We start from the raw sequence: 72,089 nt of genomic DNA on the forward strand, positions 1-72,089 counted from the left end.
ACAAATAGAAAAATCAAGACAAATATAATATAATGTACCTAACTATTAATTATGTACACCATTAATTATTGATGGAACACCATGTTAGTAAAACTACTATTTCCACAATTATTATATTACATCCCATGACGGTTTTCTACTAATGAATATTTTCCACAATTATTGGTAACAAATAGATTAACAACAGAATATTTGATACACTTTTTGTTGAAAAAACCTACAGTTTTACAAATTCTCAACTTACAACACTAAATGTTTCGCAGTGTTTGTTATTTTTAATAAATATATTACTATCAATTGTAGTGTTATTTAAAAGGTAATATGATGATAATATGATAAATAAAATGTAAAATAATAAACAAATAGTTTTCATAAAAAGTATTAATTTCCCGATAATGACCGATACATCTAATAATAATACTACGCTGTTAAAATAAATAAGCTTCATTTTCTAATGGGTGAGCTGGACACAAAAAGCTTTGAAGTTTTCATATTAAATGCTCATATTTCAAGGATCGAGATGCAGGAATGTTTTATTATTGAATTGATTATTATTGCGCACATGCACGTATAATTCACTAAATTGCATAATTTGTTTTTATGAACATACAGCATTTAGAAAATTTATGTTATAATATATAATCGGTAAATCAATTAGCCGGAATTCGATTGAGACATCTCATTCAGTACAAATATTTTATTTATACGAGTTTTTTGATGTGTTCCAATAATTAATGTTCTGTATTCAAGTTCAAAATGATACATTCTTTGCAATGCAAGTTACAATGTATTGGATACCCATATATTATTTTTATTTATAATTTATATTATGTTTATAAAATATTGTAAAAAAAATATGGCCTAATATATAGATATATAAATAGGCAGTGAAATGGTATGATTCTTAGATAGTATAATAAATATATTAACGGGTATATTATTAGTAAGTACAGCAGTTGGGTTGAAGAAAAACTTGATATGTGCTTAATCTTGGTGATATTTGATGTGTTAACAACATACACGCCAATACTACTTCACTTTTTGTTTCACATGGCGGAGAATTATGGACAAAGCTGACAACAGCCAAAAACAAAAAAAAGTCCAAAAAAGTGCAACGCTAGCGCCACTCACCACACATGTCCGTTAAACGAGATAAATAATCCTTTAGGGAAAAAAGCGTTAACAATAGATGAGCTAGATAGCTTTATTAGTAGATTTTTTCATTATTCCGTGTCATTGTATCCACCGCAATTTTATTTAGCTAGTTTTAAAGGGATATTATTTATTGATACAATAAAAAACTACTTTTAGTATATTACTAGACGTGTGAATAAACCAGAGATTCTCAACATTTTTTGCGTCACGGCCTACTATTCAAATAATATTTTCACGAAAAAAAAATCTTCGAAAATGACCATGTTCGCACCTAAATAGACCATAATAATATGTACTTATAGTTATATAACAGATTTTTTACGCGAAATAGTTGTTAGCCAGATGTCGAACACATTGGGTCATTGAACTGGACTAAATTCACATTTAAAATAGTAATCAGATGTGGATTCGTACCCGCGACTCACGGCTTCATATTTATGTATAGACGGCCGCTCTACCAACTAAGCCAAAATAATCAATAGCATAATGATATGAAATAGTTGATAATGTTAAAGTAATTACTAATTCAGTTAATTTAGATTTAGTTTATTTAAAACTAAAAAACATATAATATGAACTGGTTAGAAATTTTCATTGGACCATCATTAAAAATACATAATTTATTGTTTCAATAAGATACTCCTTGCTATTGTTATGCGTTGGTTGATGAATCAAAAGTTAAATCCTGCCCAATAAATAAAATATTTGCGCCATTTTGTAGAGTGACAATAAGGCTGAACAGACCAGATGATTGCGGTGTATACCTACTAGTTATGGAATGATTTTTAGAGTAATGATGAAATAAAACCAAAGCGGACCATGTAGTCCCTCGTTTTACTAAAACTGAATATGCAATATTATACATATACCACATGCTACAGATTCCTCACGAGAGTTTAAGCCTGGCCTGCCTTTTCTTCAAACCGATCGGATTCCATCGTCCTAGAAAGTCGCTAAATATCTTCCACTAGATATTATATACGGCAGTACAGTGGAATTCTGGTATGACCTGAGAAAACGTCAGAAGAATGACGAGTGTCAGGGATTCCTAAAGATACCGTTTGGTGTCGATGTGCTCCAACTCAGGAGTAGATACTATGAACTAAGTAAGAAGTAAAGTAGGTGCATACTAATATTGGAATACAAATGTAGCATTTACGATAATATGTATGCATTAATTAATGCTATTTTTGTCGTATTTAAGTGACAAATAAAAAAAAATATAGGTATTTAATTTTTCACTAATTATTACTATAATTTTTCTATAACCTGTAATTTATATCATACTTTGTTAATCTCTATATATATAAAAATCTCGTGTCACGATGTTTGTGGTCGAACTCCTCCGAAATGGCTCGACCGTTTTTTATGAATTTTTTTATGTATATTTGTTAGGTATGAGAATAGGTCAACAAGTATATTTCATACCACTAGGTGATTAGGGTATCTCTATCCAGAAAAATTTTCTTTTATTTTTTTGACAATTTTTTTTTTGTATTTTTTTTATTATTTGGCATATAAAAATACCTATTACCTCAAATTTTCACTTTCCTTCCTCTACCCTCCCATTTTTTAATCGCGATTTTATTATTTTTGTATGAACAAATTTAACCGTCGTTCGTATTTGAAACAGAACGAAATTATTTATGTTGTTGAATGACAGATGGCGCTACGTCCGAGAAGAATTCAAAAGAAGCGTCGCGTCATTTTGACATTTCATTCGGCATATCACAACGCAGTGCGTGCAAAATTTTGTACGATTTATTTTAATTTATCTATTTTTATGTGCGTGTATTACAGTGCACAATGCCAGCAAGACGCAAGGGGGGCCATTTGGGCCGTCGAACGAATAAAGCAACAAACATGCAAAATAGTAGAGCAGAAAGAACAGGCGAACAAATCCAACAAGATAACAAAAATGTGAGTGTAAGCATGTCGCAATTGCGTGCATCTCAATCTCAAGAGGCACGAGCTGAACGAAATCAACAACGACAATTGCAACGGAGCTAAGCGCGCCGGTTCGTAGTTAACATATGCAGAGCAAATGACCGACAACGCCAACAAGTACATCGAACATTTACATCCGCTTCGTTCTTTCGTCTCGCATTCGAGTACGAGCCAGATATTGAATATTCCGCTCATCCGAAAGTGCTAATTGGTGCTATGGACAAAGAATGTCCATTGTCATGCGCTCAAATTCAAACATGAGTCAGCCGGGATGTGTTGCGCATCAGGAAAAGTGCAACTACCAGAAATTGAGATACCACCAGAACCATTGAACGGCTTGCTCATTGGCACGGTTCCAGATTCAAACCTGTTCCTGAAGTCCATTCGCACATTCAATTCATGCTTCCAAATGACTTCGTCCAGAGCAACAGAAATAGTTCACAATACTGCGGCAAATGGTCAACAATTCCATTCTACGTTCAAAATTAAAGGCCAAGTATACCACAAAGTAGGCTCATTGCTGCCAATGCTAAACGAACCACATACATTTTTACAAATCTACTTCATGGGCGCGGCGGTGAGGACATCAATCATGTGGATGCACGTTGCGGCTACAATAGCCTCAATTTGCCTAATGCCAGGCGCATCGTCGGCGAACTGGACGCCCTGTTGAATGAGCACAATGAATTATTGAAATTCTTCAAAGCACACATGCACGAATTGCAAAGTGACAATCACGCTATTGTCATCAATCCTGATAAAACACCAGCTGGAGAGCACGTACGTCGATTCAATGCGACTGTTGTTGACGACATTGCTGGAATCATGGTTGGCGACCGCACATTGACGCGAGAAATCGTGATTCGAAGAAGAAACAATAATTTGGAGTTCATCGCTGACACACACCGTTCATAGAAAGCTCTCCAATATCCGCTAATTTTCTGGAAGGGACAAGACGGATATTGCATAAAAATTAAACAACGAGATCCTGTCACAGGTAATTCATTCATTATGAACATCATTACTCATTTTGAATTGAGAAAATGAATGGTTGATGTTTTTTTGTTTTTATCTGCGGTCATCGTCTACAGCGCTCTATTCCTCTTTCTGTCATAGATCCCATCCCCACACACTTACGATATATTCGTTATTTTTTATTTAACAACCAAAATATTCACTAGAAATAATTTATATGGCAGAACAACGTTTGCCGGGTCAGCTAGTAATATATAAAATTAAATACGTACATAACACATTTTTTGTAATTTATTTTTCATTGTTTATTTTTGCAGGTTATACCTACGTGTAAATATTTTTCTTATTTTCAAATTTTCTGTAAAAGTTATGTAGATGGAAACAGTTAAATTGACAGATTCGTTATAAATTACGCAGTTCATTGTCGCGTCGACGGCATCCCTGGGTCAATTTCGATTTTAATTGAGTCCCCTGGTCGCCGACTGTGCCACAAATAAAATTTGCGGACTTTCGCTTCAAAGGTATTAAATTATCATTTTGGTCCGAGCGTCAAAATTTCCATCAATAAATTAATACATTAAAGAGTCTCGCCATCATTCATACAAGTGGAAAATGAATCAGCCAAATCTCGACCTGAAAGGTTTATCGTGTTTTATAGCAGACCTTAACATATCAACCGTGGATTATTTATAATTTATTGATATGGTAATTTCCTTCTTTTTTGTAAATAAAAGAACAAACAAATAGTTTTTTCTGTTATCATATTGTATTAATATTTAAAACACAATAAACTGCAATATATTTTTTTAAATAAACTAAATTACTCTAAAAAGTTTTCTTATACTCTTATTATTGACTTTTATTATCCGAAACCTTAGTTTTTTTACGTTTCAAAATTTTCAAGCTTAGGTACCACTGCCAGAATTTTACACATCATTATTTGTCTATTTTCAAGATCTAACAATGAAACAAATAAATCTCATATTAGGAAAGTAAAATTGTATATAATTTTAAATCTATTTATGTAGAAATTAAAAACTATGATAATAAATTGTACTATATTTAGCTGGAGTTTTTATACATTAAAGTCAATATAACAAAGAGCTTTTAAGGCTAATGATTAAAATTAAGGTGAAGTTGTCAACCACATGATACAAATTTTTGAAACCTATGCATCTTATTATTGAAATATATAAGTCATTTTTAAGCCGCATATAGTAAGCTTCATAAACAATGTAATTAATGTTGCATGTTGTATTAATTAAACAAACATTGCTTGCGGATATGTTGATATAACAACAATGTTAATAATTTACAATATACATCCTAATTTTATGTAATATATAGCTAATTTTTTAATAACTTTCACATTTATTTATCTGTTAACAAAAGAACGAATTATATATGAATAGATTCAAAATAAATTCAGAAGACTAACGACAATTTATTCCATAAATATTGCGTTAGTATGTAAGACAAATTTTCTACTATCATTCCATTATTCATAATATAATGTTAAAATTGAATTATAATTATTTTTTTGATTAAAATTGATAAAAAAACGTGTAAATAACACCGATGTTGAAATCATTGAAATATGAACGGGATAAAATGCCGATGGCAAAAAGTGTGCTTACATATAACTCCGATTAATGCGCCATTCAAGAGTACGCAGACCCATCCGAATAATTGGTTTACTTAAGGGAAGACACGTAGCATCAATTTGCCCATCACCAACCATTTCAAAGCTGTCGGAAAATTGCCGTCCCGGCAGCCATCTTTTTGCTGAGCTACCACAATGAAAAATTTGTCGCCCAGGCTAGAAGAAATAAAAAAGCATTAGTTTTGTAAATAATGCAGAGAGCTTCATGCACGAAGTGATATTGAATAATTAAAATTTACAGTTTCTACGAAGCGAAATTAATTCGAGAGGAAGCTGCCTGACCATCTGAGCATTGCCGAAGTAGTGATAATATAAGGAACATTAGGATACCGCCATTAAAGAGCAGGATCTTGGAAAAATCTCCCTGGCATTATCCCAGTCCAATTTTGAAGGGCGCTTTTCATTTTATTATTTCACGGTATATACCATAAAGGGTATGGAGAGTGAATGTTTATACACTATGCAGCTAACTATACATAATAATGAAGTCAATATTTACAATGTTCGTTATCTTACAATAAATTAACATATTATTCTAATTTATTATTATTCGATTAATTCGAATATTGTCATATGTCAAAGAAGAGTGCATTGCTACTAGAGGGTATCTAGCGATGTATACGATTTACATTTAAAATAAATATATGAAATTTTATATTTAATTTTGAATTTATCAAAATGTGCCAATTGTATAGGCAAATATAATATATTATATTTATAACATAAATATATATTGTATAGGAAATAGGCAAAAATTGAATGTGGCCGGAAAACATACCATAAGAATAATGTCTTTTATATTAAATTTAATTGATATTGATGTAATGATAAAAGAAATGTCCTCTTTCAGTGGATGATGTACCTAGTAAATTCGCAAAAATATCTTTTGGACTTTCTGATAATATTTGATTTTTTTTATCTTTTAATATCAAATTTGATTAGTTATGAAATTTTATTAGTGAATCTGTATTTAATTTTTGAAAATAATTAATTCAATTGGAACCACAGGTATCACATACGTATAAATACTATTATTTATAAATGCAAAAAATATCACTCCAAATAATTCCATTTACAGATATAAACTTTTAGAGTGATATAAAAAGCATGATCTGAGTATGTTAATAGTTTTAATTTGCGAAGAGCAACTTTAATTTGGTAAAATTTATTCGCGTCAAGATAGCAACTTTTTATAAAAAGGCAATTCGGGCAACCGTTAAGGAAGTGTCCTAAAGTAATGAAAGGGTCGGTCATGCCACGACGCAACGAGAACTGACTATGATATAAGGCTCGTTCACATACCTTCATTATTTAATATTTTACTTAAGTCTAAAGGCAGCTAAAATATTTTTTTATAATTTTATTTGTCGACCATAACAACATGTGTGTATCTAGTAGTAAATATACGTATAAGTAAGTTTATAGTAATACATACAAATTAAAAAAATATTCGATTTTTTATTAATGTTAACATAGTTTCAAGTAAATATGTATTTTTTTCAGCCAACAAGATCAATCACAGGGAATAAGTATAATTATAATAAATACAATAATATGTGATGGTCCCAATAACAGGCAGATACAAAAAGCACAATAAATCAAAATAAATTGGGTCAATTATTAGGTACAACTCTAAAGAATATAATTGGAGAGTTATTGAAAATGGTTAAAAAAGAATGAAAAACACATTAGTAGTAATAATCAGAAAAATATAAAAAAATACAGAAAAACATAAGAAAGTAGATCTCTAGAGAAGACACATATAAGAAAAGAAAAATACAATAAAAAAGCGGTCGTCTAGATACAATTTAATCGTGGATTTTAGAGCAACTTAATTTGAAAGAAGCAAGAGAAGAAAATGGATCCACTCGATCACTGTGAAGATTTAAGGTTCTGCAGAGACGAGCCACCGGATAATTGAAACCTAGATTTGTGTATGAAGCTTGTATAAGAGTTGGAAAATGTGAGGACGAATAAATTCTGGGTTAAACATTAAATATATAACTAAAAAACAAAACTGTATGCGACTTTTGAATGGTAGTAGTATACGAATGTTTAAGTGGATTGTTGATATCATTAAACATATTATGTAATATTTAAGAAAATAATATTTTTTTTAAAACTAATTGATATTCGAAATCACAATTCTCACTGTTTGGTGATTTTTTCAATGATATACTAATCCATCGATCATCTAAGAATATTTTCTATTAACCAGGTACATCATCTGAAATATTTCAAATTCCATCAAAAAGTGGCTGCCAACTTTGTTATTAAAATTAAGACAGCCATAATAATATTATTTACATGATTTAAAACTAGCTTCAGGAGCTTTTAAGTTATGGCTTGTACTTTCTAACAATTATATCCAATTACTTTTTTTATTGAAAACTTCCAAAATATACCTGGTTTTAAATTAAGTACCTAATTAACTAAATTAATTTAGTTAAAAAATTATATGGATAAATTAATAATAAAATAAAATGTATTCAGTGTAAATTTAATTTAATTTCCTTTAATAATATTGTAACATTGTTTGTACATATAGCATGTAACTATTATTTATTACAATTCAATTTATTCGTAGTAAAATAATGTTTTGGCTTCTTATTGACATGTAAACGAAACTTTGTGCGAAGGAGATCGCGCCAGCATAGTTGTCGTCCGTCGACCGCCGTCAAAATGATCAACTGTCGGCCGTCAGAGCTTGATGCCAACTAATGAATATATCGTTTGTCCACGCTCCGTTGCTGGTGACCCATCCTTGATGCATGGTGCTTACTTAAGAAGACTGTAAAACTATTTTTCAACACGCTTCAATCCATTTTTTATCATTGTAGATGTACGCCATCGGTTATTGCAAATAGTTCTGCGAAAAAAAGTTACAATTGCCCAACGATTTTCTTAAAATTTTCATAAAAAATATCAACAATATATTGATAATAATATTATATTCTGCGCCTTATTAATTTTACGAAAACGTGTTAACACATTAGCGCAGCATGTTTTTTTCACTCAATTGTTACCCGACATTTTTAATAATATTATTTTACTTTTCTATAAAGACTTAGGTATAATCAAATGCTACCTATTTAGCGCTTGTATGCTGACGGTGCTATTTTACGGTAGCTAGTCATGGCACCTCATGAAGTCTCAGAGTAATCGTATACTAGAACAGGTGCTTTCGTTGGATACTGGGTGTGCGGTAGTTTGAATTTAGAAGTAACTAAAAGATAACAATTCTGACCGTGCTCCCTCAAATATAAATATTATACATTTGAATAATTACTCTTCTATAGATATTATGCTTTGTTTGTTTAAAGAATTTTCCAATTGATTAAAATGCAATTGAAGATTCTTTATCAAATGAAATCACCTTTGGTAAAAAAAAATAATAAGTATATACAATATGCACATGTTCTCCTTTCCATTTATGGATATGCTATTGTGTTGCTCATTTTTTAAATTTTCCGTAGGAGATTCGCTGATTTCAGTATAATTGTGTCGACAAAGTTTAATTAGCTAAAAAAATGTATAGGCAATATTGAAATTGACATAGCCGCGTGAGTGTCAAGCAATTTACAAGGTTTACAATTTACAATCCTCCATGTCCACGTCGTCTATTTATGTAAACTAGCTGTGTACACCAAGTGTTCTTGTTTTTTTCACATTTACCACGGCATCGATGATATAACAGGTTGGTGGATTGAGACTGACCATAAGCATTATTTTATCCCCATTGTCTAATCTAAGACGTAGCAAAGCAGGAGTTATTTAACCAGTCTGGCCCTGGTGATGTAGTTCGTGGTAGAATATTAATTGAAAATCTAACGACTGAGGCGTCAAACCCAATTATACTGGTTATATTTGTCCAATTTTTTGTGTTAAAAAACAATACATATCTTCAGTAATCTGAGCCTCGGTTGATCAAGACATGTTTTTCCTAATTTTACTTGTCACGCATGCTCGCCGCACATACTATTTTTCAGTGATAATATTATAACGCCTTGATAGTCTACCTATACTACATTACTCGTAAAATTATTATTTGGGCATTTGATTAATCGGTTAATTCTGGGATTATTGATCCTTTTTTTATGACAACACAATACAGATAATAATATTATGATGTTCGCTATTGAGATACATCTGCATAATCTGCACATCAATTTTAATGTGTTTAGTATATTTATATACGTTAATCATAACATAAATGTACTTACTAACTCTAATAACGGTAATTAACTACTTAACGAAAAGTTATCTTAATTATTATGAAACGAAAATTATTGTGGAAATATTGCACCACCTTACGGGGTTTTGCGACTTCTAAGTATAGCTCTACGTATCCTAGACGCCCGTTTCATGACGGTTTCTGGTCTCCCCAAAGTAAACTTTTATTCACTAAAATAAACTGAAACCAGATTTATTCAACCTTTGGCTAGTTTCGTGCAAAAGTGTTGACTTTCTCAATTAACCTGAATGTTAAATAAAATTATGCGATCACGTTGCTTTTACGAAATTTAAGCTTATTATACACAAAATTAGGTAGAAAAAAATTGTTTTCAAAAAAATATAATTGATATGACGTTTATAATGTTTAAATGTACGCCTATGAAAAATATTGACTACGTGTAAAAAAGAATGTTTTATTCAGAACACAAGGGCTTATACAAAGTAGGGGTTATATCAATATATATTTTTATACGATTGTTATAAATTCGGCCAATTTAATAAACCCAAGTATAGATAAAATACACATCTAAAAAACAATATGTGAAGTCTTTGACGTTTGGATAAGTTTTTGGTAAATTAAAAAGTAATAATTAGTTATAAGTGTGTCAATATAAAGTAGGTATGTATCTAACAAATATTAATACCCACCTACATGTTTTTTACAGACCATTTTTATATGAAGAAAACTACAATGAATAAAAACACGTTTATACTTACATCTAATGTATTTACAAATTTTCAAGCAAAATACAAGATCAATAATAATTGAAAAGCTTTTTTTTGCAAAAGTCAAAAATAATCTACTAAATTCTAGGTACACATTTAGTTATTCCACCATGTAAATGATCAATTTCAATGAATTGACACAATTGTGAAATTTAAGGTAAATAACTTTCAAATGGCAATGTACCCAGCGAAATCACGTGACGAAGTCTTACTAAACTATTAAATATAGTTGGATTTAAAATAAAAACGAGTATATAGAAAAGGTTCGATAATATGCATAAGGTACATTATTTTGATACTAGGCCAATGTAATTGATTTGTCTATTATAGGCTGTAAAATTGTTTCATTATATTATAATAGATTTTAGAGACACTTTATTTCAGTAAATTACATCAAACCTATATGAAAATAAAGACTTTGTCTATGCAAATTTTATAAAGAACACACATCAAAACTGATGAAAATTTCTTCGAAAGCGAACTTTTTATCCATGACGTGGATACAGCGGAGGAGGACGAAATCCCAATGTAGCAATGATGATACGGAATAGGAGTTGCGTGTGTATGTGTTATTTTTATTTTTCCACCCCAGACGCGCAGTGAAGAGTTGGCAGGAGGGTCGTTGAGACTTGGAGTCGAGCATCGCACAATGGGGGAGGTCGAGATGGTTTTGGATTTGTGTATGGCGCACGCCTCACCGTGCGCCGATACTTATATTTCGAGTGTATTATAATTGTATGCTTTGCACTTTTCACTTTTAATACATTATGAATTCACGGCTGGACCGCAAAATGTTCCAAAAAAATCATTAAAAAAAATAATTTTAAATGATATATTTTAATTCATTCACATGTTATTTTTATATCCAGAGTATTAGGTAAAACAACGAGCTCTTAAAAAAATTTGAAAGGTGAAAAAAGTCTAAATGATGTTGTAGAGCTAATAATAATTGAATAGTTATTCTTAGGATTTAATAAAATCATCCAACGGATGTTAATAAAACACAAATACTTATACATAGTTTAAAAACATATCAGTAAATATATAGGTAACCACCAGAAAATCGTATTTTATTAAATACAAATATATTAAAAATTTAAAGTCTCGTATTTATAAACACACATACTAGCAAACCAATAAAAAAATCTATGTACTATTTACAAGTCAATATACATTAACACTGTAAAACATTATAAGCATACCTACCTATTATGAATAATAATTGAAAATATCGTAGACGGAGTGGAGTGGTGGTCAAACACACGTCTTTTGCATACGCGGGTGTGGGTTCTAACCATTCAAACAACTGACCAAGGTGTTCTTAATAATACGGACATTATACCTACAAATAATAGAAAATTGTTTTTAATTGCATAAAATCTATAAAAAGTTATGTATTTTAGTGAAAATTCTTTGCAATGCAAAAAACTTAAAATTCTCAAAAAAAAATGTTTTGTATGAGCATTAATGTTACAAAAATTGTCATCAAAGACATAGGTACTTTATAAAATCGATATTTTACACCTATATTGAAATATATACAGTGAATATAATAGTTAAAAACGAAAAGTGGGATTAAATTAGTTATGTATAATATGGTAAAGTTAATACATACTAATTAAAAAGTTGTACTAATACTGTAATATAATATCTGAAGTGAGGGTACTTGGTGAAAAATATTGATTTTATTGAAACTGTGGTTCTGTGTTTCTTTATCACAGTTGGTTCTCAAAGTTTTGTTAATAATTACTTATAAGTATATACATAACTGACAGTAATGTTAAGGCTGAAGATGACAAAACGCTAACACCGATCTTCACAGAGAATTATTTACTAAGTTCGAATAAATTAAATGGTAATCAAAAAGTTATATTAAAAATATTAGCTAGCACATTTTTGCGTTATAGCGTGTATTAGACTACTCTTAATAACGGACTCCCGGCGGCAAATGAACGTCATATCAACCAAGGCTCTTAAAAAGCATCATTATTTCTCTCTATAAAATACAGTTGACGGGATATAGTATGTATTTTTATAATATTATTATTTACATATTTCCGTAATTTTATAAAATACATATATTATTACATTTTATTAAATAATAATAGAGTCAATATATGATTTTCATTTATTTTATGGAAATAAATTCAAAAATATAGGGACAATAATAATGCAAATGAAAACGAAAATTGTTGCTTTAGTATATTTAGGACATCTCTATTTTTTATTCGAGTTAAAAGTTACTTTAAACTGACGTTAACATCACCATAATAATATAGTTGTATACGCTCATTAGGATATGTTTTTTTAATATACATAAAAAAATTAATATATCCTTATGACTTGTGATGAATAAGTATTATACATATTGTGTAGTTTTTATTATTAAATGAGATACTATAATCTATTTACCACAACATACATTACTTTGATAAGGTTAAGTGCAGTGCTACTGTCATTCTACTAGAACTAAGCAATGTGTCTCAAACTTTTCCTGCGATGGAACACTGCAAATCCTAAAAATAACACCTTGTTTATTTTGTTGGATAGGTAAATGATACATAACCAATAAATATAAATGAGAAAAAAACAATAATTATTTACTTAGTAATTATTTTTAAAATATACTATTATGCACATAATGTAAATAAATAAAGTAGGTAATGACTTTGATACCATATCAATAATTTTGAGTCCTTGAATTGCAAATCTTCTTATTATCAGGCAACATATTAGAAAGTTGTGGTGTCGTATCTGTTCCTAGACGTTGACTTCGTCGTAGCATAAAAAGAAAATCCTGCTTAGCATAAATATGCCGTTGTAAACATAACTAAAATAATAATAGTTTGGAAAACCCTGATTCTAGAGGTATAGAAGATTCTAATTATATATATTTAAAATGTATTAATTAATCAATACGTCACTATCTTAAGCGTCAAAAATAAAAATAAATATAAGAGATTTAAGAAGTACGCTCACTGTACGCATTTTTGCATTATGCTATATCTTGATTTTTTACCGTGAATTTAATATTAAAAACATGATATCGTAACTTATTTAGTTAAAAGTTTATCTTTAGTTCACCGAAAACTTTCCACCAGAGATTATTGTAAAACAAAATTATTTTCATTTCCTTAAATTTAATTCAATAAACACATAAATAATTTTAACTCACTATTTAATCTACTCATGGTTAGTTTCGTAATCTAAACTTGACAATATGATTATTAATATTTTTCTAAAGTACGTATTTCTGTGCTCAGAGACAGATAGATAGATGATTATATTATAATCATCATAATATTATTATGTATACCTTCAGTGAATTTTCTGTTTACATTTTTTTGAAGAATGTGTTATTGCGTTGCCACATTTAGCTGAAACGTTTTTTATTTGACTTGAGATAACTTAGCGAGATTAATAGCATCGTCTCTATCCTATGTTACTCATAGATAATAATGGTAGAAATTAAAAAAAATATGTTATTATATTATTATCTTCGTATTTATTTTATTATTTTTTGATTACATATGTGAAAAATATTACTTTAAATATACCACATTACCGTAGAGTTCGATAGTTTTTGACAAAAAGCAAGATACAGTCGGAAAGTAATAAGCAAGTACAATCAGAAATAGTAATCATATTAGCCCTTTATAATTCCTGCAAACAGTGAGAAATAATATCTGCGAATAGTATAGATGGTTAAATTGAATGGTACTACGATAATTACTAGTAGATAGTTACCCATAAGTATATATATATACATCTACTTATGGATTGTATAATTAATATTGTTGCAGGTACATAATATTTAAACACATACTTTCCCTACATCACCCTCCACATGCTTTAGAAGGTATACTATGGTGTAAAGAACGAAAAAATCTCTTCAAATTAGTAATGGGACTAAATAACTTCTCAAAACCCTTGTTGGGAATAAGCTACTGGATTATATATAATGAAGTCTTGTGGAAACCACGGTCAAATACCGAATAAACTAACTGAAGATCAGACAAATATATTATGTAGCTCTTGTCTTTCAGCACCCTCACAGGTGTGTGGGAGCATATATATTTAAACATCATATTATTATTTATAAATATATACAATATGTTAAAACAATATTTAGTTAGCGCGATCTTTATCATTGGCACGACAACCCACAAAATATCGTGGCTGCCTGTAGAAAAAAAAAAATCAATCATCTCTTTCTGCTTAAGATGGTTTTTACTGCTTTATTACTCTGCGATTATGCGTCTGTTTATTTGTACTATAACTACATAATGTTATATCTCTCTTTCCTTCTTTTCTTTTATGGTATATTAAAGAACATAATTCAAGTACTAAATATTATTTATATGTGATAAGTAATTCCATAGAATATTTTGAAAAAGCCGAATGTGTTCATACATCGGAGTGTTGTACGGTCATCCCCCTGAGAGTTATATCCACAATAAACATACACCTACTATAAAGTACCACTTTATAAAACAAAGTTCTTTCTAGCTCGGGTCTAATCTTTAGGGCTTCTCGCAGACATCAAGCTGTGGACCTTTGGCCGCGAAACTTTTTCCTGGAATAGTGATCGCCCCTCGCTACGTTTTCCCCGTACAGGTTGATACAACTGCTCGGGGAGTTCCCAGCCCAGTACAATCCGGTAATGGCTTTTCTGCACTATAAGAGCATCTTATACGCTCGTTCGCTGGCACAATGTACCGCGGAATGTACACAGCCCGCCGCTTTTTTATATTTATTTTTCAAACGAGGCTTGAACATCAACTTGATGGCTTTTTCCATTTAATTGCATTTGTCGCGAGCATTTTCGGGACGTTCTTGTTTTTTTTCGTTGGATTGTAGAATATTTTGTCACCGATTTATGCCTCGCTGTAAAATGAAGTGACTATATTATTCGTAAATCGTTAACAGTTTATTTTTTGTTCGCGCAGCTTACGATGAGAGGTTTTTTTGTTAATATTTTGTATATAAGTAGAAATTTAGTGTACATAATAATTCATAAAAAGAGATATTTATGTCATAGAAATTTGTGTCATGGAAATATATCTAAAAAATTGTTAATACAAATAACTTTTTTTCGAGTCCATAAGATATCTAATCTAAATAATATTATAATTTAAATAGATTGAATACCCGTTACAATATGTACGTAAAAATGAAAAAAAAAACATATTATGCCTATTAAAAAGAAATAATAATTCTTAACTCTACATTATATGGAAACATAAGATATTGCGTAGGAGTAGCACATGGCTGTTCAAGGCAGAGAAGATTTTCGGCTAAACTTGTACTTAAAATAATCAGTACCATCATTTTAAGTAATAAGGTAAGAAATGTGGCGAGAAATAATTTAACTTAATTTTAGGGTTAAGTATTTGATTTTGTGATAGAATTAACAAAAAATTGACTCGTTTTACCGAATTATAAAATAAAACTCATTCTAGATCAAATTATATTATGGTGCATGTCGCTGACTATCACATGCCGTCACAGTAAGCTGCCGCTATGGAAAAAAAACTGTGTAATCTCGTTTTTCTTAGTGTTTAACATGTTCAGAATGATGCTCCCATCACATTTTGAACCTTTAATTAAAAGAACATTGTCAGTTAGCAAAATCTGCTGAAATCACCAGAACAACAATGAGGTCACCTCACGTTGAAATGCACTGCATCGATACCTGCATGACTCGATTAACGTTTTTATCATCTTCTATATGCCTACACTTTCAACTGTCATGTCAAAATCACATTTTTTTGTTTTAAGCGGTTGGTACTATGTATTTTCTATAAGAATGTTGTCTATTATCTATGGTCTGGAGGTTGAGTAATATTCAAAATATTATCTATGGATGTCATGTCGCAAGTAATTTTAAAGCACGTACCTACACGTAGAAACTGTTCAAATTAATTGAAATTACATTGAATAATTAATAATAATTCAAATCTATATATCGTCACTGTTCTGGCAGAAGACACTAATTCGAAAAAATGACATTTTGAGTTAGTTATACCAAAATGTTCCTTATTTCAAACTTTACCGTCTGGAAACCTTTTTAATAAATAAACAGTCTTTATTTTAAAGTCATCCTTTTTACGATTACTTAATAAACTCACATGATAGACCATTTTAACAACTTCAAAGTCAAATTACACAAAACTAGTATTCTCCAGTTAGTGTGTTCTGCCAGAACAGAAACGATATATAAAACAAAGCCGGGTTAGTTACACAACTTATAACTCAAGAACGGCTGGACCGATTTTTATGATCTTTGATTTGTTGGATTTGTCTTTGCCGGAATAGCAGAATAACATAAAAAGAATAATAAAACATCGGATAAATCACGGAAAAAATAAATTATGAAGAAAATTCATTTTCTAAAACATTTTGTATGGAACGGCTTTTGACTGATGTCGATGAATTTGAACGATGAACCTCGCGCATTCAAAAAGTAAGAAAATCACAAAAAAAAAAAATCCGTATACAACGCCATCTCTGATACATGACAGAAATAAGAAACGAACAAACAAAAGAAAGAAAGAATGATAGTCGAAATGTCTAACTGACAATGGTGTAGTGTACCAAACATTTCGTGCCTCATATCAACAGCTCAATTTGCTTTAAAACGATACTCATTGGGACATGACAATCGTTGTAGCAATTGTTTCTGCATCTCCAAGTCAGATACACACATTATTTGCTATCATTATTTCGACATGCTTTCCATCGAATCCACCTGAACTGTGGAACAAGTACAAGGATGACATGTCAGAAGACATTTTACATCGAATTCGTGTCAGTTCAGGCATAACCAGGCTTTGCTTTCGATCGAATACATGTGTTACCTCATGTGCGGCAATTTGTTAGTCAAGTTAGGAATGTCAATGCCACATCGTCGAATGAACGACGCTTTCAATCGAGAATTGTGATGCATTGAACCAATCAGTTCGAACAAATGTACCACTGTTGAACCCCTAACAGAAAGAAGTGTACGATTCGTTAATGAAGACAATTGATGATGGAAATGGTGGCCTATTTTTCCTCGACGCGCCCGGTGGAACTGGGAAGACATTCCTCATGTCATTGATTTTGGCTACTGTTTGTGCGAGATCCAAAAATGGTGTAGCAGTTGTTTCTTCTGGGATAGCGGCCACGTTGCTAGAAAAATGCCGAACGTCTCATTCAACGTTGAAATTGCCCTTTAACCTTCAAACGACTGAAAAACCGACATGCAACATTGCGAAACACTCAGCAATGGCCAAAGTTTTGGTAGCAAGTAAAATCATCACCTGGGATGAATGTACAATGGCGCACAAACGCGCATTGAAAGCACTCAATCGAACTATGAAAGACCTGCGCAATGACTCAAGAAGTTTTGGAGGCGCAATGATTCTATTATCTGGCGATTTCCGCCAAAAACTACCAGTCATTCCAAGATCGACCGCTGCCGATGAAATAAACGCTTGCCTCAAATCATCGACTCTGTGGCGCTATGTGAAGAAACTTTAGCTGACGACAAACATGCGAGTTGCATTGCTAAATGATCCATCTGCCAAATATTTATCCAAGCAATTGCTGACTATCGGTAACGGCCGTGTTCCTGTCGATGAATCGAACGGATTGATTTCGTTTCCGCTGAATTTTTGCAATTTCGTCTCAACTAAGGACGAACTCATCAACAAAGTGTTCCCGAACATCATTGCGAACCACAAAAATCACAATTGGTTGAGTAAATGAGCATTCTTGCGGCAAAGAACAAATATGTGGATCACTTAAACTTCACAATTCAAAATCAAATCGTTCGTCTACTACATTCCTTCAAATATATCGACTGTGTAACAAACGAAGACGAAGCAACCAACTATCCAACTGAATTTTTAAACTCATTGGATCTGCTTGGCTTGCCACCGCACAATTTACAACTGAAGGTTGGCTCAGTAGTCATCATGCTTTGAAATCTGAACCAACCTAAACTATGTAACGGAACGCGTTTGGTGGTGAGAAAACTCATGGACAATGTGATTCACATGACGATAAGCAAAAGAATGTTCAAAGGTGAGAAAGTTCTCATTCCGATAATTTCGATGATCACAACCGATATGCCATTCGAGTTTAAACGAATTAAATTTCCAATTTGCCTTGCATTCAAGATGACGATCAACAAATTACAAGGCCAATCCTTGAGTGTTTGTGGCCTCAATCTATAAAATGAATGTTTCTCTCACGGTCAATTGTACGTAGCATGTTCATGTGTCGGCAAACCATCTGCTTTGTTCGTTTTTGCACCTGAAAAGAAAACGAAAAATGTCGTATATCACAAGGTGCTTTAATGAAGAGAATCGACCCGAGTGCAACCCATCTAGCAAATAGTTTAACAGAAAGTAGTGCAACAATGGTACGCGAATCATTTAGATTCGCTTCAATAAAGCAAATGCCTTGCTGCCACGTGAATTACATTCTTTTTTTTCTTTTGACCATGTCCGATCCTAATAGGATCATATGGGCCTCCACAGAGTGGAGGTTTGTATTAACACATTTTATTTTTACGAAAAATGGATGTCAGCCACTTGCTCACTGTATTAGGATCATACTCTAAGTCATGCTCAAATTGAAAAACAATATGTGAACTTGCCAGACCCAGGATTCGAACCTGGGACCCTCGACACTATAGACTGGCGCTTAATCCACGCGGTCATCGTGGGTGTACAGTGTGTACAGTTCAATTTAATTAAAATACTTTTCATTTTGATTTGATTTTTGCACATTTATTAAACTTATTCATTTTAACTTAATAAAAACTGAATTTAATTCAGCTAATAAGTTAACACAAGATTATTGATTCTGAGGCGGTACGAAGTTCGCCGGGTCAGCTAGTTACTAATACATTATAGTTGGCACTCTTCATCAGTGTCATTCTTCAGTGAATTTACAGTGATAGTTATCGTTCAAAATATTCTGCAAAATGACGAAACCATAGACTAAATTTGTCGCCGCGACAGCGTGACAGTAGACGACATGCACCCCAATTTGCGCTTTAGAGTATCATTAATCCAAAACCATGAATTTAATTTTTATTATATACTAGACCAGCGCTCGGCAACGTATGCCACGCGTGCCACTAGGTGGCACGTGAAAGGATTTTTGGTGGCACGCCTCGAAAATGATGATTTATTAAAATGTTTGGTACTTTAAAAACTGTACCGTAATATTATGTGATAATAGACTGGTCGCCGTTTCACGAGCCGATAATTTTATCATCCAGAATTGAACCTCAAGAGAGTCACTAATGTTTAAATATTGTAATTTTTATGATGTTTTTATGTAGCGTGTATTATTATAGTCAAATAAAATTGTCTTACAATAGATTTACTAGTTTTATTTCAGTGGCACGCTGAGTGTCCAGTACTTCGAATTACCAGTTTTATGGCACGCGCATTTGGGTTGCCGACCACTGTACTAGACAATCGAAGATTTATAAATATATATTTTTTAAATAAACAAAAGAAAATACTATACTACTTAGTTACTCAGTAGAATGTAGTAACTAGAACAAATATTTGTAAAATCCGGCTTTTTTACGAAGCAAAAAAAATCATTAATTTAAAAAATTATATTTTTTGGATATTTTTTATAATAACTATCTTATTAAGTAATCCTTGTGTGTATTTTAATCTATATAGGTATTTAATTGTGGTGGAAAAAGATCAAATTTCAAATAAATAATAAATCAAGGTTTTACAGACACAATAAACCAAAGACTTGCCGCAAGGTTGAAAAGCTATGATACAAAGCCTCTCAAACTTTATTAGGGAATTGTGTTTTTTTATTATACAAGAAATATTATGGAGATAAAGCACAAAAACTACTGAAATAGTATATAAATTTGGGCAATATAATTTGCCAAATTTATATATCATATTTCTGGTATCTCAATTTCCGAGGTTATAAGGAAATTTTTCTCGAAAATAACTCACTTGCAACAATTATTGTCCAACGGTTAAATATAACAACTAAAGTCAGACAGAAATAGATGTTTGGTAAGGTGAGGTGTGGTTAGAGGGGCGAATGCGTACATCCAACCGTTGTCAACCTCATTTATTTGAAAAAAAAAATACAATTTGGTTGAAGACAAAATACTTTGAATACCACGCTTCAGCATCAGAACAAAGTAAAAAAAATACAAGGTCGCGCTATTAACCTCTGTCCAGCACGTTGTCTTCCATTTATATGGCACATTATACTTACTGGGTATAAGTAGATTACACTTATAGCAACGAGGGTGGGCATGGAAACGTCGGCCATGGTGATAAATTCCATGACGCTAGGTTACTGATGCTCGGAGCCTTTCACTCTCAGACAGCATTCGAAGTCCATGTTCTAGCTACATAAATCACTCTGTAAAAAAAAATATCAATAAATAATAACAAAGGGATTATATCTTTAGTGGTCTGGGAGAATACAAGATATTAAAAAGTAAAATTTAACTCATACAAATTAAACGCATCATAGAAAAATTTTGAAATTATCTCGTGGTTTTGTTATTGTAGTACCTAGGTACATTTAAATTTAAACTAATATTATTATTACAAATTATACTATTTTCCTTTTGTCTCCAGAGAATATTGTTCAGGAACGCTGGTTATTTCGTCGGGACGCCCACTCTGTTTATTAACTTATATCTGCGGCGGGAAGGAAGATAACGTGGAATTATTATTAGGTTTTGCGTAATTAAATCAGAAACAGTTCATATTTTAGTATAGAGGTGAGTTTTTGCCGCCATGACTCTATCTAGGTTATTATAATTATATTATTAAAAGTGTGTGAAGAAAGAATAATTGTGAAGATACTCTGAAGAAAGTTATTTAAATTATACATTTTTTTTAAATTCATGAGATTATGAGGCTGTTTAACTAATGTTTTTATAAAAGGTTTCAAATATTTGTAGCGCTGTAATAAAATGATATGTTTTTAAAATAGTGCCTGGTTCTATTGTATCACACGGTCACCATTTTAAAACTGATATCTTCTTATGATGGTGATGGCTACCATTCTTTACAGAGAGAATGTCGAAATTTTAAACAGTTCAAGATACTAAATATTGTAAAGAATCTTAGTTTGCACAATGGGCAATCTTTTGTTTGAAAAAAATGTCATTATGATGTCCTATATTTTTTCAACATACAACTTACTTAGTACCTATATTATAATATCCGGATAAAATAGTTTATATCATAAAAGAATTTATTTTAGACTTTTAATGAAAAATGAAGCCATATTTTGTTTGATGAGATATCCTTGGTGATATAATTTTAGGAAAATACTTAATTATTTGTTAATTTAATTGCACTTTTACGTTAACATTAAAATATAGTAAAATACATTTGGTGAAACTTTCTTTTAGAGTTTTCAATTGATTCGCGAGTATTGATACATTGCGATAGTTTGCAATGTAGGACACTTCCCATGATATACTATTTTGAAATAAGGCGGCTCTCGTGGTACAGTGCGTAAGGTGTTGGCCTTCCATCTGGGAGCTCTGAGTTCAATTGCGGTGAGGAAAAAATATATTTATGCGATTTTTCAAAATTACCAAAACCACCTTGTACAAAAGAGCAAGGGCATTGTTATTAATAATGTTAAAAAATATATATAATATACAAAATAATTAAGAAGAAATATTCTTTGTTTATAAAAGAAGGTTTTATAATGGAACGCGATTTTATACGACTGCCTCTATTTCACCATTTGCATGCCTTTATTTAATAATATTTTTGTCGATACAGATAATTATATTTATAGTCCTAATATTGTAGCTGATAATAATTATTGGAAACCGACTTTTTTCGCACGAGTAATACTTTCCCGTGTGGCAACTGAAAACATCGCTTGCGCGACATCAGTTGGCTTTCTTTGTACCTCTCGGCCTCAGCAGTTCGTGTCTCATTTTTGTCTGCAATATTTTTACTTACATGCAACCTGCTACATAAAATTTAGTGTCCAATTAATTAAGTAAATATCGTAGACTTCTTTGAGATAATAAATGTGTAAACTTAAAGCTTGTGTCACGATTTGATAGGTTATTTTTTTTTACCTAACATGATCATGTCCGATCCTAATATATGAGCACAATATGGGCCTTTACAGAGTGGAGGTTTGTAATAACAGATTTTGTTTTTACGAGAAATGGATATTAGCCACTTTTTCAACCTATTAGGTTCATACTCTGACTCCAATCACTAATTTAAAAACATTATGTGTACTTGCCAGACGCTGGATTCGGACCTGGGACCCACGACGTTATAGGTCGACGCTATATAGATATATAGTTAATAAATTATTATGAAAATAGTACCTAGTCTCACTTGATATTAAATTGATGATAAGGAGTAACCACTAATTATAACAAAATATAGAGGTCTCTTCAGCATAACTCGTCTAATGTCATTACTCATTATTTTCCGCTCTCATTTGCTACGCTGATAATGACGTCATAACCGTCTGCGATCATATCACTATCGGTTAACAATTTTGGTTAGCTAACAAGGCGGCATGTCTGGCGGTCGGTGTCGTTGATTAAGGGCCACCCTACACTTGAAGTGTGTCCGGTGGCTTTTGATCCGTGATTCATTATCATTGCCGCAGACCACAGCAGGCTTATCGCTCCCAAAGCATTATTCCTGCATGGCATTGTATGGACGGTGTGCCTGCGCCAGACAATGGACCGCGGGCCGAGCTGGGATCCGGCTCGACCTGCCGGGAAACGCGACGCGACTTCGCGATTGTAGTTCCCTTATCAATATATGTATATCGGCTGCCCTCTGCAGCCAGGTCAGTTTATTAAACGTGTCGTGTATAATTATTATCATGATGGATTTTAAATGAAAATAATACAATATTATATAATGAGTTTTGGTTCACGGCAATGAAGTGGTGGTTGTAGGTAGGTATGCATTTAATTACTAATTTACCCACAATATTTGATACAATTTATAAATAAACCACGTTATTTGATTGTTGATTGATAATCATCGTTGTTATCCTATATTTAGTACATACTAAACACCTACGTATATGATGATAATTGAAAATATCTTACCATATGTTCTCCTAAGAGGGTTATAATATGATCAAAGTAGAGTTAATGGTATTAAAACATTTTTATACAATAAATAATAATAAGTCATTCGCACAATCCGTTGGGCCTTTACATTTGATCAAATATACATAAAACAACTTTATATGGATACTTATTTACTTCAGCCTGCTACGTTCCAATATTGGGGCATAGGGCGCTTTTGTAGTTCTGCTGTAGGATGAGGGAGGGTAGGCCATGGTGATGGAATCTCTGAGTGCCACAATGTCGTACTATCTTGAGGAATCCGGAACACATCCCAGCGTTGTATAACGTATTTTCGTCACTACTTAAATCACCGAGTGCTGATGTGACTGCTCATAAATTTGTATTGTTTGTAAGGTGTTCATACCAATGTAACCCTAAGTTTCGATGGAAACATCGATTCTTAAAGCTCAAAAGTCAAGACCTTTGGATCCTATTAAGATGCTATGTCTCACAGCCTTACAGAAATACAGGTAGCATGCACGCGTTGAACAAACGGCATTTTGACGTAATATAATACAGCCTTTACCTCTACGCGACTCCAAGTTAGCTGAATGCAGACCTCATTGAATCAATGGTAACTGTGGTTACCAGCTCGACAGACAAACCTGAAACCCGTACATATAAGTATTTTTAAAACTGTTAAATATCACATGGGAACCAATATCTTCGAAAAGAATGTAATTGACCCAAAGTTTACTAGCAGACTGAAGATTAAGAATGCAGCATTCTGCATGCCGAAGAGACTATTCGTGTTCAAAGTAGGTAAAACCAATAGTTTTATATAAATGGGAATCATGTTGCTGGACGAAAAAACAATAAAACGCTATTCAAATATTTCAACATAAAATTCTCCGAAAAATACTGGAACTGGCCAAAGAAAACAAATGTTTTCATATTCAATTCGAGGTTGTAGAGAAATTTAAGTGTAATATAATTAATATCTAGACAACAAAGGCGAATAGAATATCGGCCTCTAGGTCACACCCGGAACTATACCGCTTATACCAAGATTCAAAACTCTCCAACTTCATAAAACTCCAGAGGCTAAACTGGGCAGGCCATGTCCATCGCATGCCTGAGTCACGGATACCGAAGAAGATCCTCGAAGAAAACCCAGGGGGGAAAAGGCCAATGGGAAAGCCAAACAACATTACAAAAGATGCCAACCAGCTGCTAAAAATCATGAACTGGAAAAGACGTGCGGAGGACCGTTCCGGCTGGAGGACGGCGGTGGAGGAGGCCAGGGTTCGACTTGAGCTATAGCGTCATCGAAGAAGAAGAAGGTCACTCCCGGAGCAGATTTATTGACTTCAAGGATATAAAGTGGCTGAAATAGAGAGAGATACCTGAAGGAAGATCATGCGTAGCACTAGTCTAAGAATAAAAATATACCCTCTCTTAATCGAAATAAAACACAATATAATTATAATAGGTATCCACATAATAAAATGGCTAGCGAATCAGATTATGTACCATATTGTTATAATAGTGTTCATAATAATAATAGTAATGTCATTAAACTCGTTAACGTCACTAACGATACGAACTATATTATAAGTATTGTGTTGTATTATACTTTATAGGAATGGTGACTATTTGCCAAAATTTGGGTTAATTTCCAATATAGTGACAATTACCCCAATAATAAAAATGTGCAATTAAAATAATATTACATTATTTTTAATTTACTCAAACCAAAAATCGGTAAAAAAAATAATACAATTAATCAACGGCAACGATAAAAGGTTTCTTTTTGGATTATATCATCGTATCGTAACAGTTACTTTGTAATACGAATGTTGTCACCCTTTTTTTACTATTCCGTTGTTGACTTTTATAAAAAAGTGTCCATTTTATCAAGGCACCCCTTTTATAATGTGCCCCCTTGAGTATACTAACCCCCAGACTGCCAAGACGGAGGGCAGGAGAGGCGGTAGTGTTGCCAGGGTGTGAGAGGAGCAGGACTTTGCATTCTGCGTCGTATCACTGAGATAGATTAAAACCGAGAACGAGAATGGAATAATTATAAAATACCCTCATTAATAAAATGCCACGCTTGCAAATGGCTCTCTAGCTCAAAAAACATTTGTAATATACAAAATTCTGTCAAATTAAAAAAAAAATGCAGGTAAACTCAGTTTACAGTGTTTCTTAATAATTTTATTCTTTAATTCTCTATTCGATTATTATAACTTAAAGTTTCTATTTGAATAAATTATATCATTTTTTTTAATTGATACTATTTTGGAAGTATATTTTACTACAGTAGTATTTTAAAAACTGTGTTACGCGTACCCTTGGGCATACGCGAATGATTTTAATGGTCACGCGAGTAAATGTTTTTCTCAAAAATGCTGCATATAATAAAACAATGTGTTGAATACGAAATGATTCTGAAAGATAGAAAAAAACATTATAAAACGTGAGGTACAACTATTACTATGAATAATAGTGCACTCTGTAATGCTCCAACATCAGATGATATGGTTAGCACAAGGTTGCGCCATTTCCTTTGGTATACCGATACGTCTTGCGCCTTCTGCGTTGTGAGATATCTAGCAGATAGATCGCCTTTATAGTACCACTGCAGGATAAAGGAGGGTTGGTCATGGCGACGAAATCCTTGAGGATGTGCCGCAATAGTAAGGAGTATTGCACACTCCCTTGATATCTGGAGCACAATGTAGCGCCTTTTTGTGACTACATCACTTAGCTCACAAAATTGAGTATCTGTAAGCAATCCTACCAACGAAGAGCACAGACCCAATATTCAACGCAAACATCGATACCCACAGCCAATGACATTATTAATGGACGACGCACTCAATACAGTAGCTAGTATAGGTAGACGTCACGCAATTTCCATTATGTGATATCACGCATCGGGAATTTATAGCAATATCACCTTTATTGTAATGGCGTTAGAACAGTGTTTCTAATGTCAATGTTCATTTGAACGAACCCGTTCGAACCGAACGATTCGGCAGACCCAACAAAAAGCATCAGGAATTTATAGCAATATCACCTTTATTGTAATGGCGTCAGAACAGAATATGCCATTCGGCAGACCCGACAATAAAGTGAGTGTCATTTTCTTTTCCAGATGATTCGTCCATATTAATGTTATTGCACACAGCTCAAAAATAGAGACGCTGTCGGCCCTGATAAGATGACGTCATGATGTCTCACGGCCACACAAGAAAAGTAAGGTAGGTACGTCATTAAAATCTATGCTTGCGTGCTGTATATTTGAGAAACACTAGCCTAAACTTTAGAATATTATATAATTATCTATAAGTATAAAAAAATAATTTTCATGAAATATTTTATAAAACTGAAAACTTTTAATAAACTATAAATAATTTTAAAGTCTTAACTTGCAATAGTAATAACAATTGTAAATAATTGTTTTTTTTATTTATTAAAATTGAGTTTAATATTTGTATATTATTTTTGTAGTCGTTTTGTAGAACTGTTATGGTGTTCTTTCTAATATGTAATTTTTAATATATTTTTATGAAAAATTATGACCTTTATTCTACATATAACATAATACAGTATTGAAAAAAAAATATTTTTTTTGATACCGTTTGAGGAGTGGTTGTTAGAGTGGACGTTATGAAGTCGTGGTTTGCGGGATCGACCCCGCGGCTGGACACAAACAACGCATGTTGTTTTTTCAGAATTTGTTTGATCAATGAGATCAGTGTAAGGACCCAATAGGTTGAATGAATGACTAACAACCATTCCCCGTCAAAATCAATGTTACTTCCACTTCGTGGTCGCTCATGACTTATATGATTCGTTTAGGAGCGAACATTTATAGTCATTTACTTTACTTATTTTGACACTTTATTTATACTTACTATAAATACATACGTATAAATCGAACTTATATGTATGAAGATGATAGAAAAAGTCAAAACACAATTATATTTAAACAATTAAATAATAAAAATGGTACTTTTGTCATTGTAGATAAAATAAAACTCATATTTTATTTTATAAAAACAATAGATTTTTATGAATCATTTGTAGGTAGGTACTTATTTAGATATTTCTTGCACCAAATAAATTTATATTTCAGTATTATTTTTTGCATAAAATTGTGAAATAATAATTGAAGCGACGCTCTTTTAACCACAAACATCGGAACCATTAACATGTAAGGCGATGGGATGACTAAGCAATTATGATGGACTTTAAAACTAATCTTCAAGCGGCAAGAGACTTGAAGTTCTTTACCAAAGAAGACGAGGGAAAAGACTGAGTGCGAACATTATATTTTGCGTCTTCCGTCTATAAAACAGTGACTGGAGTATAAATTCCGGATAGAAAGTTCAGGCTAATTAACATGGAAGTTTAATTGAAATTTATACTTTTGACTTTGAGCGCTGGGCATAATTATACTGAGTCTATGGCTTTCGAAACCCCAGGTGAGAGTCCTTTAGAAATTTAATCACGTTTCTAAAAAGCATCAACCATACACTTTTACTTGAGGGTAAGGGCTACGATGACTTGCGGAAATATTATATTCATATGCTAAGATTATAATATAATTAACAATGATGAAACACGAATTTGCCTAATTTTATTAGGTACTCGAGTATATAATAGTATTATTGCGCTTTATATGTATAACATATTCTGCAGGCACAGATATTATAATTAAATTAATATTTATTTTATTTACAATAACACATTTAAAGAAAATGACATGTATACACCAATCATTATTCATTCAGATAATATTACCCATTATCTAAAAGTATATAATATACAGGTAAAATCACATGTCCCACATTATTTAGATAATTAAAAAAATGATTGAAATAGAAGGGCTGTCATGAAAGGGGAAACATATGGAGCTTACAATTAAATAATTAATAATTCATAATATCAAAACACATAAAAAATTATTTGAAGACGAAGATAAACTTTCAATTTAGAAAAACGTAATAAAATGCGAATTCGTTAAGATATTCCATCTTATTATAACATATTATTCTATGGTTATATTAATTTCTCATTACAGTTTAGTTTATTAAGTTTTCTCTAATGTAGTGAATATATTTTTGAATAATTGAATAAATAATGTTAATGAATTAATTATTTAATCTATAGTGTGTTCAAAATAATCTCCATCACCTTTTAAATACTTTTCAGCTCTGTACCTAGTTCCATGGTATTTGAATACGTTAAAACACATTTTATTGTAACTTTACTGCATTTCAATTTTTTTAAATGTCTCATGGACGCTTATGGTAGAAAAGATACTTTAAATGAATCCATAGGAAGAAATCGAGAAGTATGAGATTTTGGTTTTTTTAGTGGCAATTATTTAGGAGGACTTCGTCCTCCATTAATGTTGTGAAAAATTATATTTAGTAATTTACATGCAAGTAATCATTAGTATTATAATGGTTGACCGGTGAATTGGATATTGGTGTCCATTCTGTTCGTTAAATTATTCTGTAACTGATCTATGTGTAACAATAGATTTTTTATGATATACGCATACATAGATCATCTCGATTTTAGTCATCGCAATAGAGTCTACTTAAAGAAGTTGCAACATCATTAGAAAAGGGGAAATGGAGTAAGTCTATTCTACCATCAGCACGAGAAGTGCCCTGGTTTGTAGAATCTTCTTTGACGAGGAATGAGCTTTAGTTAATACTGAGGCTAAGAACAGGGCACACAATGGGCAAAAGATTTGATGTCCTCATGGGAAGAAGCAAATCGCAGCTCTTCGATGAATGTCATGTTTTAGAGGACATTGTACATCACTGCAATGCCCCAAATATGAAATTCACAGAGTACAGCTGCGAATTGCGGATATCTATGAGAATGTCGACGAATTGAAGGGTGTCCTGGCAGTGGGAAAGATGGAAGAGCTAGGCAAAATTGTAAAGTTATTTAACAGAATAGGAATGAGGACCTGATCGACGGATCCCCTTCTAGAAATGAAGAAGCGATATGACAGCAAGTCGCAGTCAAAAAAAAAATTGCATTCTTTTCATTCCGTCCTTGATTCGGCCTTTAAGCAACGTATGACCTTTTACTCATTTACTGCAGTTACTCAGATCTTGAACCCATGTGAACCTATTTATATTACCTTCTTTGAGAGTATTTTTAAGACCAGTTGCTAATATGAGATGGGTGCTGCTTAAAAACAGTTTTATCTGGTGAGAGGAACCATTTGAAGTCATAAATAAGTGAAAAAGTGGGATCTATCATCGCGACAGTATTTTAAATTGTAAGGAATTATTAAATGTTCAAATAGTTTGTAGCGATTTCATCTATTGTAGATTCACAGTTTGAATACTGTGTTATTACAATGTTACATACTTTAAAACACATTTTTTTTGAATAGCTACATACGCCATACAGTAATTTACACAGTAATGCATCGAAGAATTATTGAATGCAAATTATAATTTTTCTATGTATTAGCGCCATTGACATGTCAGTGTTTAGTAGGCATATTATAAGGATTGTTCAGTTTTTACTTAACTTTAATAATAATTATAACGTACACTTCAATCAGGCCCACACACTAGGGGGTAGGGTTTCGGGTCTAGACCCCACTCCCCAGGAACAAAAAAATACAGATTATTGAGGTGAATGGAATAATACTTCTTCTTCTACGTCGGAATTTTATGACTGAGGATTATTTAGGCGTTGAAAAGGCCTTTTAAAAGTATTGGCTCTGCTCACATAGCATTGTACAGAAGAACCGTGACACTCATGAATTGGTGCCAACCATCTGAGGCATCAAGGGTTTACTTTAATATTTTCCAACAAACTAAAAGACAAAACAGCGCGGATGACACAAACGGCCACTAATGACACTAATAAATTTACTGTTAGGCAACGCCACATTCGATATGGATGCCATACTATAATAATCGCTATAACTCGTAGGTGAGCTCTTTAGTTATAGTTTCAGGCTAAGTGTTCATAGCTAGAACAAAAAATTGAGTGTCTGGGTATGAGGAACGTATCCTGAAAAGTTAATGGTTAAATCTAGTAGGTATGTGGGATAAATTCTGAAGTCAGTGGCACCTGGTAGATTTTGTTAACCCCCCCTTACTTCCTGCCGTATAAAAAATAAAATATTATGGATATTTTTTCGAAATATATTGATTTCGAAATATATATATTGTATTAGATCATACCTTTTGCTGTAAAAATATTATACGTCCAAATAGGATATTTGAGTAAATGATTTTCAATCGATTCTAATCATTTGGATATTTTTTTCTTAAAAAAATATAACGTCATCTTTGAACTATAATTTTAATAAATAATAAAAGAAGTAATTATCATGTTTCAAAATATTATCAATCTAAAAACATATTTGTAATGAATATTTTCAGGTTGATACAAAACAACATGAACTGTTTAATAAATCCCATTTCAAATAAATATCACCATGCTGAAAAGTGTAATTCAGCTTTTCCGAAACCCTAATTAAAGTATTTGCTGTAAGCAATGACAACTTAATCACAAAACAAATAAGAACGCGGCTAAGAAGTAAAGACTTCGCCTTAGAGATGGCGCGCCGCAAGCTTACCACAAGGAAACGATGACTGAATATATTAGGCAACTTTATTTAGTTTCTCGCTGTTCCGTGGAGAAAGCTTTGCTATATGTAAATAAGGAAGAAAACCAAAGACAGCTTCTCTTTAAGGCAATGTTTCATTTAAGCCGCGAGAACCGCATTCAGTGCGCTATGTATCATGCATATACCAATTAACGTAGCTGCGACAAAATTTTCAACTAGCGAAATACAAACATTTTAAATGTGCACATCTTTAATTGCGATGAGATTTATTCAACAAAGATTCTTGTCTGAGGGTTTTAAATGAACTAATAGAAAACTCAAGAGGCTGCATTGTGACTTAGTTTTATTTTCTTTCTTCGTTAAATACAATATACTTCTGTTTTCTACATACTATAATATATTATATCGCATATTATAACATAAAACATAGTATAGATTGGAGTAATATATTTTCTAAATATGAGATATTTGTGAAATTAAAAAAATATTTTTTTTTCGACCATGTCCAATCCTAATAGGATCATATGGGCCTCCACAGAGTAGAGGTTTGTATTAACAGATTTTGTTTTTACGAGAAATGGATGTCAACCACTTGCTCAACCTATTAGGTCCATAAACTCACACAAAAATTGAAAAACAATATGGGTACTTGCCACTCTTGCCAGACCCAGGATTCGAACCTGGGACCCACGGCGTGATAGTCTAACGCCTAAGCCGCTCGGCCACCGTGGGGTGTGAAAAAAAAAATTTTTTTAATTTCACAAATATCTAAAAAAAAATATTTAAAACTCTTCTTTACTAGAAAATAAATCATTTCAAAAAATATCAAAATATACATATTTAAAAAAAGTTAGACCGAGTGAGACTCGAAATATCTTTCAGTTTACGGGTAAGTGTAGTTCTGCAGTTATTGGAAATAATTCGCATGAACCGATAGCATAAAAGTTAGAGTTAAACCTTTTTCTAGAAATGTTCTGATAGGTACCTATGTTTCTGAGATTTTTCAAGATTATTAATTTTTTATAATAAAAAATCTATCATTCTTATACTGTGCATATATTCAGTATTGAATAAATTTATTAATACATAATTATTGATTTTACAGCATTATAATAACGTTTGTAATAAAAACCAGAAAATTAACTTATAATATCCTTATAACTGAGGTTGAATTTATGCTTCGTACAATTCCATTTTACAAAAATATTGTGTAAATTATATTAAATTCTACATGTTGTTTTATCAATCGATATTATTTCGGTTGTAATACCTTAATGAAGAAAGTGGTAAAAATATGATAAGATTAGGTAACGACTCTATAGGTTTTAGGCAATATTTTCTTTTGGCACGAGGCATATTCCTAAATTATTGATGCCAGCATACATTTTATACTAATTCACAATAATTTAGATAGTATAATAATATTATACTATTATTATATCATTGTACGTTCTGAATGGGCTTTCCACTCAATAATGTGAAAAATAAAATTATCATGATTCGTTATAATTGGCTATATAATAGTCTTGACATCCTTTAGAAACCTTTTGTATTCCATACAATCCATCGCTACCGGTAAAAATATCTTATTTAGTTAGCTTCATAGAGCTAATTTGCTGTAAACTAATATTTTCTTAAAAATTTTTAGGTATAGTGAATTTATTATTCGAGGCATCATCTATCTGTTTATTTTATCATAAAAAATGGGAAAATTATGACAAACACGATAACTATTTTTGAAAAATATTAGTGTACGTCACGATAAAAAAAACAAAAAGTATTTTAGAAGTAAGTTTATTAAGCTTCTTAGTAGCCTTACAGATTATGTCAAACAAAATTAATGATCCAAAACGTACGTCATTTTGACGTAAAAATATTGTTTTTTTATTGTTATTAATGGAAAAGCTACGTGCAATTTTCCCAAGGGACAAAATCTTCTGCCAAGACTGAAAGTAAAGAAAGTGTGTCAAAAAGGAAACGGGGGTTTGTTTAGAGAATCTACAAAAAGGAATAAAAAATAACATCGCACATCTCTCCATCATGATACCCACTTTTTGTGTTGATTTGAATATATCCACATACGTTTTAATTTATTATCGCTTCTTTTTATTCTGAAATACGAATACGTAACGGCAGTATGTTGGATTGTGAAATGGTTTAAAAGATATCAAGTTTCATACAATTTATGATGATATATTATGAAATTGAAAAACAAAACACTTATTTGTATTAATATTATAAAAAAATGTTTTCAAGAAATGGTTATTGTAGTAACGTGTGAATACAAATAACATTTTGTTCTTAGACATCAAAAGATTAACAAACAAGTATAATAATTATGGTATTAAATAGTTGCCCTTGAGTGCATATAAATCAGTATATTTGTCTAGTATAATAATACTTCATAACAATTACCTACTTTAAAACAAACCATTAGTTTAGCAATATAATCAATTAATATAGCATTTATGTGCTAAGAAATGTCATCACATTTCTTTTAATACAATAATATGGATGTTAATATCCACTAAATTGACCACCTTCAGGGAGAAGGCTGAAACCGGTTCTGACCGTCTTATAACAAAGAGTTGGCAGAAACACACAAATAAATATTAATATTATTTTTTATAAATGTCCAAAACTTGGCATATAATATCAACTAACCTTGTTTGGGAATGTTTTACCAGTGAGCCATTTCCGAAAAAGTCACACTGGCACTTGGTATTGGGAGGGGATGGCAATTAAAAGATGTTATCGTCACTCGCTGTTACCTTATAATTGCAGCTAACGTCGGTTGGGAGTTCGCTCCTTGCAGTGCGGGCCGCATTTTATTTCTCTAATTTAAAGAAAACTATTATAGACTGTACGCTGCCTGTCTTAATCTTTCAAATATAAACCATTCTCCGCTCAACTTTTTGATTATTGGACACATATTCTTCAACTTTAACATAACATACTCTATAATAGAGCTTCCCAATCGTTGTGTTAGGGTGTATGAGTAAGATATTGTTGCGGCTCTGTCTATTTAACATTATTTCTAACATAAACTGATAATAAACATAAGTGTCTTCCGTCATACTATTAATTTTTATGATAAATACCTACATCTGTCTACATTAGTAGTAAGGTAGCAGGCGATTATACAAAGCCTACCTTCTTAATAAAAATAGTTTTTAATAACCTAAATATATTTCAAAGGTAAAAAACTACTAACAAAAATATCTGTAGGAGTATTTAATTTAGGATTAACCTACATAGATACATTGTATCGAAGTCTATCGAAGCATCTACTAACACACGTAAACATTTTCTTAGTATTTTGATACTATTTGTACTTGACGTATTTGCACTGTCTGGTTAATTGTATGAAACGAGTTGAGCTTCGAAAAAGAACACTTTCCTTTGTGCATATTGTATATGACTATTTTTTTAGCCCATGGCGATAGATTGGATAAAAAATCCAATTAATGAGGCCGTAGAATTTTTATCACTCGCTCGATTTGTGGTTGGGCTTAAAACAAACCTCAAATTCGAGTCCCGTAAATAATGCTGTCCCTGCCTCAGCCTTCCTCAGGTTGATTCAACATGAACCTTATGATGCTGGTCTACACTTGGGTTTCTTCTAACATAGTGTTGTTATATACTATTTTGAAAAATATTACACGTGGTTATTTTTTCAGGTTAATATTAGGCACTCAAAAAGGTGATAGATATTATGTAATTATTCTTCAGTATGCTGTTAAAATTTTACAACTTGAATAGTTTGCCGTGACACAAAAGTAATTGAGAAGAACTTCTCTATAGATTCTGTAAAAGTCAGGCTAATGTAATAAAATAAATTAATATACAACTAGTATTTGTTATAATGGAATCTAAAAATATAGATCACTTGTGGATTTTTATGTTATATTTTATTATAATCTGTAAAATTATTTATTTTCTGTTTTTGTGTTTAAAGCAACGTTTTTTTTTATCTAGCGCCTTTACAGTACACGAGATCCATTAGCTAATACCTTTCGGATTAAAATGAACAAAAAAAATATGAAAATATCGTAAAATACCTGGCCTTGTGTCAGTGGCGTGGTCTGGAGTGTATTTAATGCGCGAAAATGACAGACACCCTTGACAGCTAGAGGATCAGATGTCAAAACATTACTTGAGGATATAAGTTGGAAAATGAGTAACCTCCACGTTTAATATTTCTATATCTGATAGGAATCCTGTTATTAAAGTATATTTCATTAAATATTAAATCTAGCTTCGTCAGTTTGTAAAATTGGATTAACATAAATATTTGGTTGCAAAGTCACTTTCAAATAGGAAATTATTTTTATAGTTTACATATTTTAGGTAATTCAATTTAACTTTTTGTATATCTAATTGCGTAATAATTTTGTAAAGTAAATAATTATACCTACAATTAATAAAAATATTCTTTTTTCAATACTGGATATTATAATATTTACATAATATATAGAAGATTTAAAAATGTTAGATTATAATTAATTAATTTACCTATACATATTAGAAAGCATAGAAATTAATTTGAGCCGAGTACCTATGATTAGATCTCATATATTATCTTGTGTGAGTAAAGTGAGTGTTTGTAGTTTTTAAGTTGCTGTTCCATCTATAAGTCATACTACATTCATAATAATTATTTGCAAGTCTATTAACGTCATTAATAGACTTGATTTTTAAGTCACCTGTAATAATCCTGCTCGTAATATCACTTTCTTTACTAATTATACAATTGGTTTCTCTTAATAACTTAACTAATAACGGTTATCGTAGGTAGTTTGATAGTTTAAACTTAAATAATAACAGCAGTTATTTTCAAAGTAAAAAATGTATCTCGAATTCCATTTGTTTAAAGACTTTTTCTGAGGTTTTTTCTTGAGGCTATTTTAAAATTATGCAGGTACCTGTATTTAGGAATACTACTTGCAATCACTAAGGATCACAGTATTTGTTTTTGCTATTATATAGAAATTTATGGGGATGACTGAGTTTGCGTACAGGCACAAACTAAGCAAGTAAATACCTATATACTAATCTCTAAAAATGAGACTATTTTAAAAAAGATTATTGTGGAAGAAAGAATAAGAATTCTAGAGGTATCCCAGATGACACGTAGGGTACAAATTTAGTGGGCTTATCATATTACCACTGGGGAGGCTTTAAGACCAGAAAATTAACCAATAGCTACCACCAAACGTGAAAAAGCTATAATTATAGTTCAACCATGTTTTACCTAATGACATATGGTTTATTCCAGTTCATAATTTAAAGGAGAAGGCAGATAAAATAAAATTTCATTTGTTAAGAAACTTTAAAATATACGTAGCTCTCTAACATTGGTGATGTGATACTACTAAACCAGGATAAAGGAGAGGAAGAGAAGACGAACCAACTCATAAAAATTTACCAAATATTTTATTTATCTTTCAAAATTTCGATTAGGTAATCGTTTTTAATAATTTAATTAGCTGAAAAGCAAGCGTTTCCTAAAATAAATATTTCAAAAATTGTTTTGAGCTCACTTGTCACAGCAGTTATGCCCAAAGTGATCTGAGAAGTTTTAAAGCTTCCAAAAAGCCCGCATTAAGAAGCTCGCAAACTTGCCCAACTTAGCCGGCCGTCGTTTTTATATTACAGAACAATTAAACGGGCCACCCGCAATCTTGTTAATTACGATCAAACGTGTTTAGCGAGCGATATTCTCCGTCATCGCCGTGGCCCGCACTTTGTAAAACGGGGTCCAAATGAATTTACAGGGCGGACGAGAGCGTCGCGGCGCCTCGGAGGGGCGTCGAAGCGTTACACTTGAGATGGTGACGCCGAGCCCGCCTAAGGGTGCCTGCGGTGTCGCGTTTTGCATATTAATATACGAAACCTCAATCTTCTAAGTTTTTATTTTGCTAGTGATAAAGCAAATCGGATACACACATCTTATCTGCGATGACACGAGGCTCATTAACATGTTTTTTTATGGGAACACAGTTTAACTTGGAAAATGTACTTTGGTATACTTTGTCCAATTACAAAATGATTTTAAATTTATGATTTGATTTATAATTACGTACCTTATAACCGTCATCAATCATAAATCAATCGACATATTTATTTTTATTTAGATTCTACTTTGGCCTAAGACCACTTACATAATTTATATTGTAGAACCATATAAAATAATATATATTTTACCCATTTAGATAGGTGTTTTAGAATCTAAAAGACACGTTTTTGATGATAAAATAATTACTGATAAATATTTGGTAATTTCAACAGATATTTATTATCTTTAAATTAATATTTTCCATGAAAATAATTGATTCATCTTCTGTTTCTTAGTGAATGTCTATTCCTTAATTACACCATATGGATATATGGGTATCCAAAAGAATCTCTGTTGCTTGATAGTCTTCTTACGTCTTCCTATCCATGTTTCGAATAGTATTTAGTGATCTTTCAAAAAGACGGAATTCGGTTGTTTTAAAAAAGAGACATGCTAAGTTGAAATTATTCTTTTGAGGCATCCGTAGCCCCCTTGCCAAGCCAGGTTATACATTGCATTTCATACATTAAATGTGACGAGACACTGCATGATCTACTTTATTATCTCTTCGTAACTGAAGGAATATAGGCGGCTCTCGTGGTGCAGTGTGTAAGGCGCTTGCCTTCCACCTGAGAGTTCCTGGGTTCGATTCCTGGTCAGAACACACAATATTTATGTGTTTTTCTCAAAGCTTGGGTATTTGTGATTGTTCAAAACTACTAACAACCATCTTTTACGAAAAAACAAGGACATGGTTATTAATAATTCGAAAAAAAAAACTGAAGGAATATTAAAAGAATATTCTCAAATCTCAGAATATGGTTCCCTTCTCGCAAGGACTACTGAAAAGCAGCACCTTCAAAATGCACACGTTGAATATGCGTTAATCTTACTGAATAGACCTAGGAGTTCAAGATATTCTGTACCTATTCAGTTTAATGCTGCCTCAGTATTAGCCATTTATATAACGGAATCTATTTAAAGGGTGTTATCTTTAGTGACACGCACCCTTAAGTATTTAAAGTTGTCCAAATTCTTGATATTCTGTCCGTCGCTGATTAAAATTCAGTCAGAATCGAGACTGGCTATATTACACATAATATTGGTTCTTTTTATTATTTATACAGTGACTATAATATGTTTTATTATTATCTAGAACGTAAAATACTGGCTTTTTATCTGAGGATTCTGGATTCGATCTCCGGTGAGATCACAATAAATTATATTTATGAAAATTTATCAAAGCGTGGGTGTTTAAATGTTTCACTTCTCTACTGTTATTGATAACCCCATGGTGGCCGACCGGCTTAAGCGTCGGCTTACGTTGTCGTGGGTCCCAGGTTCGAATCCTGGGTCTGGCAAATACACATATTGTTTTTTCAAATTGTGTTTGAAGTCAGAGTATAGGCCTGATGGTTGAGCAAGTAGCTAACATCTATTTTTCGTAAAAAAAATATGTTATTACAACCTGTATGGGGGCCCATATGATCCTCTCAGTACTGTTATTGGGTCTCATGACGTGATGTACGGTTTAAAAGAACATCTGTAATACATATTTATATTCAATAAATAATTAATTTAATTATATAATAAAGTCGTACAATGATAATAATATATTGTTGACTCTCCCGTGAAAATGGGTAAACCATGTTTCAAGGATGGAAAATACCAACTCATCAAAAAGGTTCCTCTTGAATAAACCGAGAGAGAAGATGCGGTTTCTAACATCTACCTACACTGTAGTAGAGTTGTAGGAAGAGACACAGCATCTACGAGGTTAAGGCGGTGGAGGAAGTTTGTGAGAAAAAGAAGGGAGTGGAGACGTTTCTTAGAAGTGACCGTGACCAAGACCCATTTAGGTTGTAGTTCCGACAATGATTATCATGAATAAATTAATTATTTTTCGTTAGTACATACAATAAATTATGTATATTAGAGTAAGTAATTGTAGTAACAATTTATTTTTAGCTTTCAAATAAATTTTCATAAATTTTTGAAATGTAATATATTCATTCAAATAACAATTATGACCTTTATATATATATAGATTACCTGTTTAATATATTATATAACTCAAAGTTTATAGTGAAATGCATTACAAATCAAACATATCAAATAGGTAAGCGAAATAGTAATCACGATTATCCGGACACTACACTTCCTGTACAGAATGGGAAAGGCCATAACTGCGTAGGAAATGTGGCTGAGAGTAAATGAGCAATCAAGATACTGACTAAGTGGTTGATCATTTGCAATAATGATGATGATGTTAGAGGTAAGAAATTCGTGACATAATTCAAATGACATTACGTTACAATTTTATTTTAATTATAACAACTATCATAATAATATATTTTTTTAAAACGGTATAAATATAAAATTATTTCATAACGCTTGTTTTATTTACGTTATCAAATAGAATAGTAATTTATAATAAAGTTCTTTCATAAAACATAGATACATTATGTATATTTGCAATATGTTATATAGACCTTTTCTTTATCAAACTTTAACCCAAATTAACTTTTGACATTCAATTATGGATACTGTTATATCGCTTATATGTTTTATTTATTTATTATGTAGGCATACATAATAACTGATAACCTACCCAATTATATTAAACTCGCAATACTTTATTGAATTTATGGAATTTTTTTAAACGTTCTAAATTTTCAACACTTGTTTTTTATACTTTCTTCTTGGTAATAAGATTTATTGTAGGTTGTTTTTTTATTTTATAAACAAAAATTAACTGTATTCTGTATAATGATATAAATCTTAAATCAATTTTAATTAAAATTATATAAAGTTCAGTACACTCTCAGTTGATATTATTAATAATTTTAATAAACTATTATTCTTATTCAACGAATAAGATAGAAGATTTCAGAATGTAACATTCTATTTACTGAATATACATAATTTGAAAACATCTCATGCATATACACACTAGATAAAATCGTTTTTGTAGAAAAAAATACGACGACCGACGGGACTTGAACCTGTATCTGCTGGATTCGCGCCAGTATATTTTACCATTAAACTACAGCCGCCTTAGATAATTACGACGATTTTTAGTAGTAGTTGTTACATGATTATCGAATCGCGTTATAAGGTTGGCTATCGTTTTTGATATATTAAATTAAGGTAGGTATCAATTAACCGTCAGTCGTCGTATTTTTTTTCTACAAAAACGATTTTTTCTAGTGTATATGCATAAGATGTTTTCAAATTATTTATATTCGATATTATTAATTTTATAGGATAACTAATAATATTTTTAATTGGCGATATTTTTTTGTACAAAATATTATCACAAAATGATGATTGTGTCACAGGTAGCTGTGCTTTTTATGAAAAAGTCAAAGCGCGTACGCGTCCGTGTTCAAAATAATATACGATTTACGATAGGCTTTTTCAATCCTCGCAAAAATGGCGTGTCGATTCGAAAATTATACCCCCAGCAGATGTATGTCGCGGATGTCGTTGTCCTCATCTGACGCAACTGCTTAACAATCTCAAGGCGTAACGAGCATATTTCGTCCCGTTACCGAGCTAAACGAATGGATTTCACCAACTGCGTGCACGAAGCAATACCGCATCATTTATTATTGATACCGAGGCATACCGCCCGTGAAGGAACCCTTTTTTTAGTGCCACCGCCGGCATGCAATATAACGGCCGCGGCGAATAAGTCCCGCACTCGAATATCCTACGAGAGCGTTCCGATTTTACGATATAAGCGTGCTTTGAAAGCGTATTGCCGTTCATTTGGTTGAAATCGCACTAGTTGTATGCCGTGCGTTCGAATCGGATGATTGAGTGGGCGGATTTTTAGAGGTGTACGCCGTACGTGATCGCCACCCGCTATCGTGGACTTATCGGTAGGGAAATATTATTTTTATTATGCTGGAATGAAATCGCCGAGACACATGTGCCATCTCGTAAATGTTCTCTGAAGTTTTAATGAAAATATGGCCTCACCGTGCTGAAATATATACCCCTTATACATGCATGCTATTCAACATTTTATAAGGGATGGTTTATGTGACCTCAGCTAATGCCAATTGGCAGGCAAAATGTATCATGTTATGAAAATAATACAAACAACTATTTAATTACTATATAGATTTTTTCTTCGTGGTTATTATTGTTACTGCTGAGGGCTGTAAAGGTAATAAAATTGAAAAGACAGGCACTGTAATTTTCATAAATGATGAAATCAATGTTTTCTGTAAGTATCAATTATTTTAACAAGAACTATATAAGGAAATATTATAACGATAATTGTTAAATAGAAATATAATAGTTGCTATGAACAAAAATAAGTATGCATAATATGAACTCCAGAGCATGAAACTAATTCTTTATCTAAGTGGGTTAATTTTTACCCGTTTACCCTTGATAATGGCGACATGCCGTGGCATTATTTATGTAGGACGCCACCTATTTATAATTGTACCAAAGCAATATGTATTTAAAAAGAACAGAGATGCAAGTTATAAATAAAAAAATACGACAATTTACAAAATATTAAGTTTACTTTGAGATTAGAATGTGAATGAAATTGTGATGTAAATTATAACAACAACGGATCTTAACTTTAAAACAAACAATTCGGTGCAATAATTATTAACGCATTCTTAGATTCGTCCTTATGAACGCTCCTGCTAGGTGATTGGTCAACAGTCTTTATGTGGCGAGTATTACAAATTATTTACCCGAATTTAATGAATATAATATATATTATTTAAGAACAAATCCTTTTATTTCGTTTTTTAGTCTGTCATTATTAATTATTATCATAATCTTAAAATTGAGTAAGTATTCAAATAATTTCTTACATACTATAACCAATCAGTAAAAGGTAAGTTATTTATAAAAATTACAACAATTTTTCAATAAGTACATATTTTTCATATGAACTTTATGAAATATGTAGGAAATTATTGCTTAACTATTCACATATTGTATTTCTTTTCTTTTCATTTCTTGAATTCAGTCACAAAATATAGTTACATTTTGATTTGCATTCAACTATTTTTTTAATGCAGTCTTTTTAGGTTACAGTTAATTTAATGAGACCTTAGAATATAAAAAAGGTACCTACTCCTGTCCTAAACGATCTTAAAACATTCACCTGCAACTTACAATCCCGAGAGCCATCGGTAAAAGAATTCCGTAGCAATTTTTACCGGGTCACTACAGCTAGTCAGAATCATTCGACGTAGGTACTCTATGTCCGTGGATAATTCTATGACTATCGGGCTTTCCAGATTGTGCTCTCTTAAAATATATAATATGTTCAAAGAAACAGTTGTGAGCTTTTCTAAAATGTGTAGCTTCATCAGGATCAAGGCATTTATGCGTTGGGCCGTCTATGGAATACAGACCATATTATTTACCGTATGTATTGAAGTTATGTTTCTTTTAAGTAAACTACATATTAATATTTTAAATTCTTGCATTAATTAAATAACACTACGGTAAAGTAATTGCTTACAACATTATATGCAATTCTAATACATGCATGTAAATAAGTTGGCAGCAATCCATGTACTGTTTGTACATGGAACATAATAATTGTTGCTTGCTGATGATAATATAGTTTCGTTCTTAATATTATTTGTTATTACACAAGAGTCCATCTTCATTCTTAATAGATATATGATTAATTTAATGTATAAAATAAGCTTGTACCACTAATGCAAGGCATTATTATTTTTTATGTATGAAAAATAATTTTATAAATCTTACAACGGTTGAATATTATATAATGCAAAATGACTTTCAGTTAATTTAATCAATAATCATAGCAACCTTTCTCATAGCCAATTTATATAAGTATATAGAGAGTTTTTCATCAACATTTTGAATTTTAAGATATATTTATAATTGAATTAGTTTAAAGATGGACTACACATACAGAAAAAAATCCTATAAACCTAGATTATATTAAAAAATGCATTTCAATTAACATAAAGCACTGTTTGATATATTATTATTATGATGAAACTTCTGTGAAATATTCAGTAGCTATGAGTAACATTTTATGAGTAACTTTTTGAGGGAAAAAAGTTTTAATATCTGTCTATGAGCCTTCTTGGTTTTTGTTTTGATCTCACGTATAAAAAATCAAGCTATGTAAAAAGTCAGAATATATACATATTATACTATATGTAATGTTTTCGTTTCTTTTGAGATTTATTGTTGCCGAAAATTGCCAAGGGATTTTTACATACATTATTAATAAAAAGTTCTTAGTGAAATTAACTATTAACGCCTGTGTTAGTCTTATTTTATTTATATTATTATGTATTTTATTATTGATTCTACAATCTGATGTTGGTATTGGTCGGCCCAAGAAGAGGAATTTCATAATATTATGTTTTTTTTTACAAGAAATATATAGAAGCCACTTGCTTAATCTATTTTGTCCATGCTCAGGGTTAAAAACAAGAGTCTCGTCGTCATTTGCGGACACTTTATCATTCCTAGGTCTACTACTTGAAAAAAAAAATATTTTAATTCCTACGATTATGTACGATAATTTGGAACCATATCATACATTAAAAAATATTTGTGCTGAATGGAACTCGATCCTATATCCGCTATATGATGTATTCATTAAAGAATAATACCTACATTCTTACACGCTATGTATTTTTTATTGAATAAAAAATATATAAATATTCCGTACCTGACTTAATAATATTATGAAAGAGCAAGTAAGATAATTATATATTATATAGGTAGGTATGTATATATATTTTTTAAAATAAATAAACTAGTAGGTACCTGGGTATTAAGAATGTATATAATGAAAATAGTTTAATTACATATCCAATTCGCGACGCATAAAACAATATTCATCGTTACAATTAATAATAACAGTATGTAAATTCAACATTTTCTCGTCTATGTGAAGTATTTTAGCTTCCAGGTTATATTACAAAATTTTATGAGGAATATATTTTAGCCATTCGCCCAGCCCGTGAAGTCCTTGCAACTTATCGAGCACACGTTCATAATCATTCGTGATGCCACGTGCACAATCAGTAACGTGGTGGGTTTTTTGTTCCCCTTGAGTCGTCTTCGCCAGTCCGGTCTATCCTTCGCAATCCTCCTCCAATCCGGGATTCCAATCGCTCGTGAATCCTGGACCACGCCATCTAACCACTGAAATTTGGTTCTCACTCACACCTCTGCCCAGATGACTTCGCATCAAAACTTTCCGTACTTATCAGCCCAAGTCCATTCGTTGAACATGACTACTCTATTGTAGTCGAGAAATTTTGATGGTTTTGATTTCCACAAATTAAACGCTCCGTTTTCATTCATTGCTCTAAATATGCTCTCAGGATCTTTCTTTCAAAAATCGGAAAACAAGCATACATTTAAAAACAATATATTTAATAATAGGAGATAATATATTTCCACACATATTATGAATACCTAAATTAAAATATCTTTATCATTTATTGGTCGACAAAAATAGTACATATTATTATTATATTGATTTCCGTCATAATTATGAAACCTATTCAAAAATATATATCTAATGTTGTTAATAAAAAGAGATGTTAGTACTAAATAATCAAAATCGCCAAGTATATTCTTTAGAATAAGACGTATAATATTATAAAGTTTTTAAAGAAATATATTTTTAATACTGTTTATAATTCCAGTCACAATACAGGCGAATAAATGAATATATTAATATCTTATGTACAATAACCACAAGGCTGTAAAATTCTCATATACTATTATATTCTTTCCATTACCTAAATATTTTTGATAAAAATACGCTGTCCACACAAAAGATTATGGTTTGCTATATTGTTAAGAAAAATAATAAGCCTTATTTTCAATGGAAAGCTCTAAAAAATCTATATGGGGTTGCAAGTATCCCGTTAAATTCTATATGAAGACTTGTACTATTTTCACCTGAATAGACACGACTGAGGCAATATAGGTCAACTTCAATTTCAAAAAGTGCACCATTCATTTTAGACTCGTTGCGTCATAACGAACCAAGAAGTAAGTAACGTGTTCATTTTTGTTTCATAAAAAGCAAGCTATTCAAGACTTCCGCGGAGGAAATTCTAGCTTCAATTCAACTAATGTTTCATCATTTCTCATAATAATATTTTTCGTTTTGTCATGCTCACAGAATGCCTTATCCAGCCAGTAAGAACACAAATATACATGCAGGATATAGGCAGTAGGAAGAAGTTTTTCCTGTTGAATTTTCATTGTTTTGGTTTTTATAGATTTCTTGCGTAATTAAACAATACATGCGTAAAACACGTTTGATGGACGTTGTGTTAACAGGTTATAATTTTTTTACCAGAAACGAGTGATAGACACATGCAGTCTATACTCTCGCTCAAATTACTCATAAAAATGGTATTGGTATATTCCAGATCCTAGATTCACCTAGATCACCCTCAATATTATAAGCCAACACGTCATTACCGCTTGGTCATCATGAGGAATTTAAATTTAAACAATATATAGTTAAACAATTTAAATAATATCATTTTAAATTTATATAGAATATATTATACTAAATTTATAATTTAACAAAACACTAGTTTTCCCCGAATAATTGATAGAAAGTATGTGAGTAATGGCTTCTTCAACAGCGTTCTCAATCTGTTCCTATCCATAATGGCCAAATTCTAGTTCAGTATCCTAAGTTTACACTAGTCATTGATGGTACTATCTAGCGAGTGTTCTCTCCTTCTTAATCTTAATGGATTGCACTAGGTACCTTACTGTTTTAGTGATCTATTGTCGTTTATGTTGGTGCACATGACGTATTAGCCCGTTAATGTCCAGGTTTCCGAACTGCAAGTAAGCATATGCGTTATATTATGTATTGTAAAGCGTGATTTAAAACAAAAACATAATCATATAATATATAATAAGTTAAATAAATTATGTTATGTTTTTTTTTAATATAATGTATTTTCATGAATAAATAATAGTTACGAAAACTACTATTAATACAAAATCTGCTTTGAGAATTTGTATACTATACACCACTAGAATGTAAGCTTTACAATTATATTTTTATATTATTGAATATTTTTTGTAAATATTATTTATTACGCTTTTCACTCAACTCATTGGCCTATGTCTTCAATCCATCGATTGAAAAAAACACGAGAGTTCTGGTGACTATGAGGAGTTTGAAACCGTAGGCCACAAATTAGAGTTTAATTGCTCTGACTTCTACTCTACGGTGAGCAACAATATTGATATAGAAATACTAGAAATCAATGCAATAATGAAAAATAAATATAATTAAAATTAAATTAGTAAGCTCCCTCAATGGACGACTGCCAGAATGTCGTCCTTTGATGCCCTATATCACGCAGTTTGAATCCCGCGTTTGATAAATTTATGTAATATTTTTCAATGCCCATGAATTTAATAAGTTAAGAAAATGATTAACAAGTATTCTCCGTAGAAAATATTTCAGTGTTAAATTCACCTGAAAGGGTAAAAAAAAACCATAAAAGAGATTTTGAATTTCACGAAGGTAAGTAATTTTTAATTAAACTATTTTTTATTCAATAACCGATTCATTGAATGTAGTATTTGTATAGAACATAATTTTTAAAATATTAATTAGAAAAAAATGCGGGAGCTGTGATTTACCGATCGATGCAATCCTTAATCATACCATTTTTTCACCAAATAACACCGAACAATTATTCCATTTTTGTTTTTATCAATTTTTAAAAACTGCCGTTTTTGTTTCCAGACAACTCAATTATTACTAATAGGTTATAATATAAACATGATATTCAAAATTACGACAAATAAAGGTTAGTTCACATCGTTTACATTGACCTCAATTAAATATTATTTGAAAAATCTCGCATGATTACTGTTCACGTCTATCGTTTAATTAGTGAAGTATAGCAACTGGATTGATATGATAGTGGATTAAAGAAATAAATTTTAGTAACATTACACACTCAGTCGATTCAACACCTGGCAAGCCGACTGGCACGTGATAATTGATCATAAACCACTGTGCGTACAGGGTGACATATCCATCGAGTATCCTCTTGACTTCCACCGTGCCGTGATCTGACACAATAAGACCGCCGCCAAGGTGACTCATCCATCAATTATCTTTCGAACCTCGTTGCCTATAAATACATCTGCCATGATTGGAGCGAACGTCGCGTCGATCATAAGCTCAGTACATATGTATTCATCCCAAACAAGTACAGTGTAACCGTGAGAGTGATAATACTAGTTGTGTGAGTGCGTGAACACGGAACCAGCTCCAGTGCGTCAGCCATCTCAATATTAAAGGTTAGTGCCTGGTTTGAACCCTGGGGTAACCGCCCTCTCTCAGTGTCCAAAACTACCCCAATTTACAGTCCACTGAAAAGCGCCACCAACTGTAAATATTTTTATATAATGTATACATTTGAAGTGAAGGTACTTTGTTCCAATTTTAATTTTAATTAAATAAGTGCAGATCTATTAAGTAACACTAAATTTCAGATACAACTTTTTAATTTTTAAAATAATATAGAAAATATATATGTCCCAGGAAAAATAATAAATCATTAATATTCACAATAGCAGTTTTTATCTTCTCGAGTAGCTATTATTAATAATTAGTGCTAGGCCGACTGCCGATGCGTCAACTTACCCAAATGTATATTCCCAACCAAAAAAGGCTTAAAGGTAGCCATGAATTTTAATTTGAAATTATGTCTCATAAAGGTTCTGGCAAATGAAACCTTACACGCCTGTAAAAGAGAAATTACAACCTTGCTCTCGGTACCCCAAATGGCGAACTCAGTATTTTTTTCCTTTGAGCAAATTACAAGGAGGTAATTACGAAGAGTGGTTTTCCGGCTGAAATATCATAATATAATGTATTTCTCGTTTGGTTGTCGTGGTCGTTCGGTGTTTAATACTTGAAAACTATGTTCGACAGTTTTTTGTGTCTTCATATAATATTAATGGCATACAACTGTTATTAGTAAGTTATTTTTTTAATGTGTGTTTAACCCAGTGCATGTAACTAATGAATACGTATAATCGTTAACTCTTACCAATTCCTCTAAAATATAATATAACCTACACTTTTTGAATATCTATGTGCACTGATTTTTATCAAAAATACTTCCTTTTATTATACGTAAAATAATGTAATCTTTATAATTGTGTAATTTATAAATTATTCATAGTGAAAGACATTTTTTAATTAAATTTGTTCAAAAAGCAAGAGAGGTGCTGTAAAAATACAGCACTTATTGCAACAATGCAACCAAGTTTTTTTTTTTATAAAATTACTAATAACCATGTCCTTGTTTTTTCATACAAGGTGGTTTTTAGTATTTTTTGAACAATCACAAACACCCAGGCTTTGAGAAAAACACATAAATGTTTTTGTCATGACCGGGAATCGAACCCAGAACTCTCGGGTAAAAGACCAGCGCCTTATCCACTGCACTACGATAGCCGCGCAACCAACTTATTGTAATTGTTACAATAAGTGATAATACTTTGCTACAAACATACCCTAAATTTGATAATATTTATCACTTTAGCGGTAGATAAGTATGGAATAGACCCACAGTGAATAATTATTTTGTTTCGAAATATATATAAACTCCGATAAAACTTTGAACCTCTGATTTCCTAGATTGAGTATATCCATATAAATAGAGATGATAATAGTATATTTTGTGATATTTATTTATGATTATTTTGTAGCTTTATTTCCTATAGTAACATTCGCTGGACCGTAAAATAAATAAGGGTTTCTTAGAATTTAAGCATGTATGAATTTTATGTTGATACTAGAAGAAGGCTCGAGCATCCATCGGGAGACTTCTTCTCCTAGCTGCCTTCGATCACCCCACTCTCTGCCAGAGCCCCTCTCCAGTGAATAAGTAAAATTTTCAAATTGATAACGTAATTTATTATATAGAGACCTCATGCTTAGAGTATCGAACCGTGAAGATTGATTAATAGTATGTATTGGCACTATAACTGTATTTGTGTACCAAATTTAAAACTTACATGACTATGTATACAGAAAATAGGCGAACACTTTTTGAGTAGCACAAAAACTATGCAGATTTTAGCAAATCTTTTATGTTAAAGAATATATTATCTGACATAAATAAATAAATCTATGTTGTAAAATAATCTATGTATATACATATAAAATTGTGTAATATATATAGTATATTATTGTGCTTCCATATATTTATTTTACCTGTTAATAAAAGCTAAAGCGAACTTTATAAGAAAGCTAAGCGTCGAGGCTAATTTGTCATTAGTACTTGTTTATTCTGCGGTTGGGTGGTAAAGATTCATCAATTAAGTACGAGATAGCGTTATTGGCGTGCAAGCAACTGTCGCCGTTAAAGCCGAATGAAGTTGTCCGTTGCGTGCGAAGCTTTCCCAGGTAATGGGGTGGAACAAACTCTCATGGGTAGACCCAGTGACAAAGCAATCTTACAATGAGATTGAAGAAACGGGATTATATCTCAGGCTTAGTCGGAGTCCCGTGTGTTTACTTATGCAAATCCTTTTTTGTTAAAGAGTGAATTTTACTTCTATGTTGAGGAGAAACTTAGTTTTTTTTTTGTAATTCATGTAGATTGTAGCGCTTGTTCTTCTTTTAAACGAACTTTCTTTTTAGTACTTCAGTTTTAGAATTTTAAAATTTATGAAATATTAAACAATATTTTTTTAAGTATTTTCTCCAAACATGACATTATTTAATATAAATTACGATTATAATATTAAAACTATAAATACTCACATATTAATTGCTTCATAGTATTGCAATTGAAGGGTAAACATTTGAAAATAGTTTATTTTTTGGATAATTACTTTCTTGCAAAGTTTAAAAATAAAGCATTATCAGAAACAACTTTTGTTGTGTATTCGTATTTGTTATTATTATAGTTGTTGTTATTATTGTAGTTTAATTGATAATATTAACTTCAATCTGATTTTAATCGAAATTAATAAAAATTTCAGTAACGTAGTTACTATAAAAATCCGGACGATTTTTTGGCTCGATAGTCTAACTAATAGATAAACCATTCGCTCACAATCAAAAAGCGTGTATTTAATTAACTCCCATTCGGTCCAAATATTATTTTCTTTTGATTTTTATAACAAGTTTAACCAAGTTATATTAGAACGTTAAATAAAAGCAAGTATTTAAAACACTTCGAATAAGGGGGGAGTGTCAGATGATAAAATAATATTGTGCTAACAGTAAAGATTTCTCATTGAAATAGTTAATTTTGTGATTATGATCACAGAATTGTCGAACAAAGATTAAAATACATATTAATAGTAAACACATCGCAAATACGAAATAGTTATAAATGTTTTGAACTTTTTTTTTGCATTGCTTCAATATCGACTATTTTATAACATACTTTGAAGTTGTGACATTGTTTATTTTGTTTATAAAACATCAAACCAGATCGATATCATCATTAATGAAAAATGTTTTTTGTAAGATATTAATTACACGGCGACCCCCTGTTTTTAGCACTAGGAGACATATATTATAAAATTGAATAAATTATAATTATTATTGTCTATGAACCGAATTTTAAAGTCTCTAGGAATTCTAGAAATAGGCAAGAAAAGTAGTTGACAGTTTAAATAGAGAATTTAAGTGAAGTTCATAAGTGTAGGTACTTAGTGTTAATAAAAAATAATAATTTACTTAATGATTAATTAAGTAAATTGTCTAAGGTTACAACACTAATTTATTATTTGATCATTCAATTATTTGATATATTAGAATCATATATTATTAACTGGTTACATAAAAATATTATTTCGCTTATATACGTAACTATTATGCGAAAACAGTAAGGATGCGTGTTCAGGCTTTGAATACACGCATTGAAAAAACGCTCATAAAATATTTTCCTTTATTGAAATATTTATATACTTACTTGAATTTATAGTATAAAAGTATCTTTAAGCTCGTCATATTTTTTACTTCCCCGTTGTTTTCTTTATCATACAGAAAGCCACGTGAAAGAAGACAGATACTGTCAAATCTTTTATGTACTTGTGCATAAAAATAAGCATGCCATTTACCAACACATTGAATTTTTTCGTAATGCTATAGAATGCTTCACTTTTGAGTGGTTTCAGAAGACGTAAAATGTTCATTGAACTTATTTGTAAATTTTTTTGTTAAGTATTTTTTATGATTTTTATGAATTAACGATTTATAATAAACATAAATTTAAACGCTATTTGTCGTGGAGAAATATTTTGTATTCGGTAAAACGTAAAAGTACGTGAAACCACGTTATTTTATTATAAAAACGTAAGCCAAATCAAAAGTTATTTATGAAGTCTTTATACTTGTGAACAATTATTATTAAATTAATATTTTTATATTAAATGTTGAATATAATACAAGATTTAATAAAGTTATAATATTTTTATTGAAAACAGATAAATTATTATTTTTTTCAAGTAAGTAGGTAGGTATATTTTTAGGAGGATTACAAATTGAATATGATATAGGTATCTCCGAGAACGTAAACATTAGATTTAATTCACATGAGTCGTAAACGGATCAACAGCTCAAATAACAATACCAATCACCCGGATGAGTTTTGAGTATTACTTGGTCAAATCTTTTTTATAATAGGCAAGTTTTTTAAAGGTATCTTTGATAAGAAAAAATTAACATGGATCTGGTGTATATTCAGTAAGGAATACAAATAAACAATACTAAATACGAGTATGATAATATTGATAATTATTGAAGAGCGTAGTAATTAAAAATAATCTATAAATTATTTTTAACGCTACATGTACAAAATATTTTTTTAAGACAGCACATGTTTCACTCATATAAGTAGTAAACTTATACTTGCTAAAGCTTATAAAAAACATGCTTATATTGTATTAATTTGAGTAATTCCTATAAATAAAAAGTGATCAACAATGATTTACGACGATAAAAAAATCAACATTGTATTTCAATCATAATTTCCGGGAATACAGTTTGGGTGTGGGAAAAGGAACCATTTTTGATTACAGTACCTATATTATACGTTGATTTGTTTCAAATCAAGAGGAACCAATTTCATAAATGCATGGTACTAATAACAGATTGAAGTCAATTCGTGTTTTTAAGATAATTTAAAAATTCAAATCATGTTTTTAATTCTCAATTTAAAAACATAAATAAATAGTCACTTGAGCTTCTCCTTGAAGTAAACAGCTCGAGTTATTGTGGTCGCGAGAGTATGGGAAGCTTATTATCACGAATGTGATGAAATCTTCCAAAATTTACATAGAGAATGGTAGAGGCGTCGCAACGCACACTTTGGAAAATGTTAACGCGCATTTCCACGCATACATAGCGAACGTAAATAAAACATACACAAACATATATAGAGAAAAACACAAGTATAAAAACACCAACAAACTTACACTAATGCAATTGGTGTGAGATAATTTAAAAACAATGAGCGGATGCGTAATTATAAAAAAAATCGGTTTGTGTACTTGTGTACGCGCGTAAGAAGATATACTTCTTTGGCGTAACAAAACAAAATAAGTGTACCTGAGTCTAATATTACAGTGGATTAGGTTGATGAAAACGTACGCGACTCATCTGTGTCTCATATAGCGCATGATAATTGTAATTTAATTATTGTATTGGACCAAAACTCATCTTTGCCATACAGTGGTTATTTTAGATCAGAGGGAGGCAAACTGCGGCCCGCGGGCCGCATGTGGCCCGCCGGGTATTTTTTTACGGCCCGCCATCATTAATTGTACTTCTGATTACGAATATTTTTTTTGTAATTTTTAAAAAAAAATATTGACAATAGATAAAAATTTGTTTAGCAATAGTACGCGATCTATTTTCAATAGATATTGTTAGTGTACCGACAGAGCTACAACTTGAGATTATTGATCTGCAGTGTGTCACTGATTTAAGAGAATTGCATCGTCGTGAAGAAATCTCCAAATTTTAAAATGCCCTTAATTCAGACAAATTCGATCAACTTAAAGATTATGCAAGAAAAATGTTCGTTATTTTTTGATCTACCTATATAATTATGTGAACAAACATTTTCGATCATGAACCTCAATAAAAATTCTTTACGATCAAATATCTCCGATGCCCATTAAGCCATTTTGAAAACATCAACTACAAAATTAACACCTGAATTTAAAAAAATGTACAACAGTTACATTCTTCCCATAATTTTTTTGTGATGTTTATTTTTCGTGATAATAAATAGTGTATATCTAAAAATGGTATTTTACTTGCGGCCCGCCGCTCATTTTGAATTCTTGAATTTGGCCCTCCATCCAAAAAGTTTGCCCCTCCCTGTTTTAGATCCATATATATTCAGAAGTACCCATGGTGAATTAATAAAATATTTTTTTTGAATTATTTATCAACTCAAAATTCACAAAATTTATTTATTTATTGATATATAATTTTACTCATATATAATAGATACAATAAATATAGCCTCAAATCTTGATACACAATCTTTACAGTGAAAAATAAATATACACTCCAATATAAAAAATTAAGTTTTATAAATATAAATTATCAATGTAGAATGTTAGTCTCCACAAATTTGTTTATAAACAAAATATTGGTTATGTTTACAACACGTGCTGTTTACTTGGTTGTATTGAACGACTAATTAAATGTTACTATGTGGATGCGCATGTACCCCTAAGATCGAAATGAATATAATCATAACAATAAATTATGTGTTGCATCGGCGCGCGCAACTTCCGTCACACGCCAAAAATACACTCTGTTCTGTATTCCCAAACGTGCCAAACGTAGTATAACTTAAAAAATAGTTATCGATATATATTTTAATTATGTATGGTTTTTAAATTACCTACTCAAAACGATTCAGTTTATTTAAATAATAGTTGAAAAAATATAGAGTTAGCAAAGAAAATGATAAAAGAATTCTTTAAATAAAACAACTTAATATCGACTGCGATCAGTCATTATCAGCGGCCAATAACTAAAAATTTAAATATAAGTATATTATTTATTATATTTGAACGTAAAGGCATTTTTTTAGCAGGTTAGAGTTATAATATAATATTTTAGAAAGAACCCTGGTTCAGTCTGCCATAGTAGGTACAAATATTACAAACCAATAATTCTAAAACTACTATCAAGATTAAATTATCAACAATAATAATATTTCGGTCAATAATTTAACATTATTTATTAAAATACATAGTTTTTAGTAATACCACAGAAAACTATATAGATATTATATTGTTTTTATATTTAACACCTAATGGGAGTTCAGCCCATTCATTTTGAGCACTCTACTTTAACGTTTAACTTACCTCTATCTCTCACTAATCATGAAAATTTTTTTACATTAATATTTGCGACAATATATTGTTTTGTAATTTTGATAATTAGGTATTAGGTAAAATTTGTACTAACCTTATTCCTAGATGCCGTTCGCGCTTCTCCAAATGTTATGTTTCAAAGTAAATGCACTTGCTATTATGTTTTATTGAAACTATTTTATTTTTAAATGAATAATATACTAGTTTTACGAATGTAGCATTCTTTAATAAATATACACAATGTTTGGTAACGTCTGAAAAACACACCTTTTAATTAGAATTAACGTTTTAGTTGCACATTGTTAGAAAATTAAGTTGTAAGCATGAATTCCAGTTAATGCACATTTTTTGTAATAGTTTTTTTTTTAGCTGTTAATAGGTTTTTTCTGAGTTAAATTTTAGCTTATATGTCACCACATATTAGTTTTATTTGATATACGAAAAATACTTCATGAGAAATACGAATCATGAAATTTTTTTCACTGTGGTAATATTTTATAACAACGTAATTTATATTTAATGGCTATCATTCACTTTTCTTAGACTAAAGTACGCCCATGCATCCGCGTGTATCTAGAGGCAGCGGTAACAGTTTACCATCTCCTTTGAGGGCTACATTTATTTCTTTATTACCAACGAGAGAGGAGTGATACAGTTGATACTTCTACTAGATGAATAACTTCAGTGGAGATTTTTACCCATGGAAATAGGTAAAGTTTCACACTTAAGTTTATTATGTATTGTCTGTTCTTTGAAATAGGCATCATATTCGTATAAGCTTAATAATATATGACAGGCATGTCCAACTTCAAGTAGGCTATAATCTATTATAACCCAGTATCAAAACATATACTGTACTACAGCAATCTGTCACTGTAATTCTTTAAATAAATGTATTATAATATTTGGCTAAGGACACTGAAGCATTACAAATTAAACAACACTTGACATTCACAATCACAAGATATAGTCAATACGGTCTTATTTTGTGCACTCATTGCACTCATCGTCAAACTATTAGCATACCGTGCATAGAGCCTACTGTGTAACAGAAAGAAGATATTACGCCTCAATTTAAAACACAAGGATCAGAGCTTCCCTTAATTTTACTCCTGCGATAATTCGTGAATGATGCAATACGAATCAAGTGATACGACAAGATAATGCGAGCTTCCACGTGGTTAATTGGAAAACGATTTATATGTTGGCTTTTTGACTTTAGGTAGGCTTTATAATCTCCATTAAATCATATTTTATCACAACTGAATGAGAACGCTTTTTAGATTTTCACTGCTTAATTTCTATAGACCAAAATCCACCCCGCGATCGACAGGGTGGCTATGCTTGATATATGAGATAGGCTCATCGCTCATAATCTTATCATACAATCAACATTATTTAACTACCTACGTAAAAACATATTGTTAACCTAATTGATAAATTAATGTATGTTATACTATTTAATTTAAAAAAAACATGCATAATGTTTATTTAGTGTTTTATGACCAGCAGTGGTGTATAATAGTTGAATAAAATACCATAGGCACCATATAATTTTCAGCTATTCAGTAAAAAAAATGGTATTTATTATACATGCCAATTAAATTATAATAAAAACACCTATGTATTTACATAATAATATTTTATATCTACATTCAAAAATATAAACACTTCATAAACACAAGAGGTATTTAAATAATTACAAGATAAAAAGAACTTTTTATATACAACGTTTTTAAATTTTCTGTTGAATCATATAAACTTGACTTGACTAGCTTAAACGATCAAAAAAAATTGTACTTGATAGAAATAATACTGAAATTTCATTTTGACATGTAATTTTGATTTCCATAGTAACTCACGTATATATTAATAATTTAATTGATAGGACCCCAGACCCCTCCCCTAGCAACCAATAATGGTGTCAAAATAACTTTTCATAAAAAACAGAATTAACTGAAAATGAATTCAATTCTACTTAAAGATGGCTAAAAGTATTAAAAAAATGCATTGGCATCGTGTTCTGATATATTCTAAAAGTTTCAAATGTCTAGCTAGTCGGTAAGTTAGTTAAAAATCACCGGATAAATAAGAATACGAGCTAAGAAAAACGTTGTAAAGTACCTATATACATATAATGTTTTAAATGTTTAATAAGTATTTCAAGTTTTGAATCTTAAAATAAAAAAAAAATATGCTTACATATTATGCACGTGAATTCCAAAAACTACGAGTAAAGCCTCGATGACATTGAGCTACTTTACAAGCTACAAGCCAGCAAATTTACAATCTGCTTGTAAACCTGCCCAGTGTCATCATCGAACTAGCTAACTCAATACGTCCTATCAAATAGTACCAAAAATGACGGTTTCATTTCGCTAGCTTGTTGTCTTCTGAGCGAGTGGAAAGTTTTGTGTGTCATCATCACAATCGCACTAACTGACTCGCCCGCTTTCAAACTTGCCGACTGCCAGCTTGAAAAGTAGTTCAATTTCATCGACGCTTTACGTAACGTGGCATAAAAGTCGGCATGTCGGGCATAACGTGGAAAAACTGCAAAATAAACCCATGGATAAGGAAGTTAATAAGAGTACGTGATATGATAAAGGTCGCCAAGCAGATGAAAAGGTAAAGGTCCAATAATATTCCTCGGCAAGTGAAAAAACGGTGGTGCTCAAGGGATCCTAAACGACTACTGAGATGCCCTAAAGCCCGTTGGATCAACAAACTTATAAAGTACGGCGGATGTACGTGGCAGCAAAAAATTATTGACCGAGAAGTATAGAGTATAGAAGGTACTAGGGGAATTCTTCGTCGAGCAGTAGATCGAGGCCAGTTGATGATGATAAGATAACATAATAAAAATCAGTGTATTTAGAGTCATTCTTGATGAATTGTAAATAGGGGTAAATAAAATACATTGATTTCTAAAAACATTTATATATTTATATCCGAATTGAATGAATGACATTAAGATTGGATACCGATAGACTTTTTATTATTTACGTATTCCATAAATTGGTATTTTGATTAACTTATATACATTGAAACATGAGTTAAATATGATAGTCAAAATATTAATATGATTGCACATTCCTGTACCCACTCTCCCATGCAATATCTTGCGAGGCACGTAAGAGCTTTTGCTGGCATTCAGGGCAACTGGACTGTAAACCTTAGATTGTATGCTGCGCTGGATTACCTGGATCAGGCTCGATTACTACGGAACTATTACGGATGAAAGTTCTTTTTCAACGTGCATACAATTGACTCTAACCGAGGATGTAAGAAAACTGAATGAAATTTAGCATATGACGTGAAACGATTTCAATTTTTCAGAATGTTGCGAGTACCTAGTACTTGTTTTTACCATGTTGCGAGTTCAGAAAATTATATTTGTATTTTGTACATAGCGTAAGTAAAATTATTATAAAAAAAACAGTGATAAATATAATCAATAGAGAAAATATATACAAAATATATTGTACAATATTTCAACTGTCTACTTATTTTATTAATATTTATTATTTTATAAAAAAAAATATTTAGAATGTTTGATGAAATCATTTTTTTTACGATGTAAATGAAAATATCACTTTTTTCGTTAGAGTTTTCCTACAAAATATTTTATAACAAGTTTACGACTCTGTATCTACTTTTGTAATGTATTTTTAATAGCATGTGTATGAATAGGTTTTGAAAATACTATTTATATATTATAATATATTACGGAAAAGATATTTTTTTTAATATAATAAAAACTTTTACTTTCTTGTGTGTAATTTTCTGTAAATTTTGTGATAAAACCGTTCTTTTAAATTACAACGTTAAACTTATTCAAAATAAAATATTACATTATTACATTTAATAAATAATATTCTGTGTTATGTAATAGTTAGGCACGAAAAAATATTTCAAAAATCGACTTTTCTACGAAACTTGATTCTTTTCTACGACATTTAATCATCAGATACTATACTAGAGGCAATTACGAGGTATTCATACTTCATAATTATTATTTTTAATAAAGCAGTTGTGAATAGTATTTTTGGTGTTAGGCAACCATTGGAATATATTAAATATATAATAATACATGTATATCTAAGTATTTCACTAACACAATTTACTAAACTGTTTCATAGAAACACTATCCTAAAGAAATTTGTGTATGTCAAATTGATCTGACATTTTCTATTTAGATAATTAATTAATTTATAATATTGGATATTATGTTAATATTTATTATAGAAAATTATAGTTTCACTTTATCCTCATATAAAGAACCTATGAAACTACAGTGCATCTTTACTCGATTATTTTTATGCTAATAAAATATCATCCATGGTTTTCTCAATATATTATTATGAGAAAAAGTGATATTTTTTTCTGAAATTAAAATTTTTCTTTTTCAATCTCTATAATAATAAAAATCTAAAATATTTTTTGGTTTTACATTCTTTTGATAAACTTTTTTCAATTACATGTAATAAGTAATTTATTATTATCACAAGTAGTAAGAAATACGTGGTGGGCGAAATAGAGGTAAAACATAAGTGCATCAGATCAACCAAATGACGGAGCTTACTGTAGGCACCCTTCACTCTGTCGTAAGAGAAAATAAATAGAGAATCATGAGGGTTTGAAAATTGTGTCGTACAGAAAATGACTTCATTTTAAAGTAGTCACGATCCTCATCCATGAGAGAATAATTAAGAAGAATAACTACAATAAATACGCAATATATGTTTTAACATAACTCTTCTCCAAACTATTTCACGATTCTCATTTCATGTGATTATAATAATCTCAACCTATAAATTATAAAAATATACTGTGATAATGCTATGATTCATTCAGTATTTAAAATATATGAAAAAAATCTCATTTTTAAAGTAGGTATACAGACCTATATTAGATCTTATATGAATATTTGACATGCAGAAAACCCTGTGACCGCAGGCATTGATACTAAACTCAATAAGTATTATAATAATAATTCACTGACTGCAAAAAATACAATATTTTTTACTTAAAAGATTTTACACTTCGATACGCATAGGAATATCGTCTAGAGTGTCAAACTTTCGCGTTATCCACAATTGTTTTCAGTACTCCGCGTCATGGCTAGGGCTCAGTGTACAATAATGTATGTAACAGTGTATAATAGTAAAAAATATGCCCACACGCTAAAAAATGGCAGCAATGTCAAAATTTTCTATAATGTTCAAATTCTTGCTATATAATAATATAAGTATTTCTTAATATCCAGTGAATAACTCAAAATACGCTAACAAACAAAAAATACTCGGAGGAACATGCTCAGCGTACGTCAAAATGGAGCTTTTATGCTATTTTCAAAGCATGATCCTGGGCATTCCTTAAACATTATAGATAATCTATTTATATTATTTTGAAGCCTTATTATCCTTTATATTTATTTTAAACATTTGATGACTGCATAAAGTATTTTTGTTACATACAATAGTATTCTTTTAAACCTCTCGCTCTAATGTTTTAGAATATAGTCGTATTTCAGTACGTGCATGTGAAGTGGTGTTAAGATTTTTTATATTTATTAATTTTTAAAAGCATTTATAAAACTATTAGTAAAATTTATGTTGAAATTATTATAATGAAATATTTACAATAAAAAATTATATTGATAATCTCTGTGATCCCAAATTTGAAAAGAATTAGGAATTTTATTATTTAAAAAATTGGCAAGATTTACACATTTAAAGATGCTTTTAAAGGTACTGATTATAAGCTATGTTTTTGACCATTTAAATTTCATAAACATTCTACGAATAATGTTTGCTTTATAATAATTATTGACCTAAGAATAAGGTAGTATTTTTTTGAAATACGCCATTTCTATTGGCATTTAGTAGATACATAGTAACCCGCATGTTTGCACATGAAGGTACCGTTTAAAAAAAATCGGTTAGGTACATGTTCAAACACGTGCGTTAACATGATCTTACTCCCTACTTCATTTATCGTTTGTCAATTTATGGCTACGGCCGTATGTTGTAGCTTAGCCACTGGGAGATGACATTATTATTCATATAATGTTTATCACATTTGAATGGTCAGACATAGCTTATAATCAGTATATTTAAAAGTATCTTTAAATGTGTAAATCTTGCCCATTTTTTGAATAATAAAATGCCTAATTCTTGTCAAATTTGGGATCACAGAGATTATCAATATAATTTTGTATTGTAAATATTTCACTATAATAATGTCGACATAAATTTTACTAATGATTTTTTAAATGTTTTTTAAATTAATAAATACAAATATAAAAGATAATAAGGCTTCAAAATTATGTAAATAGATTATCTACAACATTTAAGGAATGTCCTGGATCATGCTTTGAAAATAGCATAAAAACTCCATTTTGACGTACGCTGAGCATGTGGACCGTTAAGACGGTTCTAATAATGCCTAATAAAATCGTCTTAAATTCCATTTAAAACGGGCTTTAATTTCTTTAAAAATAAATATTAGAAGAAAAATACTCTCTCTTAATTACGATTATTTTGTTTTAAGAAATAAATGAATAATGAAAATTATCTTTATCATTGAGATTTAATGATTGGTACGTCAAATACGTTTCTCAGAAAAATGTAAAAAATTGTAGATATTTAAAAAATACGCCAATATAATCACAAAGTTATTTAAACAAAATTATGTCATTATCTCAATATAGTTAAATGTTGAAATGTATGCATAGTAAATTACAGAGACTATTCTGTATGATCATATGACTATCGTTAAATGTAATGTTTCAGTGAATGTTCTTGTTTTGCATTTCAAATATATGTGGCAGCTTAATTTGGAATTATGTCGTAAATACTATGTTGCATACTTAACTACATAAAATTATGCAGTTTTTAATTACAATGTTGCAGTATTTTATATTCTTAACGTATTTGTAAAACTATGTTTAATATTTTTTTTATATTTTATAATGAGTAATGTACTAAATCAAATGTCTTATTAATATTTGATAATAATATATCCATAAAATGAAACTGCTTTAGTTAGCCATATTTGACTACGATAGTTGTATGATAATTATTAGTGTAGCATTAAAATTGTAATATAATTATTATTCAACAATACGGTATGTTAATCGCACCAAAGCTTAATTCGATAAAATAAATTAAATCGATGTTTCTTTTAAATAAAAAATATATTCGAAAGATCTTTAAAACTACATTTTATTGATAAAAAATCCATAAATACAATGTAATTACCTACTTAAAAATGGTTACTCTTCGTTCAATGTTCAAAATCTGTTTAATGTCTTTAGAACCGTACTGTTTATTAAAACAAAAAAAAAACAATGTATTAAGTTGCAGTTTTTAGTAGAAACGTTATTAGATTTTTTAGCAATAATTCAAAAAAATATATACATACATAAATAAATCATTTTATGCTCAAAAAAGCTTTCGAATCAATATGTTTAGAATAAGATATCATAAGAATATAAATTAATTGAGTAATTTTATTCACCGGTATCTAGGTACTATCTGCATCGATGAAAATTATCGTCATTCATAGGTAAGACAATAATATTAATATAAAGTTTTTCAGAATAGGTAATAAGTGATAAACTAGTTTATTGTTACTTTAGTGTTAAATAGCTACTGACCAAGATGGCATATAGCTTTAAGCTCTTGGGAAAAGTCATCTTCCTGTCATCCGTAAAGCCATTCTCTTTCTTTGTTCTTTGATATCGTCCGAAAAAGCTTTTCTTTCTTTTTCAATTTTAAAAGGTCATTGCATGTTTGATTTCGGAGATGCCGTGAATTGAAAAATATGCGTCTAAGAGTGAATTAATAATTTATATTAATGAATAAATAAACAGTCTACCGTATACATGCAGACGGAATCGAGAAAAGAAAATCTTAATTTATTAAAGACCTAATTTTAAAATTGCGTTAAATTACATTTATCAAGATTTTAAAGGAGATTTAAATATCTTTACATTCGATAAATTTTTAATTTTGAATATGTATTAAAAACATTATTTCCTAAGCATTTAAAGCCATTTAACTTCTTATAAAACATTTCTTCCCGTACAATCTGTATACTTTAACTTTAATGACAGACGTTTTCACTGTAGTTTTGTTTTCACAAGTTAGTAGGTACTAGATATAATCAATAACATAATATTAAGAATGTATTTTATAAAAATCTCAGATTAATATTATAAGTACTGCTTTCTTGAAATAAATAAAGTAGGCGAAGTGATTTTAAAGCTTTTTACATAAAATATTGCTCATATTGCAAATAAAGTAATAAATTGATGGAACAAGATATAAATATAGGATTTTTTAAATTTAATTTGGAACAAGATTAATTTTCATAATTATTTATTAATGATCCTAACTTTTTCCACTTCAATTAACATTGCCAATACCTATTTATACAAATAATAATGGTTGTAAACAAATACCTTCAACAATAACTCTATTTTGACACAGATGGGAGTTTAAAATATTATAATTTATGTTATATTCGTGTCGTATAGACTTAGAGGGTTCATAGGATTTAACGTAAATAACTCAGTTATTGTATAATTAACAAAAAAACTGTAATGGAATAGTGGATAACAATGTAAAGATGATTTTTTGATAGCAAAATTATTAGCTTGTACATACGTCATTATATAAAAAAATGTACACATGTTTTTAAATATTAATAATATGGTACATAATCCAAAAATTGCAATATTTATCATTCTTGTCTTCATTTTGTCCGTTAAGATTGACGTTTTTGAAGGATACGATGCTAACTAACTATTATTTTGACTATCAAATCAGTCTATATTATCCGACCAAGTTCACCCGATCAAAAAAAAATATTATTTAATGTAAACGATTTACTCTTACTAATTGATAGGTATATTATTTATTTATTTGGTATTTGAATAGAGAGGGTGGTTTTCTTGAAAATCTTAGAAATTAATTAATAAACCCAACCCTGAACATCACCGGAGCAAAAATGTGTTATACGGCTGTGAAAACGAGATGGCTCCGGAATAACCATCTCAACTCATTACGCTCTACAAAGGGGGAAGCTGACTTAAGTAATAATAATTATTATGACTTAGGAAGATGATACAACTTTGAAATGATGCTTAACTCTTTATGCATACATTGTGAGGATTGAGATATTTTCAAGCATTACGCAGACAAAGAATTTTCACTCGATGTTTTGGGTAAGTCATTACGTGACTTACTAAAATTATGTTACACTCGGAAAATTTATTTAACTAAGGCTAAATGTAGCTTTCGTGGCAAAAATCTGAAGGTTATAACTTTCTTTGCCATAATAATATTAAATATAATGAATTAATTTTTGGTTTAAATTATATCAGGCAGGTACTAACATAAAAATAATTTTATGATATATATATCTACTCATCTAACTTATTCTTGGAATACAAATAGATTATTATTATAAATATATTTCAATAAATACACTCAGTACCTATTGGTATCTTCTGCATATATAGATATACTCGTTATTATTTATTACATTGTTTTATTTTTAAGTCGAAATTTTTGTTCTGTTAAAAAATCTTTAAAACTGTCACCACTGGTCACAGTGGCAGTAAAAGAAAAACATTATTTAAAAATTATTTACCTACTATGGAAGTAATAAGGTGATATTATTTTCTCATAAATTAAACTAATCAATAAATCAATATTTAGTAAACTAATCAATTTAATATAATTATTGCTTATTCACATTATTAGGTATATCATACAATATTTATGCATGCATCATTCTTTTATTGAAATAGCGTACTTTTTAAAAGCTCCAGAAAGATTATATTAGAAAAATTCTAGAAAAAATGTTGGAAGTTTCAATATATCTTTCCGTCATATTAATGTCATTACTTTGATTTCAATAACAAAGATTATACATATTTTAGGCCAACATTGAAACATCATAGATGGCATGGTTATTAATAATTATTTTGAAGAGTGGGATCGGTAATTTGATTGGTTGAGAGCAATCAGTGAAAATGTGTATTAAATCTTTTTAAAAGATTTTTCATGGTAACCAAAATAATATATTAAATATTATTGAAACTGGGCGTTATCGACATAGAACGTTTATAATATAGTTTTAAAACATTGTTTTGTTACTGATTTACGTCATTTTATTTATTTACGTAGGCATCTCTTTTGGGCTATAAACCCATTTTCAGGACAATTTTAATATTATAAACATACCTTAGAATCTAAGATTGAGTTTATATCCCAAAATAGCTGTCAACATATACTCGAATTAACAAAAATCAAGTATTTGAATTTAAAAAAATAGTTTAATTCATCACATTTATATTTTTATTTACAATTAAAAAGTAGTATAAAACATTTCTTTCGTTAAATAATTAGCTAGTTTTTAAATATTTAGTATATTAGTATACTTAGTCTCATATATTTTGACTGTATTTTTAATGTGAACGTATTTATATTAAAATCGAATGCGTATTCACTGTAATATCTATTTAAAATTACAAACGTGTATTCTATAATAATATAAAGTGGCATGTCTAGTTTTATCTCGAATTTCTAACCGTTGTTTTACGTGATTCTCAGAATGTGAAGAAAAAAACAGAAAACAACATTCAATTTTTTGAATCTTTCTGCCAAAAATATGTGTTAAAACTGACACCTTCTGTTAGTAAGGCAAAAATAAATTATGCAGAACGTCCCAAATGTAGAGACAATATATACGGTGGCCTGCTATACAATGCATGAACCCGACTCATGAATGTTTCAGAGATGTATACATTATTTTGTAGGAATTTATTCCAGCTACATAACTCGGCAATACCAGGATTAGGTGTATCAAAGCTACAACATCAATGTTTTGTTACATCTCGCTGTTATTCCGCAGTACTAACGGCTCGACAGTATAATATCAACAATGAATGTGTATGGAACTTAACTTTGCTTAATGATAACTATTCACCAAAAGCATATATTTTGACAATGAATGATTTCATAAACTACTGATGTAATTTCCAATTATTATTACTCTATAAACAACTCCATAAATTTTAGTGTACGAGTATATATGAAGTTTTAACGTACTTGCACGTACTTATAATTATAATAAACTATTTTTTTTAATAAACCAATAATTCACAAGATTTGAAAATATTGTTGAAGATGGATGCAGGTTCAAGTCTTGTCCATATATATTTTTTCAAGATTTTTTCTATTAGGTGTAAATCTAAATTATGAATACCTACTAGAAAAAAGGTTTAAAAAAAAATACGACGCCGGGCGGGTTACGAACCTGCATCCGTTGTATTTGCGCCAATGTCAATTAAGTCATCTGTGTCCCTTAAAATTACAATTCATACATCTAACACGCTTCATAAATTGTGCTAATTACAGTACAATCTACTTTTGCGGTTTGAATCAAGGTACCAATAATAATATATACTTACATTGATTCTTAGTCTACGCCAATATATCTCCAGATTTTATTCGTCGATTTAGTTTATATAGAAATGTTTAGCTTGATCAGTGAATTTCCATATAATACAATATATGTTAATACTTATTTTATTTTATAGATTTACATGTAATATCTTGTAGTATTGTTTTTTTCTTTATATTATTAATGTTATGCTGGAAAAATCTTGAATATTTTTTTAAATGTTCACTTAATTACATGTTATATTATAAAATGTACGTTAAATTTATTACCATTGTTAAATACCTACATAATATTATTCATCCAAGATCGATATCATTAATAATCATATAACTATGAGTTTTATATACTTTTGTATTAATTATGAGAAACTTTTGGAATGATAATATGATTAGTTTTATAAAAATACTATAGAAACATAAACATGTTATAAACAATACTGTTTTTACAGTATGACTTATAAATTGCTAATACAGATGAGATGGAGAAGGGACATTATTTATCTGTAACATGTATTCCTTCGCAATATTTGTATAATAAAGACAAAACATTAAACAACACGCTAATAATGGTGGATAACAAATGATCTGAGGCAAGAAACAATTTATCTCTTGTCTTAAAGTCGCAGATGGTCAACTGACGGGTCACGTAAGCGTACTTTGTAAAGCATTTTATATTTTTATGGTCTCCTTCTCTGGCGCTTGTAGGGTTCGTTCGAATTCTCTTTCTATTTTAAGAATTAATACGCCATTTTAAATTCCGTAATGTACGTAGGTATTATGTGTTAGGTATATTAAATTCTTTTGGCATAAAAAAGCACTAATAAGACGTACAAACATTATACTAATAGTATTAATAATCAACTAGCTGAGCCAGCTGGCTCTCGCCAGTCTGTCTCGCTAGGTCTTGCAGACAGCTTGGCATCCTAATGACATGGTGTTGGATTTGAATACAATTATTGCGAAGAATGCATAGATGACGCCATAGTTTTCCCTTGTCACTGCCAATACAAATTTGAGGTCATCCGCGTTGTTTAGTCCTGGAGTCTGGCCTTCAGAATATTGCCTGATACCACCTCAGGCTGGTAGGTCTAGCAAAACAGCTGGCAATCACCGATTGCTACCACTGACATTTTGATATAATATGTGTATAGGTAATATGAATGTTTCGTTAAATCACGTGCATTTAAATATGATAAATTATACATCTGAACCGCTCGAATACAAAACAATATGTGATTATCATGAAAATAGCGATCCAATATAACGTGAATATTAATCTCCCGCGGGGCCCATTTAGAATAGAAGAAGGTACATAAGCAATGTAAAAAATAAATTTTAACATTATTTTGTTTCAATGATGGTGCGGGACATTCATATCGAAAGAAATGTTGATAAATAATGAAGCAATGTATACATCTGAGAGGAATAAATCAATTCTGATTAGAATAGGAATTTATAAGACCCAAAGGTCCAGCAGTGGATAAGTTCAGGTCGATGATGATAAGGACGATAGAAATAGGTATAATATCAGAAATTCGTTAAACCGATAGTAGTAGAATCAGGTTGCGGAACCCTTCATCCAGCAGTGGATTGATTCTGGTTGATGATGATGACGATATGAATATGTAGATAAATATAATATAACCGATTTTGATAAATATAGCAATTCAAATGACAGAAAGGAGTGGAATTAGGCTAGGGAGGCCTTTACCCAGCAGTGGATTGGTTCAGGTCGATGATGATAAAGACGGTAGACATAGGTATAATATCACACATTTGTTAAACCGATAATAGTAGAATCAGGTTGCGGAACCCTTCATCCAGCAGTGGATTGATCCTGGTTGTTGATGATGATGATGATGATGATGACGATATGAATATGTAGATAAACATAATATCACCGATTTTGATAAATACAGCAATTCATATAACAGAAAGGAGTAGAATTAGGCTAGGGAGCCCTTTATCTAGCAGTGAATTGGTTCAAGTCGATGATGATAAAGATGATAGAAATAGATGTAATATCACAAATTCGTTAAACCGATAGTAGTAGATTAGAGGTTGCTGAACCCTTCATCCAGCAGTGGATTGATCCTGGTTAATGATGATGATGATGATGACGATATGAATATGTATATAAATATAATATCACCGATTTTGATTAATCCAGCAATTCATATGACAGAAAGGAGTAGAATTAGGCTAAGGAGCCCTTTATCCAGCAGTGGATTGGTTCAGGTGGATGATGATAAAGACGATAGAAATAGGTATACTATCACAAATTCGTTAAACCGATAGTAGTAGAATAGATATTGCGGAACCCTTCATCCAGCAGTGGATTGATCCTGGTTGATGATGATGATGATGATGACGATATGAATATATATATTGGTTCAAAAAATAGTATTTATAGCCCTACTTAAAAAAAAGAACACTATGTGTATATACATTTTTATGATGACGTTACATTTATTTTGAGGTTATGGGTACCTATTTAATTTTTGAGACGATTTTATGAATTAATTTGCATTTAATATCTCTCGGGAACATGATTAAATCAAATAAAGTATGTGTATCAGTCGATCCGATGTTTGTCAAAAATGAATTTTAATTTAAAATTATATTTATATCCAGGCTTTAAATAATTTTCATTGGTTCAAAAAAATATTATTTATAGCCATACTCTAAAAAACAAAAAAAGAACACTATATTGTGTGTATACATTAAATGATGACGTTACATTTATTTTGAGGTTATGGGTACCTATATAATTTTTGAGGCGATGTTATGAATTAATTCGCATTTAATATCTCTCGGGAACATGATTAAATTAAATAAAGTATGTGTACCAGTCGATCCGATTAGGAATAGTCTGTCAAAATGCATTTTAATATAAATATCGTACTCAAAAGTATATTAGTACTACATTGTTGCAAACGTGTAAATGTGCCAGCCATAAAAACGTATTTAAAAAGAATCAAATTTGGAACACCAGTGGCGGACGTGCCTGTCAGATTTTTATTTACGTAGTGAAGTGTACCAAGATTATGGTTTTTTCACCGGAAAAAAGTGCGCCAATGCCTACATTACGATATTTGAATAAAAATAATCGAATTCGATGTCTCGATTCGATCGAAATTAAGTTTGTCAAATAAAGGATTAGAAGGTCTTAAGCGACGAAGACGTCATTCTGTGAGGCGTAAACAGTAAATATGGCGATTGTATACGGTGTGTAAGAAAATATCCGATATAAACGTCACGTACATGTAAAATCATGGAAAAATTCTGAAATGTGTTCAATTCAATCGGTAGATGAATCGGTAGCGCACATTTTGAAGTGAAGATGTAAAAATAACAATAAAATGTCGCTTAAATGAGCTGTTAGTGCTTTTTCCAAAATCTCTTAGGATAATAATATATAGGAGATAATATATTTTTTCATACAAAAATAGATGTTCTAATTTTAAAATGTAATAAAAAATAATTTTTCAATGATAAAGTAAATTTGTATAATGTACTGAATGAAATTAATAAACTTAAAATAATATTTTAATGACTACAATACATACGCTTATTCTCAATAATGCGGACAATATGAATAATATATTATACCTATACGTATTGTAATAATAATGTGGTACATAGCCATTAAAAAAACCGTAATTTATATTAATGAGTAACTTAATAGCATATTGATTGACAAGATTGTTATTAAGTTACTGTTAGCATTCAATGAATGTATTCTTCATTTTAAAGTATTTATACATGTGATTTTTATTATGAAATAAAATAACAAACTATAAATGACAATACAGATGGTTTTCATAATTATTTAAATAAATCATGCTTACAACTTAAAATGATTAACCATAGTTTCATAATAGAAGATAAATAAATGACTCCAATAATATTATATACACTTAAAAACAATCATATTTATGCAAATACTTACGATGGAATGAGGTATTATTAAGCTCTATAATAATATTATACACAATATACATAACTACGATAGTTAATTCATATTATTTAAAAATGATCAGAACCAGTTTCTTTCCCAAAATAATATATATATATATATAAATACAAGTTTAAATAAGTGCGGAGACGAGACAAATATTAATGTCTTTGGTCTCTTCAATAAGCAGTAAATACGAATTTTGAAAACATAATTATTGAAAATAAACAACTTCCTAACCATAACTTTATTTTAACAAAAATGTGATATACCTAGTGCTAAATTTACGAGGACAGAATACGCACATGTGAGAATGATTTTCATCATTTTAACAAACGCGTGACTCGTGCAATTGACGCAATCATGGTGTCGTTGTTCAGTGCCACTGTAAGTTAGTTCTTGCCAATCTAAAATGACTTTGAAAATGTAATAACCTTGCTTAATATTAATGGGATAAATAATTTTCATGGATTTTGCCAGTGTATGTAATATTTTAGTTTTACAATAGTGAGTTTTAAATAAGAATAACCATATCAACTACAAACAGTTACTTTTAAAAATGATTTAGATATCAACCAGTAATAATATGTATAGACCTAATTATCTACTGAAGTTATCTAATTAAAATAATCACCAAAAAATATTGTTACTAACTAAATATTTTATATAGTTATCTAGAAAAGTAATGCTTTTCCACGGATCGTATGTTTTCCCAAGTATTCGGTATCGAAGATACTTGTGAAATCTTTTGTGGGTGAGAACAATTAAACTTTGTAGGGAATCTATATTGAATAAAATCACGCCCGCATGCACTCCGTTCAGAGAGAATATAAAATTAAAAGTTTACACATTCGGTGCAGATGGGATTCGAAGTCGAAGTTTCAGCAAGGAATTGAGTGTACGTTGCCAGTGAGCCATATTTCTTCAAGTATGCCAGCCCCTTAATCATTCAACAAAAACAGTCGTAAATTTGTGATTTCTTTCAAAATTAAAGTTATAAATTATGACACTTGATTTCGCTGGCACAGTGAATGCATTTGTGATTACAAAGTTTTGACGGGTTCATTCTGGTTACATTATTCAAACATTTTTAATACCTTTCTCCATGATTTTAATTTCAACATTCAAAAAATTATTGATAATAGTACTTACAGTACAGTTATTATGAAAGTTTAAGCTTTTTTGGTTAAATTTGCCATTGGAATATTATTCTGTAAAAAAAATTATGTTAGAAATTTATATTTAAACTGAAATTGCATCATTTAAATACAAAGTTAGAAATGCGTAATCTGTACCTAGGTTGCTAAACCGAACGGGCGCAAGAGATACTTTAGCGGAAATGAGTTATATATGGAGTTAGAGTATGTATAATGTCATTTTTAGCACCCCAAAAGTGAGTTAGTAACGGTTATTTCATAACTAAAAATATCAGTGTACTAGTTTTATAGGTGGTTTTTGTGGTTATGCTGAGAAAAATATATTAAACACAAATACTTAAATAATTTTATTTACTCTTGTGTAAAGTTTAAAATTGCCATTTACGCTCTTTTATAGTATTAATATAGTTTTGTGTAGGAAAAGGGAGATTTTTAGGAGAAATAATTAATGAAACAATGAATAAAATTATTGTTCTCACTTTGTTAAACGCGTATTTTTCAAGCATGATTTAAAAATAAACTGATGTGTTTTAAGTATGTACCATTGATAAGGTATCTTATAGGTTTCAATTAATTCTAATATTAATATAATACAAATTTTCTTCAAAGCGGAGATGAAT

The sequence above is a fragment of the Rhyacophila brunnea genome, unplaced genomic scaffold (assembly GCF_057557595.1).
Source record: "Rhyacophila brunnea isolate RB1 unplaced genomic scaffold, BYU_Rbru_1.0 scaffold_3, whole genome shotgun sequence".
Lineage (NCBI taxonomy): Eukaryota > Metazoa > Arthropoda > Insecta > Trichoptera > Rhyacophilidae > Rhyacophila > Rhyacophila brunnea.